The sequence below is a fragment of the Durio zibethinus genome, chromosome 16, assembly GCF_047325235.1.
Source record: "Durio zibethinus cultivar Kanyao isolate XHJ-2024 chromosome 16, ASM4732523v1, whole genome shotgun sequence".
Lineage (NCBI taxonomy): Eukaryota > Viridiplantae > Streptophyta > Magnoliopsida > Malvales > Malvaceae > Durio > Durio zibethinus.
Window position 1 is genome coordinate 4,483,862 of NC_143177.1, and position 63,581 is coordinate 4,547,442.

At 27.1% G+C, this 63,581-nt stretch overlaps 4 protein-coding genes across 7 annotated transcripts; 2 read left to right on the top strand and 2 right to left on the bottom strand.

Moving 5' to 3' along the window:
• Positions 1-10,339: 10,339 nt before the first annotated feature.
• On the bottom strand, positions 10,340-19,003 carry LOC111291295 (cyclin-T1-3-like). Of its 4 annotated transcripts, none has more exons than XR_016328589.1 (8): positions 18,789-19,003; positions 17,548-18,129; positions 17,372-17,453; positions 16,693-16,827; positions 16,081-16,256; positions 15,603-15,884; positions 15,372-15,507; positions 11,873-12,007 (listed from the first exon to the last, which is right to left on the bottom strand). XR_016328589.1 is itself a non-coding variant. In XM_022882955.2 (7 exons), the coding sequence occupies exons 2-7, from the start codon at positions 18,090-18,092 to the stop codon at positions 10,840-10,842; spliced, it is 1,116 nt and encodes a 371-aa protein (XP_022738690.1). In that variant the 5' UTR covers positions 18,093-18,129; positions 18,789-18,994; the 3' UTR covers positions 10,340-10,839. The 4 variants fall into 4 exon arrangements, 1 of the variants encoding a protein (XP_022738690.1); XR_002690356.2 differs by having other exon boundaries at positions 15,603-15,774; positions 18,789-19,002; XM_022882955.2 differs by lacking the exons at positions 15,372-15,507; positions 15,603-15,884 and adding an exon at positions 10,340-10,871 and having other exon boundaries at positions 11,862-12,007; positions 18,789-18,994.
• Positions 19,004-37,847: 18,844 nt separating this feature from the next.
• LOC111298501 (putative membrane-associated kinase regulator 1) lies at positions 37,848-39,328 on the top strand. Its single transcript, XM_022893222.2, has one exon. It carries the CDS (start codon positions 37,967-37,969, stop codon positions 39,038-39,040), a length of 1,074 nt encoding a protein of 357 aa, XP_022748957.2. The 5' UTR covers positions 37,848-37,966; the 3' UTR covers positions 39,041-39,328.
• A 12,924-nt stretch (positions 39,329-52,252) lies between these two features.
• Positions 52,253-53,165, top strand: LOC111298500 (uncharacterized). The gene has a single exon (XM_022893221.2). The coding sequence runs from the start codon at positions 52,359-52,361 to the stop codon at positions 53,049-53,051; it is 693 nt and encodes a 230-aa protein (XP_022748956.2). The 5' UTR covers positions 52,253-52,358; the 3' UTR covers positions 53,052-53,165.
• Positions 53,166-54,034: 869 nt separating this feature from the next.
• On the bottom strand, positions 54,035-60,615 carry LOC111291289 (Leucine-rich repeat (LRR) family protein). The gene is made up of 9 exons (XM_022882944.2): positions 60,306-60,615; positions 59,649-60,201; positions 58,621-59,084; positions 57,962-58,097; positions 57,805-57,876; positions 57,657-57,725; positions 57,449-57,520; positions 54,622-54,690; positions 54,035-54,523 (listed from the first exon to the last, which is right to left on the bottom strand). The coding sequence occupies exons 1-9, from the start codon at positions 60,385-60,387 to the stop codon at positions 54,484-54,486; spliced, it is 1,557 nt and encodes a 518-aa protein (XP_022738679.2). The 5' UTR covers positions 60,388-60,615; the 3' UTR covers positions 54,035-54,483.
• Between the last annotated feature and the right edge of the window lie 2,966 nt (positions 60,616-63,581).

The window sequence follows — 63,581 nt, forward strand, 5'->3', positions numbered from 1 at the left end:
TGCCTTATGGCTTTTAAAAAGCCCAAGGTAACTTCTAACTCTAATAATTTAAACTCTTATACTTTTGATAAATTGCAAGATACTTTTGATGAGTCAGATAAGAAATTTGAATTAATGAGTTTGAAATACAAGAAAATGATTTCAAAATTGAATGTTAAAAAAAAATTTTTGATGAATATCGAGAATGATTTGAAAAGTTCTAATGATAAATTGAAAACATTAAATGCTCATTTTGGAATTAAATGTTTGGGTGGTTGTTCAATTTAGAACTAAATGTTTTATTTTATACAAATAAAAATTAAACATTAAAACATTATCGACTTAAAACAATTTAGGATTTTTATAAAAAGAAATAAAGTTGTCACAAACACACACTGTTAAATTACACAACTAGAAAATAATTAAATTTTGCTAAGTTAGAAAAAAAAAGTCAAACTTAGTTGTTGAACTCATAAAAAATTTTTAAAATAAAATTAAATGAAAATGTTTAACTTTCTACTTTTATTTTCTTTTCATTTCTCTCTATTTGTTTTTCTCTCATCAAGTCTTTCTCACACCCCTCTTTCCTTAATTTTTCAAATTCTCGATAGCCACCATTGTTACAACAAATAAATCATAATTGAACAATAATCTTCTTAAATCCAAACATATCTTCAAAAACTAATCTTCCTTTTTTTCACCTAATAAAACCATTTTCCTCCCCAAATCTCAACCCATTTGCAATCGTCTTTCCCGCATCATTGTTTGGCTCTTAGATTGATATCCCAATTAGCCTATGTTAATATGTCTCTAAGCTAGTGTTAATAATTTAGAGAATGTCGTGTTGTTCAACAAACTCCCTATCTTGTCTCTACCTTTGTTGAGGCTGCTCATGAAGTGAAACTACAAGTACTAGGCTAGAAGAAGAATTTACAAAGCCACCAAAAAAGCCTTCAAAATGCTAACTTGAGCAATTAATGAAAGAAAAAACATGAGATTTTTTTTTCTTTTGGAAATTATGAGAGAATTTTGGTTTGTTTGGTGTTTTTGCTTTACAACATTAGATTTTCAATTACCTACTATTACTCTAAATTATAAAAAAAATCATAAACCTAGACTTTAATAAATGCCATATCCAAAAACACACAGCTAAAGTACACAAATTTTGTATTATGAATAATGTTGTTAAAAGGAAAAGAAAGCCAAAGTTAAAGAAAGAAAATAGATACTAAAAGAAAGGAGTTGAATAGAGAAAAGAAATAAATGCCATATCCAAAAACACACAACTAAAGCACACAAATTTTGTATTGTGAATAAAGTTGTTAGAAGGAAAAGAAAGCTACAGTTAAAGAAAGAAAATAGATACTAAAAGAGAAAAGTCGAATAGAGAAAAAAAGAAAATTTTGAAAGAAAAAAAAAAGAGAAGCCATCTTTTGCATATCTATGAAATGGTGGGAATGAGAGCTAAGAAGAAAAATCTAAAATTATAATTAAAAAATAACAAAGTTGAAAAATTTTTGGTTTTATGAAATTAATTTTTTTAATGATTATTTTGACTTTTTTCTTGGGTTTTGGGTGACATATCAGCATAAAAATGATTGGTCAGCTTGAATTTACTTTTTTTACGTATTATCAAGATACATGTCTTTCACAGTCACGTTTCTGTCAATAAAAATCTTACATTATTACAAGTTGATAATGTTTGATCATTATTCATATAAAATAAAATGTTTAGTCCTAAATTGAGTAACTATCCAAACGTTTAATTCCAAATTGAGCATTTAGCCAATTGAAAATGAATTTTGAAATATCTTAAAAGAGAAAAATGAATTTTGAAAAAAAACATTGATTTGAAAAAGAAGTTTGATGATTTGGTAAATGAAAAACAAAATATTTTGGAAAATTCATATGCCAAACTTATAAAATGCAACCATTGTAAATTCCATGGTCCACATCCACTTGTCCTATTAAAAAAAAAGTCACATTTAGAACTAGACAAGTATAGGTTTAAAAAAAATTAGAGACTTAGTCACTAACTCTCAAGGACCCAAAATAATTTGAATACGAAAAATCAAATGAGTAATGTCTCTTATAAATGTGCTAGAGCAAAGAGTTACATTGTGAGTATGAATAATGAAACTTTAGACAAACATCGGAGATGACTAACCTCTAAACTTTTATTTAAAGTAAATTTTTAATTGGTTGCCTATTTTTTATGAATATTGAGTTCTTAATTATTATTAACATATGCTTTGTTGACATATCGTGATTATGCAAGTTTTATTGAAGTTGATTATAAGTTATAAATTGTATGATTTTAAAGATATGAGCTTAGTTTAAGTATGCATTTTTTTTTTTTGTTCTTGGATGTATGATATAAATATATTTTCATAGCTGGTGAAATTGATTTTGTACATTCTTAAGATATGTTTATATTTTAAATTTGAGAAGTTATGCTTAAGCATGATTTTGTATATAAATGTTGGATATTGATAATATCGTGCTTTGTGAAATTATTATTGGTACTTGGTGCAATTACTTATGTGCTTAATTATTTTTATAGCTATACACAAACTTAGAGGAGCACACAAAACTTAATGATTTTTAAATCTCAAGTTTTGCTTTGAAAATAATTTTTGCTAGAGTCAAGCTTTCAAATGTGAAATTATTATTCGTACTTGGTGCGATTAATTATGTGCTTAATTGTTTTTATCGTTATGCACAAACTTAAGGGAAGCACACATAACTTAATGATTTTTAAATATCAAGTTTTTGGTTTGAAAATAATTTTTGCTAGAGTCAAGCTTTCAAATGTGAAATTTTGTTTTAGCAAGTTTTTAGGTATAAAATGAATTTGAAAATCTTGAGTTCAATGATTTAAACCCGACTCAACCTGACCCTATCCATGAACAGGTCTATTTAGTGTAGATCAATAATTGTTCATCAATTAATTATTAAAACTTTATAAAGTTCAAGACTTAATTTTTTAGCCCTACAGAATTAGTACATAACTATAAGTACATTCTAAACAACCTATGGGGTAATAATAGATTTTAAAAAATGAAACTCATAAGTAATTTATCAAGTAAATTTTAAGTATTGAATCTTGACTTCTTAAAAAACATATTAATATACAAATTCTACTAATAACTCATATATTCAATATTAAATGTTTTTATGTAATTCAATTAGAATATATTTTGGGAAGGAGATTCAAACCCAACTTCTTGATTCTATGATTCATGCATATTGTCTTTGAACCAAATACTCAAGTGCCAAACAAACAGATTAAAATTACATTTATGTTTTTCTATAGTTCAAATTTGCTTAAACCTACCCATTTGCTTTGTCTTCTCCATTTAAGAAATAGAAATGAAAAAATAAATAAGATTTTTTGTACATTAGAACATAAAAGATTCCCTCAATTACATATTTATTTGCTATTACCTACATATGGATGTACCAAATACATATATAATTACATTTAATTTATATCTTTAAGATAATATTATTGTTTTACCTTATTAATATTTTTTACATTTAATATTTACAAATTTATTTACCTTATTAATATTTATGAATTTATTTATATCATTTAAATAAAAATAAGTTTTAATAAATAATTTATTATTGATTAGTGATTTAATATACCAAAACTAAAAAAGAAACTATATTTAATTTTATTCACTATTTTAGTAAGATTTTATTTTTTGGTAATTTCTATCAAAATTAAAATATTTATTTTAATTTTAATCATACATAACATTAATCAAATGTAACATGAAAGGAAAAAATAATTAATAAGGCTTTATATCAATAAAAAAGAGAAGGCTATTAAGGTTTAAGTTCTACCAAATGAGTTTAATTCAATTTTATATTAATTTATTGATTTGAATAATTTATTGATTAATTTTTTCTATGAATGTACTAATTGATATATATATATATATACTAAATTTTATTTAATTGTGATTGTAGATTGTAATTTATAAGTGCAATATGTAACTTCATTAAAAAAAATGTAAAAAAAAAAAAAAAACATAAATACAAGGTGGCGTAGTAATAGGGTCAATTGACTCCACTCAACTTTTGAAGTTTACTCTGGTATTTGCTTCATGTACTAGATGATACCAATACCAAGTGTATTCTTTATAGAGCTCTAGACTCTTATAACTTCAACTTGATCACAAATTACTCAACCTCTAATGAGATTTGAGAGAAATTAGATGAAATACATGAAGACAAGAAGAAAAAGTAAATTGAAGAATAATTTTGTGAAAGCCAATGCTCAACTAGTGACAAGACAAATGAAGATGAGAGTTCAAGTGAAAGACAACAATCTAACTATAATGCATCATGCCTCATGGCTTTTGAAGAACCCAAGATAATATCTAACTTTAGTGATTCAAACTCTTATGCATTTGATGAATTGCACGATGCCTTTGATGAGTAACTATGGAATTTGAATTAATGATCTTGAAATACAAAAAAATAATTTCAAAATTGAATGTTAAAAATGAATTTTTGGTGAATACTAAGAGTGATTTGAAAAGTCATAACGATAAATTGAAAAGGTAAAATGCTCAATTTGGGATTAAACATTTGGGTGGTTGTTCAATTCAAGACTAAACATTTTATTTTATACGAATAAGAATTAAACATTATCGACTTGTAATAATTTAGGATTTTTATAAACAAAAATAAAGCTATTAATGACATAAGCTATTAAATTACACAGCTAAAAAATAATCAAATTTTGTTAAGATAGAAAAAAAAAGTCAAACTTGGTTGTTGAACTGATAAAAATTTTTTAAATAAAATTAAATGAAAATATTTAACTTTCTACTTTTATTTTCTTTTCCTTTCTCTCTCTCTGTTCTTCTCTCATCAATTTTTTCTCACTCTTCTATTTCCCTAATTTTTCAAATTCTTCATAGCCACTATTATTACAACGAATAAATCATAGTCGAACAATAATCTTATTAAATCCAAACACATCTTCAAAAACTAATTTTCCTTTTTTCACCTAATAAAAACTTTTTTCTCTCTAAATCTCAACCCATCTACAAGATCGTTGCTCCTGCATCATCGTTTTGCTCTTAGGTTAATATCCCAATTAGCCTAGGTTCAAATGTCTCCAGGTTAGTGTTAATAACTTAAAGAATGTTGTGCTATTCAACAATCTCCCTATCTTCCCTCCACCTTTGTTGATGCTGCTCATGAAGTGAAACTACAAGTGCTGGGCTAGAAAAAGAAATTACAAAGCCACCAAAAAAGCCTTCAAAATGCTATCTTGAGCCATTAATGAAAGCAATATTGTGAGGATTTTTTTTTTGTTTTTGGAAATTGTGAGAGAATTTTGGTTCATTTGGTGTTTTTGTTTTACAACCATCATATTTTCAATTACCCATTCTTACTATAAATAAAAAAAATCATAAACCCAATATATAATAAACGCCATATAAAAAAAAAACACAACTAAAGCACACAAATTTTGTATTGTGAATAAAGCTATTGGAAGAAAAAAAAAAGCTACAATTAAAGAAAGAAAGTAAATACTAAAAGAGATGAGTTGAAGAGAGAAAAAAAGAAAAATTTTGAAAGAAAAAGAAAGAGAAGCCATATTTTGCATATCTATGAAATGGTGGGAAGGAGAGCTAGGAAGAAAAATATGAAGCTATGATTAAACAAAATCTAAAAAACAAAAAAAGGTTGAAAAGTTTTTGGTTTTATGAAATTAATTTTTTTTAATTATTATTTTGACTTTTTTTCTTAGGTTTTGGGTGACATATCAACATAAAAATGATTGGTCAGCTTGAATTTACTCTTTTTACATATTATCAAGATACGTGTCTTTCACAGTCACGTTTCTGTCAATAAAAATCTTACATTATTACAAATCGATAATCTTTGATCCTCATTCGTATAAAATAAAATGTTTAGTCCTAAATTTAGCAACCATCTAAACATTTATTCCTAAATTGAGCATTTAGCCAATTGAAAATAAATTTTTAAGTTTCTCAAAAGAGAAATGAATTTTGGAAAAAGAAAATTTTTATTTGAAAAGAAAGTTTGATGATTTGATAAATGAAAAACAAAATATTTTGGAAAATTCATATGCCAAACTTATAAAATGCAACCATTGTAAATTCCTTGGTCATTCCACGTCCACTTGTCCTATTAAAATAAAAGTCACATTTAGAATTAAGTAAGTATGGATTCTAAAAGGAACTAGAAACTTAGTTACTAACTCTCATGGACTCAAAACAATTTGAGTATAAAAAATCAAATAAGTAATATCTCTTATAAATATGCTCAAGAAATGAGCTATATTGTGAGTATAAAGAATAGAATTCTAGGCACACAACAGAGATTGGTAGCCTTGAAACTTTTATTTAAAGTAAATTTTTAATTGGTTGCCTATTTTTTATGAATATTAATTGCTTAATTGTTATTGACATATGCTTTGTTGACATATCTTAATTATGCAAATTTAATTGAAGTTGATTTTATGTTATAAATTGCATTATTTTGAAAAATATGAGCTTAGTTTGAGTATGCGTTTATTTTTACTCTTGGATATATGATATAAATATATTCTCATAATTGGTGAAATTGATTTTGCACATTCTTAAGATATGTTTATATTTTAAATTTGAAAACTTGTACTTAAGCATGATTTTGTATATGAATGTTGGATATTGATGGTATCATGCTTTGTGAAATTATTATTGGTACTTGGTGTGATTAATTATGTGCTTAATTATTTTTATAATTATGCACAAACTTAGGGGGAGTACACAAAACTTAATGATTTTTAAATCTCAAGTTTTGCTTTGAAAATAATTTTTATCAAAGTCAAGCCTTCAAATGTGAAATTTTGTTTTAGCAAGTTTTTAGGTGCAAAATGAATTTGAAAATCTTGAGTTCAATGATTTCAACTTATTCAAACAAAGAAACTTGATTAACTTGTAATGGTTTTGAAGTTTGATGTGTTAAGTGCAAGTTTTAAAGAATTTTGGAGCGTAAAAGATCAAACTTGTTTTTTAGCATATAAAAACCATTTAGACAATTTCAAATTGTGATATAAAATTTTTTTAAATTGTTTAAATAGCTTAACATACATTTTTAACATATTTACCTTTTGAAATAGTCTTTTCAATGAAATATAATGGTTTAATTTCTTTGTTTCTAAGGTTAAATGATCACTTGAAAAAAAATTGTTTTGTCATTTTAAATTTGTTAGAATAATTCAAGATGGTTAAAAATAAGCTTGACTAATTTTGAGATTTGACAAGATCTTTTTCAAGAAAAATAAAGTTTAAAGTGTCAAAAATAAAAATCTTGGAAATATTAAACTTTGAATGATTCATCCTACTTAGTTTTGTATAAATGAGTGTGCATGAGTAAGTTTAAGTTTTCATGAATATGATGCATTTTATATGTATATATTGATATTTGATAAGCATGAGGCCCAAAAAAGATTGCATAAGAAATTATTCGTATTACACATGTTTTAAGACTCAAACAAGTTTGCTTATAAGAGAAAAATCTTTATGAATTTTGTTTATAATGCTATTTGAATGAAAGTTACAATTTATGTTAAAATGGGAAATCTGCTTCTAATGCTTGAATTTATTATTTTTCATATTTGAAATTCAATTTCATAAACATCATATACACATATGGATGAAATTATTTTTTGATGCAATGCTTATATAGTTAAAATATTTTATTTGAAAATGCTTAACTTGTTTATTTCTTGATTTTTAAAATAGTCTTGAAATATACTTTAACTATTTATCTTTAATTCAATATTTATTTCTTCTCTTATGTTTGTAAATTGATACACTTCTTAAGCTTAAAAGAAAGACATTGATTATTGGTTCATCTATAGTCTTGGTCAATATATGTGCTTATAGGATGATTTATTCAACTTGACTTTAATACTTTTGATTTGAAATGCTAAATTATTTATGTCTTGATTTAACAAAATATTTTTGAAATATACTTATTTTTGCGCTCAGTTGATTCATTTCTCGATTTGAGATTTTAAGCTGATGTATGATAAACTATTTGATCTTAAATGAAATATAGTATTCGTTTATCTATTACTCTTGTCAAGTTATATGATTATGTAATAAATATTATTAGAAAATTTTAAGTATATATCTCATATGAATAAAATATGGCTTAATTAATCGATTTTCCTGCGATATTCATTTTTACCTCAAGCCATTGTTAATTATGACCTATAACTTATATTGACATTTTTATTCTTTTATGCTAAAATTTTTTTGAATATGTTTGGATGATAAATGTCTTCCTTGAGTTTTTAATTTTTATATGCCCTAAATTTTATTTTGAAATATTTTCTTTTGTTAAAAATTTCTTGAATTTTTTTTTTTGAATATGTGTTTATTGTATTTATTTTTGTACAATATTACATGAAAACTTTAGCTTTTGTGTCATCCTTGAGCTACTTGATGCTTAATTTCATACATGAGCTTAGTATTCTTTAAGTGCGACTGTAAGTATATCTAGAAATGAAAAAAATTGAGATTTGTATTTAAATATTTAAATATTTATAATATTTAATTTATGAATTTAAATTCGTTTTTATTTCTTTCAATAATTTTATTTAATTATAGCATAAGTAAATATTGAAAGAAATAAAAAAAAAAGTAAATTTCTTAATTTAGTGATGTTTGTAGTGAAAAATACCGTTAAATTATAAAAATTAACGACGATTATGCTAAAAAAGCTACTAAATTTAGTGATTTTTTTTAACACAAATGCTTCTAATTTTTTTAATTTAACGACATTTATGCGTAAGTGTCCTTTTAAAAATAATTTACTAAACTCAGTATGTATTGATCTTAAAATTAATCTTATTATTTAACAAAATTATTTAGATAAATTTTTTTTGCAAAAATCCAAATAATTTGAAAGTTCTTGATCCAATACACAATATTAACGTTTCAATTTATCAGATAAATCATTTCCTTTATTTCATTTTATTAAAATTCAAAGTTCATCTTTTAAATTAATAAAAGCTTTATCTTTCATAAAAATTTAAAATTAAATCTCTTATTTTGTTTGATTAAATGGAATGATCATTACACTCATGATTTATTTGGAATTCATTATAAATATAATTCTATACAATAATTTGATTCATTATCAATTTTATTATATGATATATTTAAATTAATTAAAATAATATTAATTTTGATATGTTAATTTAAATTATTAATGTAATAATAATAATACTAAATAATATGATATTATTATTAATTAATTATATAAAATAAAAAACAATATATTTCTCAAAATATATTTTATAATAAAAGGATTAAAATATTTTTAAAAAATAAAAAATACTTTTTTAATATTATAAGAACTATATTTTAAATTAAAACTAAATTTCAAATTCCAGTGAATACAAAATTATTTATATAATTTAATAATTAATTTTATTCATCTAAATTATCACATCACTAACTCAATATTCATGTCATCAAGTCAACAACTGCATCATTTTTTTTACTTAAAAAAAAATTAATAAGTTATGATTAAACTAAAATTATCAAATCAAAATAATATGATAATTAAATTTATCCAAATTACAATACATAAATTAAATTTTAAATTTTCACAAAATATAAAGACTTCAAATATAATTTGACCAAATTTTCTTTTAAAGAAAAAGAAAAATAAAGGAAAATACTTTATAATTTAGCCTACATATTCATTACAGATCATCATCAACACCGCTAATCACTATCCCCACCCATGCAACATTCTTCTATAAAACTAAAAATTATAACGTTACACAAAGGAGGTGCACACAGGGAACAGTTCCTAAGACACGAAAAACACACACACACACAAATTAATTCAAAAAAATAAAAGAACGAAAATCACACACACACACACACACACACACACACACACACACACACACACACACAACCACAAAACAAAGATCCTTGAAGCCATTACTAAAATCCCTAAATCGGATCATCACACTACCACTTGCCATCATTCTCCCATGGCCACCGAAAACCATCCCCAATTCCCAAGTTCAAACACATGCAGAACTTCCGACATTTATTGTTCTTCCTAGCCTCATCCTAAGACAAGGAATTTCCAACTTTGAAAGCTAAAAATTAATAAAAAAACAAAAACACAAAAAAGAAAAAAGAAAAGAAAAATTTCCAAAAGTACAAAAATAATTTTAAAAAAAAAGCTTGCACATTTTTCTTAAATGAAATTAGGATTCAAAAAAAAAAAAAAAAACAAATAAACACACACACACGCACACACACGTTAAAACCTACTAACGAACTCATGGATGAATTATGAGACTCAGTAAATAACTGATTTTATAATTGTTTGTCCATGCAGTTATTTGTGAGTGACATGGCTTCCGCAGAGGTAACATTAGAATGAAAGTTTCAAGAATATTTACATCCTATTAACCACTAATTGCAACACTAATATTAGCTCTCTTGTTTCTCAGCCATCCTAAACAATTCTCATCAATTTTCTTTATCATTACTTCAATCCGCAACTTTAAACTGGGAGGAATACATACATACATACATATATATATATATATATATATATGTATGTATATTAGGAAGAATGAACTTATACAGTATAAAATTTTTTTTATTTTTATACATTTTTTTAAACCAACAATTTCAATAAATTCAAAGGATGAAATTAAACCATTTTTTCTTATTTTTAATTATGTCTCTTATCTCTTGAATCTATTAAAATCAAGAGTTAAAAAAATATGTAAAACTTTTTAATTTTATACTGTATAAGTTAATCTCTCCTCATAAATAGATATTAGAATAGCTCCATCAACTGCTTCGAAACATCTGCATCAAACAGACAAATAACATCATTCATTACATTATCATACCTAATAGATACATCCAAGTTTATTGCCCCCCCTCCCTCATTTCATAAAGAACCGAGAATACAGGGTGGTGACGATAATGGATATTAGAGTTGACAAACAGACAGATTCAAGTTAGTTTCAAGCAATTTTAGTTTTTGTAAAAAATGTAACCATTTCAACATGACTTTTGGTTAAGTTAGGGAAACTCAATAAAAAATCCGATTTTTTACCCTAATAGGGATGGAGAAGGTATTAATGGAAACAGGAATGTATATAATTTTAAATTTTTTATCGAATATGAATATATATAATATAATACTTGCTCCATACCCGTGCCGTATGTATATTTTTATATATTTAACAAATTAATTTTTATTTAATAATATAAATTTTATTTTAAATTAATTAAAACTAATATTTTTTTACATATATATTTATAAAAAAAATTACATAAATGTGTATGATAAAATAAAAAAGCTAATTAAAATATATTTTATTGTTGTTAAAAGTTATAGGCATGATAATTATTCATACTCATTAAATACCCACTAGAATGAGAATAGAGATGAATTTAAAATACCCGTTAAATATGGATACGGAGATGAGTATAATATAAAATACCAAAAATGGAAAATGCTCTACCTATCATATACCATACCCATTAACATCCCTATTTTGGTTTCAAGTTGTTTTAGATTTGCAATTTCTCTGATTTAGGTTATTTCAAATTCGGTTCAAGTCTTTTGACTTTTTGGTCAATTCAGATTGATGGGCCTTAACTTGGGTTTTTTCAGGTGGGGTTTTAGGTTTGGATTGATTTTGCCACCTCTAATGGTGTCATATACAAGGGTGTTTATGTTACTTCACTAGAAAACATTAAACCTTCCAAATAAGAGATTAAAATGTATTTGACCACATAAATACCATGCAGATTCTCAAATACTTGTAGATACAGTGGATAGATTACCTTGGAGAATAGCTGGTGTTGTTTGAAATTCTTGCCAGATACCATGGTAAGAAGCAAGATCAAAACTTAGAAACTTGGCCGCAAGATAAGCAGCTCCTGCTGCAATATGATTGGGTTTAAATTGAAGCCATAATGAGCTCCTGAGCCTACAAAATAGAAGTCACACTTCAACACACTCTACTGAAAATAAACAATTGATGAAAATTAGAACATGACAGTGATCATTGTTTTATTAAATGTGGAGAGTAACATGAACAATTACAAACCATGGGAAACGAACAGGCAATATCATGTGGAACTTAGAGCATATCACCACAAAAGCCGCACATCAACCACATATAATACAAGAGATGATCAAAACGGTGATGTGAAGTGAAAAAAAGATAAGTTATTTTTCCTTACCAACTAATGGCACTAACACCAAGTGGAATATTTTCCAAGAATCTCTGCACCATGGCTCGCAGAGTACGAAAACTATTGCAAACATGTTATAACCATCTAGGGAAAAAATCAATTCCAGCCCCCATTCTGCTGTGCTTTTAACTCCAGTAATATACCCACTATAAAAATGAAACAAACAGAGGTAGCAGCACAATGTAGATACCAAAGCAGGTCTCTTCAGCTCATCAATTATCTGACCAGGCTCATCAACAAGCATGCCTCACTGCTCATGGAGCATGCATGCTACCCCCAATTATAGAGAACTAAGGTAGGCAAGAAATGAAGCTATGAGCCATATTTGTAACCTACTCAATGTAACATAAGTTTGAATATATCTTTATATTATATAAACCATTGCAAGGGTTCCTTTGGATTACCAAGGGTTTTTGTGCTAACCAGCATTATGCAGTCATTTGGATTCATACAGCTAGTGCCATTTTTGCAAGTGGTTCAATGGCCATTTTTGGTCTAGTGACCAACTAGTCTTTTTTTTTTCCTTTTTACCCTTTACTTAATATTATAAATACAAAATTATCTTTATAATTTAATTTTTTTATTTTTCATTTTATTTTTTATTGAAAAAATATAAAATAATTTTGTTAATTCAATAAAAAATGGTATTTTATGTATTATTATTTTATTAATTTTTAATTATTTATTAATAAAATTATTATTTAACATTAAAATAATTTAATAATTTTTAAATTATTTATTAATTTTATAAATGTTAAATAACTTAAACATATTATTACATACAATTTTTAATCTAATGCCCTTAATAGTCATTTTTGTTTTATCACTACAATTTACTTTACTGCTACTACTGTTTTAAAATCTAAACACACATCTCATCACTGATTTTAATCTCATCAATAAAATAATCAATCTCACTTCCACCACCGTTTCCAACCTTATTGCTCATCCAAATGAACCCTAGAATAGTATATACAGATGCCCTTAGTTAATAAACCAAAAATCAAAGAAAAAAAGAAAAAAAAGAAAGAAAAAGACTAAAAATGAAAAAGATAATGGATTAAAAAGAATAAACTTTTTGGAAAAAAAATAAACAAAAAACTTAAATTGTAGAGAACTAGAGGGTTATACATGCAATGAGGGAAGTTGGGCACCAACTATAGATATGATAATAATAGTTGATGATGGGGAAAAAAGACAAAAAAGTGTACACATGCACATATCTATGTGTGTGTGTGTGTGTATAATTTTCATAAATTTATTTTTCTTCATAATTTGAGCTCATAAAGGCCTCAGTTTGATATGATAATGGAAGAACCAACAAGGACAAGGATATATAATTTTCACGCGAGTCTGATGCACATTACTTGTTTCCACAGTTATCATTCTCCTCTTGCTTACGGGAAAACCATTCTTCCACAAAATAACAGGCAGTAGAACACTATACCATGTCTTGAATAGGAACCATGCAATAAATACTGACAAGACCAAAAGGCCCAACAAGGACCAAGCCTACCAATACTGTCAGTCCAAGCCTGATCCAAAAGAAATTAAAGATCTCAGGCTGATTAGTGCTCCACAGCCAATTAGATTTACTTCATATTATCTATTCTAATTGACTGTAAATTCCCAAGTGAGTATATAACCTTTAGGCTGCGCCCATTCTAGTTAACCCTAGTACAGGGTAAAATTTTTCAGTATTTAAAACTGATTGCTTCACAATGTCAACTACTCTAGTTCAAAAGTTGTCATACATCCAGCATTACCAAAGTGCTCTAGGCAATAAGGCCATTTATACTTTTCGAGCATACGGAACTGCCTCCAACTTATACAAGATGTAAACTAGCATTTACAGACATTTCCATTTAATTTGTGGACTCCTTTCAGATATCCTTGAAGGACGATGCATCTTTCATATTTGTATTTTTTTTAATCTTCTAGCATAAAATATATACCTAAATATATGTATGCATTACTGTATTAGCGTAAGTGGTTATATAGTTGTGTAACAGACATAAGATAGAGGACGAACCCTAAAAGAAACGACAAAAATCAGTTTGAAACACAAATTAACTGTTTTTAAACTAAAACTAATGCAACCAAATCATTTCAGCTGAGAGACAACGACATTGATACTTGAGGAGAACAATACAACTGAAATATTTCAAATGGGGGAAAGAAAAGAGTAGAAGTCACACTAATAATGTACTCCAAAAACAATAATCTTTCCAAAAGCCAAACAAACTCTATAATTAGGAACACCCGGAACTCAACCACAAGATAGTACTCAATTCAAGGTCTAGAACGTGGTCAGAATGAATGGCAAAAACCTAAGTGAGAATCACTGTGTTATATTCAAACTAAAAAAAACAGAATGTGAAGATACAAGTTTGTTGCATTTTCGTTATATTTTGGAATTTGCTTCATAACATGCTACCAGATCAATTAATTTTTTGCATCTAACCCATCCCCAATGGCTGACACTGCATGCTAGAGTTTAGAATCCAACAAGTACAGATAGACTCTAAATTTGAAAGGACTGAAGCCTGGACACAGGACACACATCAAGCTGGTACCCAATGCTCACAAATCAGAATGGAAAACTTTTTTAAATAATAAGCAACTACTGCAAAGATGTTTTAACTTTCATTAGACAGACACTACCACTGGCAAAATCAAACTGGAAGCCCCTCATCCGAAAACCTTTATAAAACTAGACAAACTAGTGAAACAAAATTAGAATTTGGGAAAAACCAAAACCTCCATTTTTAAGGAGAAAAAGGTCGGATGATAATAACAAACCATGATTTCACGACTTGGAAAATCATCACCAGGTCCACATGGTGTTTATATTATCCTTTTTTTAAAAGAAAAAGGAGGAAAGACCCATTATTGACCCTTCCAAGTCAATAATTTTTCTCCAGATCAGGGTGGAATGGAAACAAAGTGGGATGCAGCCAGATTTCACAAACTCAAAATTTGTGCATGGACTTCAGAGGAGTGGTTGCAAATAAACTGAAACTCAAAAAAATAAATGGTTAAAAGTAAAATAACAAGACTAGTTTCTGTAGGTTATGTGGCTTTCATAGCCATTACCAAGTTGATGGGGTAAAATCATAGGAAAGACAACCATAAACATCAGCAGTTCAACTTCAGATGTAAAAACAAAACTTTACACCAATCCACCAGCTAACAATATCAAACAGGTGAGCACGCTAATCTTGCAATGACCCTGCAATTATATGTCATGCCAAAATAATCAATATGCCATACCACAATAACTGCGTAGAGTAGCTGAGCTAAAGAGCATTAAGGATAGAAGTATACATTTTGGACGAGATGGAAGAAGATAACCTGCATAACCTTCTTCACACCTCAACTCATTTTTTCAACCAATTCATAGCATGGACCCACTCCATCCAAAATTCATTTAAAGTTGAAACCCATAGAATCAGCGGATTGGAAGGATTGCAACACCCATTAATCCAAGTGCATAAAACTGCTACTCAATCATAGCCACAAGAACACATCCCAATCTATGAACATTATTCTTAGACTACTCTGAAATAATTCAAATATCACAAAGAAATAACTAAACCAAAACAGTACCTGAAAAGGCAGAAGGATCATAATCATTGTACATGTAAAAGACCATTGTGTATTGCATCAAGATGAAGTTCAAAATGCAGCAGTCAGTTTTACTTATAAAACGAACTGAACTAAACCTTACAAACATATTGCACCTGTAAAATTAACTTCAAATAAAAAATATTTGGTGAAATTGAAGCATTAAAGATAATCTTACCCTTCACTGACCAAGTTTAACGCCAGATTGACCAAGAAAGTCTGTGAAAGGCCTAGTTTGTTAAGAATGGATGTAAGAGGATCATATGGATGCTGCACATTAAGTTCAAAATTTAAGGTAGTAAGTATCATTTGCTCTGCCTCAATCACACGTTCCCGATACTGCTCAAACCAATCCTGTTCAACAAACAACTCATTTAATGTCAGCATATGAAAACTACCATGGCAATCTTTTCCCTTTTCCTTTTTAATGCAAGTGGCAACAGTAAATTCCTTTTAGTAAGCCAAAACATTTTCCATATTGTGAAGCATGCTGATGTTGGATTAATTACATAGCTGTCTCTAAAATGTTTTGAACCATAAATGTATGGTTTAATGCTTAAATTCCAAGAAGCTGACAACACTAAATTAACAATTAGCTGCAATGCAAGAATTTTTATTCTGGATTTGCCACATTCTAATCATAGTTGGAAACATGCTTTCTCTGGATGACAACATTCAAAAGGCTTAAATAGATTTAATGGCATTATATTCACTTTTACCCTGCTAAATAATTTAATCCCTTTACATTTCTTAGTAAGGAAAAATCAAAAAAGGCTCCAAAGGTACTTACAATGGGGAGCAGATAGGATAAGTATCTAATATCCTGCTTATGGAATATTTCCCAAGATGTTCTCAACACATCGTTCAAAGGGCGAGGCGTCTCCTCGGACTTTGCAGCAAGAAAAATAGCAGCAGTAGCGATCAACTGCAACAGAGCCAAATAACTGGTGATGGACCTTTTCGTTGTAAGTCAACTAGTATATATGAATTCTCTATAATTAAAAAAATATTTTCATTGAGGTGATAAAAATGGTGAAAGACAACCAAATCAACTTGACCTAAACCTCAGCAGCTTCTTCAATTAAGATTTAAGAGTATACAACTTCTAACTGAGACAAATCAAGTAAAATATTCAAAACATAAGAACATGGTCAAGCACGCAAGAGAATATCAGCCTTCCAAAAGTTTTAAGAAATTAGGGTTCAGGAATAAAAATTACAAACAACTAAACACTGCATTAGCTCCAAAAGATAAAGGAAAAAAAAAAAAAGGAAAGCGGGTGTCCAAAGATTGGAACAGAACTTGAGTTAAGTTACAAAAGCAACAAATTTTTTTTCTTACAAGTATGAAACATTTTAACCTTTTAACCCCACTTATGGAGTTTAAAAAACTCCACTGGTGGTGTATAGTATAATTTTCCATAAATAAGTGAGCATTAAATTCCTTAAGCATTGGTATTTGAAACTCACAAATCTATCATGGCAAGCATGTGATCTTCGAACAAAAAATCGATGGCACAGAACCATGGCAGTGCCAATAGTAGTTTGCGGCCTGCAAAACACAACATGGATTTGATTACATAAGAAAATGCATAAATGATTTTAAGAATAAGGTAAAAGAATAGCATCCAAGATTGAGAGCTCACAACTCAAGCTGCAAACCAAGATTCTGAATGAAAGCACAGTAAGAATAGCGCAGATGTGCTTCACAAAGGGCATCAATACCATCTCTTCTTGAAGGTGAATATCTCTCAATATCATCCCTAGACATAAAAACAGATTCATCATCCTCCAATTGTGCCCTATCACGTTTATTGCTGACAGATGTAGAGGCTTCAGCATTTGATCTTATAGGAGGAATGAAATTGCTTGAGTCAAAAGGAACAGCAGTGCAATGCATACTAGATGGCGGATAGTGTCTCGCACTATATCCCCGAGTAGCAGCTGAATACTTTCTTCTTTTAAAAGAAGGAGCATAATTTGGCTGTGCATGATGATAAGCTCTATTATGCTCCCCAAATTGCTCTATGAATTGGTGGGCATGGTTAAAAGTCCTCGTAGGGTTGCTATTCCAATTCCAGTTCCTGTAGTTATTGGAACTGTTATTCTTGTAGTTATTTCTATTGAATGGGTACGGGTAATCATCCTGAAAAATACCCCCTTGCAGACGGCAATTCCGTGCAAAAGGCATTTCCTCCTTATTTCCTTATTTCTTTTCGGAAGAAAACCTGTGTAAAGGTTAGAGACTCAGAATGAATATAAATGAATTGCTACATAAATATCCGTATTGGAAAGCTGAAATGGGAAATAATAAGTCTTCCACCAAAATCTAGAAATATAAATAAGGCTCTGATTCACCTGTTTTCCCATATTTTTAAGCCAGAAAATAGAAGTTTGGATCTTTAGCCTCAAAATAAGATTTAGAAAACAACAGGTTAGAGTTTTAATCGATCAATTTGTCCTATCAAAGCTAACCCATTCCTCGGATGCTTGATATTTCTAGTTTTCCCTTCTCATGATCAGCTATTTATTAAGTCAATTAGCTCTAATCATACCTAACACTACTAAAAGAAAATCTCAATTTGGAATCAATTTAAGGAACTAAAAAGCTCTAAATTAACCAGCAATTCGAATTTATTAATCTCCCTATAAACAAAAAATAATAATACAAAATCCGAATTAAAACACAAGCAAACACCAAACTAAAAAAAAAAAAATCCAATTCTAATACAATAAGGAAAATATTAAAATTCTAACATATATATTAGATCAACGTTAAAAAGATAAAAGTAAAGAAAAAAATCAACATTTTCACGCCGAGTTCCGGAGAAAAGGCTGATTTATCATCAAACAAAAACAATATTTAAGATAAAATTAAAATAATTACCCGAATAAAAGAGAAAAAGATCAGAAAAAAGCCGTGATTTTTATTCAATTAAAGCTGAGATTAGGTAAGATTAAGATCCGAAACCGAGAAAAGATTAGGGTTTAGAAGAAAGGGGTGGAAGCAGTGATAGAGTTGGTCAAATTCAAAAAGAAAGGGAAAACGACAACTTGGAACGAAAGGCCCAATGGAAGCAAATATATTTCTTTTTTCTTGAAGCAAATAAATTTGTATCTTTTTTATTTTATTATTTCTAAAATTTTGAATTAAAAAAAGTTAAAGTCAGTTTTTTTTTTTTTTTAGAATTGAAAAAGGATTTAAATTGCAGTTAAGTTCGTGTTTTTGGTTGCCTCTTATTTATTTATTTATGAGTTCAAAACAAAAATAAATTTTAAAAATATTTAATGTCGTGCATAAATTTTAAAAATTTTTAATTATAAATTTATTAATTAATGTGATATTTTGATTATATTTATTTATCATGTATTATTATTTAAAGTTAACATTGTTATGAGTATAACTTTAAAAAAAAAAAAAAAGCTAACTATGTTAAATGAAAATATTATATTAGACTATTAACTAATAAATTTATAATTCAGATATCACATTATAAATTTTTAAAATTTAAATATCACATTAAATATTTTATTATAATTTAAAAATTATTCATAAAATTAATTCTTTTATTAAGGTTGCATATCAACTGTTGTTATTACAATCATAATAATAATGGTGATCATAATTTTTTTTTAATTTTACATAATTTATTATAAAACATAATAATTATAATTATAATCATAAAATTATTTCAATAATTTTTTAAATAGTTTTATGGCATCTTAAATTTATATAAAAAAAATATTCATAATTTTTTTTTTTTACCTTTATTGTCCTAATGTGTAGATATGATAACTCGATCACTAAAATTGTATTTGAGTAAAATCAAGTCATATATTGCTAAACTTGAAGTCAACTTGACTCGAAAACGCGAGGCTTAAAGCTCTACTCGAGTTTGATTAAGCTTCATTTTGCCAATTCAGGCTTAGTTTATAATTTAATTGAGTTATTCAAACTCAATTCGATAGAGTCAATTAAGCTTGATGAAATTATAAATATTGACATTAAACATTATATTTTTATCATTTACTTATATAAATTAAATATATTAAAAAATAAAAATTCGATCAGACTCGCAAATCTCTCAAATGAGATATTAAATTACTTCAACTATGCTCGATTTGTTATTCAAGTAACTCAAGTTTGTGTTTCTTTTAAATCGATCCCAAATAATTCATAAATAATTTGACTCATTTATATCCCCGTCGGATGTAAAAAGAAAAAAAATTACCACCATTCTTTTTCTTGTTCAATGTGATTAGCCACTTAAAATATATTTATTCTTTTTAAAAAATTCTAAACTTAACTAAAACTCATTAAAAATAAATAGATTTAGGTTTATGCTAAACGGGGTCAAAAAGTGACAATGGCATAGCTGCATAGTAGTAGGCCAAAAGTCCCAATTTAATTCACGCCAACTCAACAGAAGTATAATCAAATAATGAATCAAATACACAAAAAATAACAATTTAACGTGGTTTGGTCCAATCGACTTATATCTACGGATGAGAAACAAGATCCACTAGATCCACTAGTTGTAGAGAATTACAAACATATATCAAATTAATCTCATTTACAATCAATACACATAGACTTTCTCAATCTCCTTTACTTCTACAGAATATTCTCAATCCAAACAAACACATACTCATGTGCACCCTTTTAACACAACGAAACACATACCCATATACACCCATACATCATACTTATGTAGACCCTCTCATTCTACTCTAGTCTACTTATAAACAAGCATATACACCTATAAGACGTAAATCCTTAATACTCTTATAGGTGTCTATTCCATAAAATATACAACTCTTTTACATCTTTTTCTCATATCTAACCCTATAGAGATTTCACATATTTATAAGTATATAAACTTGCCTATTAAGAATCTCTTTCCTCTTAAAAATCTTATTCTGCAAGTCAAATTTACCTATTAAGAATCATCTTTCTCTTAAAATTTTTCTTTTTACAAGTCTTATTGTACATTAAATAATATCTAACAAATCTCAAATAAATCTTTTATGAGATTTGAATCATTATTTTCAACATGTAATAAATTGTTGGTTCAATTAACACCACTCAATTTTTTTAAAAAAATTACACTTACACATATGGGAAATACTAAAATTTTTGTAATTTTTTTTATTAATCCTAAAAAAGTTTAATAAAAACATTAAGTAAAGGGTCACACAAATAAATTTTTCATTTATTTTTATAATGATAACATTAATATTTAGGTTTCAAACAATATGTTTAAAAGTCTCTTTATATATGGGTATAAATATAGTATCAACTATTAAAATGTAAAAAGATATTTATTTAAATATAAAATGTTGTGCATAAAAGTAAAAATATTATATTTTTATTATATATAAATATTACTTCTTATTTCATAGTTATTCAAAAATAATTTTTTTACTCTATATACCTAAATATACATTTTGTAATGCAAAATATAAATAATAAAAGTAATAAACTAGCAATTCTCAACTTAATTTATAAATTTAAAAAATCAAATATTATTTCATGAGATAATATCTCAACAATATTTTTATTAAATATACGTTAATTATTGAATTTCGTGGTAAAATTTTTTAATAATAAAAATGAAAAAAAAGTAATTATGCTATGTGCTTATATATACAAATTAGTATATGACTATAGTCCCACTAAAATTTTTTCTACCTATACCTTTGGGGGGGGGGGGGTTACTTATATATGCGAAAGAAATTATTGTCCCATAACACTCATCCAATGGACGGTATCAATTATTATTCTTTTTTTAACTTTAATTAAAATGATCTTTTGTTTTTAATTTATTTATGTTGTTAAATATCGTTTATTAATACTTCAATATTTAAATATTGAAAATTTGTTTATATTTTCTCTAGCACTTTAATTCAATTTTTAAAAGAATTTTTCTCTAAAAAGAACATGCATGTTCCCTAAAATAGACTTCATAGTCTTTTTTATATATGTATAATTTATGAAACACCCCAAAATCTAAATATTTTTATCCAATTTTCATTTAATATTAATAAAAAAATACCTTCCTTATCCTATAAAGAGGTTTTTATATGGCCATTGGTTGCTATATTTGAAGATCAATAATTTAAGGATACTGCCTTGATAACTGACAATGCTAAAAGTTTTTTTTTGTTAATTATTTAAAAACATTGCAGTATCGAACCTCACTTTCATAATCTCTTTATATTTGCATGTCCTGTATAGAAGGAAAAAAGAATCATAAAAAATTACAACTATCGATTTTTTTAAGATAGAGCACCGTAGGAAAGGTTATGAAAATATTTGATTTCGCATGTGATTTTTCTGTTGATAAATGTGCTTTTATGGAGAGAACCATAGAATTTGAAAAGGAATAAAATGTGTAATAGCTAAAAAAATTTTTAAAAGAGCACTTAGTTAATGAAATTTAAAATTATTAGAGGCAAAATGATTCTCCCTTAAATCACCTTAGCCAAGACATTTATGATAAAGTTAAATTTATATGTTTATTTTAGTTGTATTTGATTAGGAGAATGTAAGATTACCTAAAAATACATTTTATTATATTGCCCTTAGTTATTATTAAATGATATCATATGAATAAAATATGTCATACAATTATATTTAAATTATTTATTTAATATGTTAATTTATTTATTTAATCTACAAATTGTTTACTTAATATCTTGTGAAATTAATAAAAAATATTAGAATTATTAAAATTATTTATATATATTAAATAGACTATTTTTATTTTAAAAACATAATCTTTTTTAATGTTTTAATCATAAAAAAAGTTACATTTTTTATTTTTAAAACATAGTTTTTTCTTTAAAATAGTATTTGATATAGAGCGATCACTCTAAAAATTATGGTGATCTACACATAGTAATTAGATTATTATATTTAGTAAGCACTTAATAATCCTACATGGTAGTGATTTTAGATTACAGAAAATTATTATATTACTGTTTTGGAATGTGATATAATTCCTATACAAAAAGGTGAAAAACGTTTATCATCGAGATAAAAGTGATATGTAAAATTAATAATAGTCAATTTTACCTATTTAATATGTGAATTAAAATTTTGTTACATCTTAAAATTGTAAATTATAAATTTTTATATTTTCAAACTAATATTTATTGTAACAAGTTCAAAATAATTTGTATATTTTATACTTTGTTTAATATTTATGTAATATAATTTTTTATTTTCCTTTTATTATGAATTTAATAAATTGTTTTCATTTTTTAACTTAAATTTTTTTTCATAATTTATATTATAAAAATAAATTTACCTATCAATAAATATATTTACTAATTTAATGATTTAATTATCTTTTATTATAAAATAAATAAATATTACTAATATTTGACAAATTATTATCTTTAAACAACTATAAAATTATTAATTTATGTAACTATTACAATATGCATGATTATTTTTGTATTTTTAAATAAAATAATATTTGATTTTTAATAATACCAAATACAATGGTCTTTAATTTTTAAGAATTAATCATTGTTAGCCAAATAAAATAATTTTAAATTATGATCGTTAAGATCACTTTGGTAATAAGATCATTTCAATAATTACATTATTATGATCTTGCAAAAGATATCAAACACTACTCAAGTTGTTTTATCTTAAAAATTAATTTTTTTATTATATATATATAAAATCTTTTCTCTTGTTTTTTTGTTCGTAGAGATATAGAGCAATGAAGATTTATTGCCAACCCCACCTTGCAAAACCACCAATTTTCATCCCCAAACCATCATTTTTTTCATGGCTCCCATGTTTCTTCTTCATCCATTTGTAAAAAGCCCTACCCTTCCACAAGCTTCACGAATCAATCCATGGCCTTGAAGATTCTTTTCATGTTAATGAGGTTGAAGATGAAAGTTGAGTATGATGAGAGAGGACAATGAAGTTGTATCACAAGAGTTTGGGTGTCATTCAAACTCAATAATTTTTGTTTGTTGTGTGGGGTTGTATCATGAGAGTTGGTTTCCTCTTCAATGTTGAAAGTTTCTTCCTTACATAAGACAAAGAAGAAGTTTAATTTCTAAGGAAAAAGACCATTTTTTTATCTGAAAATCATAGTCTTTTCTTTAGATTTTTTTTAAATAATAGAATAAAAGATCACCTTTTTTAAGATTAAAAAAAAACATAATATTTTCCTTATATTTATTTTTTTAAGATTAAATAGAGAGAAATGACTATGGTTTTATTTTTAAAATATAATATTTTCTTTGAATTTTTTTCAATAATAGAGTAAAAGACTACATTTTTACAATAAAAATTACTTTTTTCTTAGATTTCTTTTTTAAAAGATTAATCATAGAAAAATTACATGTTTTAAAGATAAAAACATAATTTTTTCTAGATTTTTTTAAGATTTGAAAATAACTTTATTTTATCATATCTTGGTGTTGTTTTATTTTGTAAAAATAAAATAATTGACAAAATCACATTTATTTTGTAATTTTAGGATATTAGAAAAGATAATATAGTTTTAAAATGTAACTAAAAAAGGGTAAATGTGACAAAATTTTTACTTTCCTACTAAAATCTAAAATAATCTCAAAGAGATGAGAGTTTTTATTCCTTTCTACTTTTGCCCTTTTCAACACTATTGAAAATTTTAAAAAATTTTGAAAATCATATTTTGTAAACCAAATTAAAGAATAAAATTACAAAAAATAAGGTTCTAACCCAAAATCTTATTTTCCTCTTAACCAAACATCCCTTAAGTTAATGGTAATCAATGAATGAAAGACATGGGTTGATAATGCCCTTTGAAACTTGGAACTTTTGTAATGAAGTTGACCAAGAATTTTTCTGGCATTCATAGCCAAAAAATTGTTGGTTGATTTGATATGATGATATTCTAAGTACAAGGATAACTAAAAAATAGAAAAAGTAAATTAACTCAGGAGCCTTTTCTAAGTTTCTCATGTTTATTAAATTTTTTATGATATTTCAAGTTTGTAATGAAGTAGAACTACCTTTTATAGAGTTTAATAAAATTTTTAAAAATGGATAAGTAAAATACAAGTTATTTGATTAGTCCCTAAGTTTTGTTCTTATTCTTTTGAACTAATAAGATAATATGATTTCCATTGTATCTAACAATAGTATCTTTCACTTTATTTGACATTTTATGTATTTGACAATAGTATCTTTCACTCTATTTAATGTTTATAAAGTGTTCGATTTCTATTGTATTTGAGAATAGTATCCTTCACTTTATTTGACATTTATAAAGTGTTCTAATCCTTTAAACTATGATAGATTCATCTTTGATACAAGTAACAAAGACTGATAATAGACTTGTAGTACGCATATAATTAGGATAGCATGATTTCTATTGTATTTGACAAATGTTTAATATCTTTCACTTTATTTGACATTTATACAGTGTTATAATCCTTTAAACTATGATAGATTCATCTTTGATATAAGTAGCAAAGTTTGGTAATATACTTACAGTATGCAAATCATTCAAATTGATTAAATCTAGAAGTAAAAAAACTACCTAAACTTTATGTAAAAGGTATGAATTAGATTGACTTGATTTCCTCTAACATGGTATTAAATGCAATATAGTTTTCACATGTAAAATTGTTGCTAGAACACTTGCACTACTATGGAATATTGAAACGTTTTAGTAACTTCCTTGATTATGAAATTCATCACATCTTTTTTGGTACTAGAAAACATCATCCAAGAATTGGGAGTAATACAAGCAATTATTCCAAAATCATCTTCTTGACAACAACCGAACTAGCATGAAAAATTATGGCCCATCTTTGCTCTATAGCCATCATTAGAGGAAAAACAAAATGCCATCCATGAGCTGGTGGAATCTCCAACTCATAAAACCATGGCCAAACACTTAATCCCTATAGAATCATTAGCAAAGAAACAAAAAGTTGGTTACAAAACTTATAAATTGCTTTTAATCATAAATTTGCCTTTTAATTTCCACCATTGATAACTTACATTTAATGCATCGATATAGTTTAATGTTGCAATGACCAAGGCAAAAGAAAAAATCGTGTCTACAATTAATATGCAATCAGTAGGAACACAATGTCTAAAGAAGATCATTTTGTTTAGCAAAAGAAATGATCTTACCTATTACTTCATTTAGATATCTAATTATTTTTTACTTTACATCATGAAATTTGTTTAAATAGATATATTTTGTATAACCTATGCTTTCTATTAGCTTTTGAACTTTATGGTTAATGTTGACTTTTTGTTAGTTATGGATTTCATGCTAATGAAATTTGCTTGGAATAGATCTATTTTAATTACTTATCCTTTGTATTGGCTTTAAACATATATATTTTATATAAATTATCTTTTCTATTATCCTTTAATTGGATCTAAACTTTTTAATCTTGCGTTTCATGTTGAATTTTCAAGGCACTATATAAATGCAACCCTATTTTTCAATAACAATCATGTATATATGTTATTTTTATTTGATAACTAATGTAAAGCTTTAAAAAATTGCTTTTATTATCCTCATACATTTGACACTAAATTCTTGCAACAAAGCATAAATCTCCGAATAATATATATATTGTCAAAACATATAGGTCTGTGAACCTATTATTAGATATAACTTTAAGAGTCGCCACTAATATTTTTTATTCAGATGTGATTGATCACCTAGATGAATTTATCGTTTTGATGAAATCTTAAGTTTGACTAAGGGTCTTTAAAAGAATAAATTTTTATTTATATTTTAGAACTAAGTTCGAGAGTTCAGTTACTTATAAGAAAGATTATAACACTATCACATTCCCATCCAAAGAACGGTACCAGTTTATCTTAAATTATGCTAAAAATTTTAGTTTAAATGGTTTTTTATTTTGTTAAATTTTGGTATTTAAATATTGGAAATAACTTTTAAGTTTTTTTCATCAATTCAATAGAAATTTTTAAAATATTTTCTCACATCGAGAGTATTCAAGAATCATATTTGTTTTTCTTAAAAAACTCAATTGTTGAATTGATTAAATTTATCATCATTTTTAATTCATTCATTTTATTAAAAATATCTAAACTTTTCACCATTCTGAAAATATTTATAAACATTTTTTTACCCAAAAAATTTCTATGAAAATCAATCATTCTTAACTTCATAGAATTTCATCATCGATTTATCTTATTCTTATTTTTGAATTTCATTTTTATCATTTCTAAAACTTCTCATTTCTATCTTTATTTTTACTATGCTTAAAAATATCATTTTTGAAATTTTGTCTAATTTTACTACCATTCTGGCAAAATTTAGAAATAAATTTCTTATCTAGAAAATTTTAAAAAATTAACCATTCTTGATATTTAGAATTTTAATATTAGATTTATTTTATTTTTTATTTATTTTGTTTTTTCTAAAATTTTTATTTGTATTCTTATTTTTAGTATACTTTGAATATAAGTGTTAATTATCATTATCGAAACTTTATCTAATTTTGCCACCACTCTAGCAAAAATTAAAAAAGAAATTCTCATTTAAAAATTTCAAGGAAATTAACCATTCTCAATTTCATGCATTTTCCAATAATCAAGCTTTTTAGAAATATTTCTAATCTAAAAGATAATTAAAAAACAGCTAAATTAAAATAATTAAAATAATATAATAAAAGAAAAAAGAAAATACCAAAAATCAGAAAAGTCAACTTTATTCAACAGCTCAATCTGGTTCAGTTTTAGCGGGTGGATCCAATTTAAACCGGTTTCCTAATGATTTGTTTGTATTTTGACCCTTTTTTTTTTATTCGAAGCAATCTAACCCGGTCCAGATTGATTTTCTGATGGTTTAGAAGCTTAAAGGAGCGGGTCGGGTTGCGATCGGTTTGAAGCTTCATCAGGCAGGTAAACGGACCCTAATCCTTTTACCCTAGTCAAAAAGTTGCCATTTCAATAATATTATAAAAATATCTTGTTAAGCAATTACTCTCATTTTCAAAGTTGCTCTCTCTCTTAAAAAAATCTCATCTACTTCACTCACTGCAAACGTACAAACATTGCCAGTTTTTCAAGCCTTCCTTAGAAACCGATGATCACCCGTCATTGCCATCATCCTACACTGTTGCTAACTGCAATACACTGGAGCTAGTTGGCCTCCAATTTCACCAGAAAGGTCACCTTGATCTCCTCCTCTCGGATCTGGACTCAGATTTCAAAAATCATCCTCTAATGGCCTAGATCTGAAACTAAAGTCGTGAATTTTTCTCCATCACTTTAACCTTTTCACACCATTCAATCTTTTTGAGTTTCCAGTATGTCTGTCCCCTCTATATACTCTTCATCCTCGTGGGTCCCAATCTCTTAAGATAATGTCGATTGTTGTCGATCACCATAGCTGCCACCACTATTTCCAACGTTTGTCCAAATAAACCAGGATCAAGAAACTACTTCCTATTTTGATCGTTGGTCACTGAATATTACGACTTTTTTGTATAGTTATTCCCTGTTTGAATGCTGCTGTGTAATTGAATGTTGGTTTTTTGGTTCTAGGTTGTGTTTATTGTGTGACTGTGATTTTAGGATGGTAGGTTTGCAGGTGGTAAAAGGGTTGGTGATGGCAGATTGAGCTTGATAAGGAAGTTAGAAGCAATGGATAGGAATCGGCAGTGATGGATTTGGGGTTGTTGTGCTCAGCCGTGGTGATAATAACTTCTAGAAAGAGAGGTTGATTCTATATCTGTGGGACTATAGCTTAACAATGGCAATCTCGGGTCAATCAGGTAGCATAAGGCTTTCAGTTATGTTGCCGTCCCCTTTTCTTGTTGATTTATGACTGTTTAAATAAGGATAAATTTCGGTTATGATGGAATTCAAGATCAGAATAAATACTCAGTTAAAAGAGGACTTGCTTTGATCTTTATCAGTTAATCATTGAAATTTTATCTCTGACATAAGTCTGACCAAACCCCTTTTTTTTTTTTTTTTTCAAAAATCAGATTGTTTACGTTGTTCAATTGATCTGGATTTTTTAACAAAATATTAATGAGATAAAATAAATAAAAGTAAAATAATGAAGAGTAAAAACTATGAAAGTAAAAAAAAAGGTTGACCACTTTGTTTCGTTTTAAATCAACCCAAGTCCAAAACCTCAAATATCTGAAAGTGAACAGATTAACCTAACACCCAAACAATGGATCAAATTAAAATCACTTTAATTATTAAATAACAATTTAAAACCAAGTATCCAAATTTAGAATTATTTCAAATAATTTTGAATAAAATAATGTGTATATATATATATATATCAAAATTTAAAAGCGTAAAAATTAATAAGTTTTACACCATTTATAATTTTTTTTATAAAAAGTAATACTTTAAAAAACCAACGGTTATATATATATATATATATATATATATATATAACAAAATATAAAGTTATCGGATAAGATATGCTGACATAAACGTCTATGCGAATAGTCTTTCTTTATGACACGTAAAATAATATTTATATTATATTACTTATCAAGTAACTCTATTTAATAAATTATTTAAGTCTAATATGTTTGGATAATTATGTAAATTTAATAGTCTGGATAATTATTTAAATTCAAATAAAATTTTATAAAATATTGAAAATTTAACATAAATTTTAAATTCAAATATATTAAATTAAAAATTTTCTTTCTTTTTTAATTTAATCATAATTCCAAATATATATAGCCTTAATAAACTTTTATTTGTTGTCAAATAATTTTATTTAATAAATTATATAAATTAAATGTTTTTGGGTAACTATTTAAATTTAAATCAAACTTTATCAAAAATTGAAAATTTTACATAAATTTTGAATTTAAATATATTAAATCATAATTTATCTTTTCTTTTCAAATTTAATCGTAGCTTTACATATATATATTATGTATATGTAAGCTTAATAAATTTTTATTCGCTAAAATCAAAATTTTAAAATAAAAATAAAAAGCTCATAAAATGAGATTGTCACCTCCTAACCAATATTATTTTATTCATTATTATTAGAATTCAAAATTGAAAATTAAATTTTTTTTTTATTTGATGATTATGGTTTGTGAGTTTTGATAGGAATAAGTAAAAATTATAAAGAATAATAACCACATCATACTCATGAATAAGTAAATTCATTTTATGCCTTTATTATTCTTTTATTTCTTTTATTATTATTTTTTTAGTTTTAAAAATAAGTTTGTGATCTTGTTGGATTGTTTTTTCTTTGTTTTTATAATATTGATTTTTTTTTTAGATTTCAATAATAAAAAGAAAATAAGCACACATTTATATTGGTTTTAACTAGGTAATAGATATAGTTCATTATTTTTTTCATATTCTATTTCTTTTTTTAATTTTTTCTTCTATTTGTTTGTCTCTTCCAAATGTTTATTTGGTTTTATTTACATTATATGATATATACATTTAGATTTGATTTATTCTAAAAAAATTGGTTCATATGTTTATATATATATATATAGTTAAACTAGATATTTACTATGCATAAGTATAAGAGATTTAAATTATATATTATCTCAATTTGTATATTTAACCAAATTAAAATCTATAAAATATTGAAAATTTTACATAAATTTTAAATTTAAATATTAAATTATAAATTACCTTTCTTTTTTAATTTAATCATAATTCCAAATATATATAGACTTAATAAACTTTTATCTGTTGTCAAATAATTTTTTAATAAATTATATAAATTTAATATTTATGGGTAACTATTTAAATTCAAATCAAACTCTATAAAAAATTTTACATAAAATTTGAATTTAAATATATTAAATCATAATTTATCTTTTTCATTTTAAATTTAATCATAACTCTACATATGTGTAAATATATCTATATATATATATATGTGTGTGTGTGTGTGTGTGTGTGTGAGTTTAATAAATTTTTATTTGTTAAAATCAAAATCTCAAAATAAAAATAAAAACTCATAAAATGAGTGCAGTAGCTTCTAACCAATGTTATTTTATTTGTTATTATTAAAATTAGAAATTGAAGATTACAATATTTTTTTTATTTGTCGATTTTGGTTTATGGGTTTTGACAGAAATGGACAAAAGTTAGAAAGAACAATAACTACATCAAACTCATGAATAAGTAAATTCATTTTAGGCTATTATTGTTCTTTTATTTTTATTTTTTAGTTTTAAAAATAAGTTTATGATGGTGTTGGATAGTTTTTTTTTTATAATATTGATTTTTTTTTTAAGATTCAATAATGAAAGGAAAATGAGCGCATATTTGGTTGGGTTTCAACTAAGTAATAGGTATAGTTCATTACTTTTTTTTATATTATATTTCCTTATTTTTATTATTTTCCTCAAATTGTTTGTTTCTTCAAACTTGTGATTTGGTTTTATTTGCATTATATGATATATGCATCTAGATTTGATTTATTCTAAAATAAATTGGTTCATATGTTTATATATATATATATATATATATAGTTAAACTGGATATTTGCTATGCATAAGTATAAGAGATCTAAATTATATATAATTCTCAATTTGTATATATGGTTTATGTTATAATAAAAAAACAACTACATATGTTAAAGTATATATGTAAAAAAAATAAGAACTAATAAAAAGCAAATGGTTATAAGCAAATTGATAATTATGTTTTGTAGTTCAATCATATTATTATTATTATTATTATTATTATTATTATTATTATTATTATTATTTGATGTTTTATTTTTGGTTTAGCTTTATAAGATTTACTAATTTAAGAATATTTTGCTAATATAAATGTCTTTTGCAATTTAATCAAACGATATATTTTTTATATATTCATATCAACATATAAATTAACAATTATTAATCTTGACTATTTTCCTTTTAGTAAGCCAAAGTAAAATTTTTATTAAAAGTAGTGAAATGGTTATAAAAATCTAACCACAATTAAGTATATAATAAAGCACATAAAGAATATAAAAGCGTAGATAACAACATTTATAGCACCAAAAAAAATAAAAACATATAAACTAATAATAAAAATCTTGATTATTTAAAATTGAACTTTATTATTTTTTTGATCGAACAAGAAAAAACAAGTAGCAAATTTTCATTGTTTAATAAAGAAATTGAAAAATTAATTTTTATGAAAAAGAAAAAATTTTTATAATTCTTTGAAATTTTACAAAAGCTTTGACTATAAAAAAGTATTACAATATATATAAACTCTTATTTAATTGTACCTTAACATTTATGAATGTATGATTATATATAATAAATTAATAAATGTTTGCATTTTTTTTATTAAAGTAATATAAAAAATTAAAGTTAATAATTTTTTTAATTATTAAAAATAATAAAAAAATTTCATGCATCGCATGATTTAAAAAACTAGTTTAACAATATTTTAATGTTTATCATGCATGTAAATTTTTAAGATAACTATATAATATATATGTATATATATCACAATATAATATATATGTATATATATCACATTTTTAATAAATTTGAAATTTTTTATGCATGAACTATATGCATAAAGCATAAAATCTATCTAACTAAAATCAACTTGAAACTTGACAATTTAGAAATTGGACTCGTTAGCACCTTGAAAAACCTAGGCTCGAACCCGAGTCAGATGATATTCGTCAATTTTATTTTATATTTATTATTAAAATATAAATAAATACTATAAATATATTTTATCAATATAATAATATCTAAAGCCTTACCCAACCACATGCCTGATGAGTAATATGGCCCATGAACACCACCATACTTGGCATGTATGACATATGATAGAACTCTAACTTCAATAGGACAGTGCTACATACACATTTTTCATAAACAAATTATATACATGCATTTTTTTTTTATTTAAATGTAATCAAAATTTATGTATGTGTATGAAATTTGTGTAGTTATTATACGTATAATATTTCCTGTTTCAGTAATATTTTAACCACCAACACTCTAGGATGTATATAAGTTATATTTTGATTGTCTTACACTACAAATATTTTATGGTTTGATTAGATCTTAAATCACAAGAACATGAGATAGATATTACACAGAGAATTTGTCTTGCTATGATATAAAACCAATCTCCCCTCCTCCCCCCCCCCCCCTTTTTTTTATGATGTTCGATTGATAAAATGCTATACTTGATCATCATAAAAAGAAGGCTGATCAAGGATGGAAAATAAATTAATTAAGCACGATATGCCAATCATGATCGTTTGCTTCGCTGTTTGAAAGGACTCAAGATTTTTAGATACTGAAATAATGTTAATATGGAAAGCACCAAAAAAAAAAAAGCATAAAGTTAACATGATGGAGATTTCCAGCTCCAAACCACGGCAAAAGTATATGATTTAATAATGAAGAGTTGATTAAAGCATAATCCTCGATCACCTTCATAATTAATCCCTACACTTGTAATATTGGTTGATCGGTGTCCATCCATAGCACACCAGCTTAAAAACTTCATTGAAAGCTTTTCTTATACTCTTAATTTGCATTATCAAGTCCTATATTGTATTATTTCACTTCTTTTAAAATAATAAAAAAAATTTCGATGGCAGATAAATTGTTTCAATATTTATATTAGGATAAGATGTGCATTTTAAAAAGTTTCATTAGTTACATTCAAAATTAACAAATAAAAGATCACCAGTGAAACTTGAATATAGGCATTTCATAACGAGGATAACGAGCTCAACCAATTGATTTTATTTTGTCTCACTTTCTCCCTTACTATGTTTCCTTCCCACTGCCTTGAACACCTATTATTTTGCTTGAGTACAAGGTTTCATTATAACTTTTGGTTCGCTATATTAAGATAGCAAATTGTTCTGGTATTCACAAGAACTATGAATCGTGAAATATGGAATTAATCATCTAATCTAATGTTATTACGTAGAGCTTCGTTGGTAGGCCGTCAAACTATAATTTATTTTTTATGCATATGATCATATTTTACATAATAAAAGATAATAATCTTCTATTTTATCCATCCCAAGATTCAAATCTGAAACCTTCAATATACAATTTTAAGTTGTAATCAATGGGTAGCCATAAACTCTGTGGTTTTTAGAATATAATTAGGGACGGGAATCCAACACGATCTCGACGGATTTTAATCCGACTCGACCTTATGAGATCGGTTTTTTTTTTTTTTTTTAATTTCGAGTTTCGAGTCGGATCGGGTTGGATAATGTTATGAAACAATCGAGTTCGGATCGGGTTCGGGTTTTAAGCATGCTTGACCTGACCCGATCCAACCCGATATTATATAAAAAATTATTTTTAATTAATTTTTTATTTATATATATTTATATAATGATATTTTTAAATATTTATATTTAAAAAATAATATTTTATATTTTAAAAAATAATATTTTATTAATTTCAGGTCAGATCAGATACAGTTTATATAATATCGGATCGGGTTCAGGTATGAAAAAACAAAAAAAATTTTGGATAAGATCGGATTCATATTTATTAATGCATAAAAGTCAGGTCGGGTTTAGGGCGAGCAAAACTCACTCCGAACCTGATCCAATGCCAACCCTAAATATAATCAATGAATAATATAGTTAAATTGTGTTTTGAAAAATGTAATTACTCTTGAATCGATGCTTTTCTCTCTCTCTCTCTCTCTTGCAAATGTGATTAAGTGCTTCCTTAAGACTAAGATTGTTTTATTATTATTATAGTAACTAATTTTTTATAATCGAATTATAGTTATAAAAATATATGGTACTAAATGCCTTTCTTTTATATATGCTAGGTATCTTAGTTAGTGCCATAGGAACATGTGAAGGCTCATGCCATTCAAGTATTATATCCAAAATAAAACATATTTTATTTATGAAATAAAAGAAGATATAGAGATGGAACAATCTAGACATATTATAAGATCAGTTTTAATATTTATTTTTGTACCAAAAAAATTTTAATTTCAGGATATATAAAAAAATTATAAATGTTAAAATTTAAATAAATATCACGTATTAAGAGAGAGAACACAGTTTTAACTTTCAAGAATTGTAAGAGATGATTATAGGCTAGCTTAACTACTGCTTTTCATGCATGCTAGTGCCACAATGACCAATTATAGTATCAATGTAGGCCTCTAGTGCACAAATTATTTTAATCCAAAAAATTGTTTATTTTTGCAAGTTACAGCACTCGTCTTTTGCTTTCTTCTTTCCCTTCTGAATCATTGAACCAATGGACCATACTATACCTTTATGAACCATAATCTTGTATGCCAACAAATTCCTTTTGGTGGCTTAAAGTTATACAAGTGAATTTTCTTTAAAAAAAAAAAAAGAGAAAAAGAAAGAAAGTAAGCTGGAGAATTATAGATTTACCTACTGGTACTTGGCCAGGCAGGCAGGCAAGGCCGAAGGTGTTCGGACCACAATTAATTTAAAGAAATTCTTCTGTTTTTGATGGCAATGTTGAAGTGACCGAATTTGTTGAGTTCGATAATTCTAATCGGATAAAAACAAAGATAAATTGTCTTTCAAGTTCAACATTTTTATACAGGTACGGTTATCTTCATCTTTTAACTGTCGAAGCAGTGAGAGGTGAAGAGTTAGAAATAGTTGCAGTACAAATAAAGTTGTTTGACATAATTTATGTACCATTTATGATATGTTGAACTAAATTTCATGTATCATCCACGTGGCATTAATTTAATTAAAAATTTTACTTAAATCAAAATTAAAAGTATCTGTGTATATATATATATTTTACATTTAAAAAAAAAGTACTCACACGTCATGTAACTTTAAAAAAAAATATTTTTGGTTGAAATTTTCTTTTCTTTAACACTCCACGTAATGGGTGTACAAAATTTAATTTTTAGTTGATGTGATACATCTATATCCATCTCTACCTAAATTAGCTTTTAATGCTTAATGAAAGATTCAAAATTTTTTTAGGATATTCACTTATAATGTATTTAAAAATTGAAGATAAATTTATTAATTTATTCGTCAGAAAAAATATATAATAAAAATGTAATTTTAATTTTTTTTTATTTTTTAATCATTGGGATGCTCATAAATATCCTATTTGTATATGTGGATTCATTGTGTTAATGGTCGTGATGGTCATGAAAAAGAATTTATAGATTAAACAATATGTTTGGTATATAAAATTATGATAGAATAGAATAAAATTATATTATTAATAAAATTAAATTAAATAATATTATTTTATTTTATATTTAATATGTATAAAGATTATAATAAAATATTTATTTATAGTCAAAATTATTTTTTTTCAAAATTTATATTATTTAAATTATTAATATAATTTTTAAAGATATAATATTATCTATAAATTCAATCTCATGAATTAAAAATATTTTTTTTTTATTTTGAAAATATTAAATCATCCTATACCAAAAGAATGATTAATCCTTATTACAATCTTATTATTTTTTTAAATACAAATCATATATAATATAAAATAATTATCATCTTATTCTATTTATCACCCTATTCACCAGATAATAGCAAAATATCTAATATTAATTAACATTTATAGTTATCAGTAGCATTAATCACTATTAAATGCAAAGTTTATAGAGCTTAAATTAACAGCTGTATAACAGGCCAAAACACATTAAAAACAGGATGAAAGAAAAAAAAAAAAAAACTAATGATCTGCACATTACTATCAGAGAAAACAACTGTCGTATTAGTCAGCATTGTATATATAATTCTACATAGAAGCATTGCCCACTCTAATTAGGGCAGTCATAGGGTTTGGGGGTGCCCTGCTGCTACTGCCAAGCGCCAACCCTATTAGAAAACAATGGGTATATATTTTTTTCTAAACCCATTCCATGATCCAACGGTCCAACCCCACCTTTCACGTTTTATGGCACGTGACACCTAACTGCATGCAATCGCTCAACACATGACCGTTTATTACCTCACACACTTTGCACACATTGAAAGAGAGAAAGAAATTTAATTTATTAAAAGAAAAAGAACAAAACAAATACATAAAGAAAAGGAAAGCATAGAGACGTTTCAAACTAGCTTAATGCTTGCTTATACCATCTGGCCCTTGGTTCAACAGATCCCACTTATCCCTGAGCGAGCCATATATCGCATTGTTCACAACATCAGTCCCCATGGTACAAACTCATCCTAGCCAAGCGACCTTTGTATCAAATTCAACGACAAAATATCCAATATAAGAAAAGTTATTCGAAAAGTTACTAAAAAACTCAAATTAAAGACTATTTACGGCTAAGGCGAATGACTAATCTTTTGTTTTTTTTTTTTTTTGTTTTTGGCCTACAATGACCAATCAATTGAGCAATTTCTTACTTGAAAACTCTTCTTTCAAGTGTAGTTTTGATGAAATCATCGAAGTTATGCTTTGTTTATAAGAACCAACGAAGTTATATTAGTATATGTCTTTATATGATTTAAACTGATTAAAGAGATTTTTTTTTTTGTGTATTGATTTAAATTTGATCCAATCATTTTTTTAAGTAAAAAAAATATGAAATAAATAAGTTGTTTAATTTTTTCATATTAAAATAAAATGTATTATATCTGATAACTTAAAATAAATAATTATAAATCATATATTCAATATAATTTTAACAAATTATCATTAATAAAATTAAAACTCAAAATTTTTTCATCAAAAATAAATTTTAATCAGTTAAATCAAATCCAATCATAATACCTTCCTATCAGGATCAATAAGAGTTGTCATGATTCTCCAGAGCCACATTTTTTATTCAGCTAGTATGATAATAGTTAAATAAAAAAGAGTAGGCGCGTGGTGTTAATGCTCCAGAAAGTCGAGCGTGAAGTCAAACGCGAGCCAAAGAAGGAACGATCCATCGTTTTCTCTCCTAAGAAGTACCCAATCTCATCTCTTCCATTTTGCTCCAAGCCCAAAGTCATTCCCTCTCTCTTTGTATATAAAACTTAGTAGTAATTTACATTTTAGAAGAACTTCCCATTTTTATTGTTGTTGTTGATAATTATGTAGCCTTTGAAAGATATGGGGAAGAGAAGAGAGAAATTAGATTCAAGATCTTCTCAAACACTACCCTCATCTCCTTCACACTCTTTCTCTTCATCCTCCTCTTCCGACTTTGAGTTCACAATCTCTCTTTCCCCACGCGCCAACTCCTCTCCCACCCTTTGTCCCGCTGACGATCTCTTCTACAAGGGCCAGCTCTTGCCTCTCCATCTTTCTCCTCGTCTCTCCATGGTCCGTACCCTCCTCTTAGCCTCCTCCAGCACTTCCTCCTTCTCCGAAACCTCCTCCGCCACTGCCTCTCGTGACTCCGTCGGCAGCTCCAACGATTCCCACTCATCTTTCGCTAGTGATCTTGTTCTGCTTGCTGATTGTGACTCCTCCAGGCCCAGCTCCGTCACCGAAGACGATGAGTTGAAAAGGCTTAATAATGGGAACCATTTATTTTCAAGTCATCAGGGCCATCACCAGATCAAGAAAAGCAAGTATTTTTCTTTTTCTAGATTCTCTTCTGTGTTCAAGAAGGAAAATAACAAGAACCGTGACCAGGAAAACATGCCGGCAGCTTCTTCTGTTAAAAAAATGAGCACAACAGCAAAAGAAGTTATAAGGAAATATTTGAAGAAGGTGAAGCCACTGTACGAGAAACTATCCCAAAAACCTCAGCAAAAAATGGGAGGAACTGGAGTAGTTTCAGCTTTGTCATCAACAACTTCAGGTCCGGCTTCATTCTCCATCAAACCTGAGAGATCTGTCAAAGACATAGAGAAGATTAATGCAAGGAAAGAAAGCAACAACGCTGGATTTTTTCACTCTTTCTCCGGAAACTTAAGGTACCCAAGAAGGAGAAGCTGCATTTCAAGCTGCCCATCATCGATGCGGTCCTCACCAAGCCACTCTGGGGTGCTCTCTCGACACGGGCTTCCAAGAAAGGGCATGTATACGGGTCGGGTCAGTGGTGGTGGTGGTGGCAGTATGTACTATTTGGATACATCTTCAATGGATGAATTGCAAAGTGCCATTCAAAGTGCCATTACTCATTGCAAAAATTCTTTGCTTCAAAATAAAACTACTGTAGTAAGTAATGAAATATAATCTCTAACATGACATGACATGGTTGGTCAATAACAAAACTTGACTAACTAGAGTGCTTTCTATCTTTTTCTTTTTTTTTTTTAATTTCACTTCGTGGATTTTATCTCTTTGTTTTGTTTCATGATCATCTAAGCATATTAAAAAGATTGCAAAAGAGAGTGAAATTTCTTTTGATGTATGAGAAGACCATGAGGTAAATGTTTGCATTGTGAAATTATTGTGTAACTTTTTTCCTTTGCAACATCCATTTGGATTTGCTATTAAACATTGGCACTAAATTTTAGGTGGCATCTAAGAATTTAATTATTTCTGTTTTAGTATCTGAATATATGATCGTAATGAAATTGTGGGTATGATTTTTTTGAAGGGTATAAATAAAATTGTACCCTTTTTGTCTCAAATTATTTAAATGTTGTTAATTTTCATAAAATTTTAAAAAATTAATTTTAATATATTTAATATTAAAATTAAACTTTTTTATCAAATAAAATTTTATAATTTTTAATATCAAAAAGTTAAAAAATTATAAAAATAATTTAAAAATATAAATAAAATTGTACCCTCTTTGTCTCAAATTATTTAAATGTTGTTAATTTTCATAAAAAATTTGTCCCAATTAAGTTTTTTAAATTATAAAAGTTTGTGATTATAATTACAGAAAAAATATCATTATTTACACACAGTAAAAGAATAAAAAGTTTAATATATTTTTCACTAAAGTTTAAGAATATATTGGAGCAGTAAACTTTTTTTAGTGATTTGATTTAGAACTGATTTGATGAACACTTCTTTCCTCCCAAGGATAGCATTCTCTGGCATGTCCCATTTATTCTAGCACTCAACCGGTCTTTCAAGTCTCTAAAGGCCCACTTTTTGTCTCTCCCCATCATTGTACGCAGCCCTAAAATATTTGTCAAGATTGTTGGTTTCTGGAACTCCAAGCCGGCCTTTTTATTTCCTTCCTTTGTTCGTCTACGGTGTTTGCATTAAAAAATAATGTCAACTTATCCAGGATTATCTTCTAACCCGAGTTTTCTTCGTATATCTTTAGCACATGCATCACGCTTTCGCTTTTGCTTCTGTTTGCTAGTCCAAATAGAAGATCGTCATCTGCGAAAAATAAGTGACTAACTCGAGGTCTGTTCCGACATATCTTGACTCCATGTAACAACCCTTACGATTGATTCTTCTTTAGCATCGCTGATAGCCCTTTTGTATAGAGTAGAAACAGATGTAGGGAAAGTGGGTCTTTTTAATAAAGCCCTCTTCCTACAGAGAACTCATTAGTAATAGCACCATTAATTACAAGAGAGTATGAAACAGTAGACATACATCTCGTAATATCATCTACCCAATTTTAGTGCACATCTAATTTTCTCATGATCTATTTTAAGAAATTCCATTCAACTTTGTCATACGCCTTACAAGCCTTAAATAATACTAACTAAATTCATTTTCAACACTTTTTATTCTAAAAATATATTTTTTTTATTTTGAATTTGTCAAAGATTAAATTTTAATAATTAAAATTAAAAATTTAACACATTATTATCAAATCATTGAAATTACTAACATTATTGTTGACTATTTTATTTAAATAAATTCTTAAATTATAAAAATTTTAATTTTTAATAAATTGAATAATATTGAACAGTAAGTAATTAGTTTTTACATACGTTCAATTTTTTTAAAATTTCAACTAGATTAGCACTTTCAATTAGTTTCTTTTTTTCAATTAATTTGAACACTAAAATCAATTACTCGAAAAATTGTTGTACTCTCCTAATTAGTTAGTTAAAATGACTTGTATATTAAATTAAAAAATTACTTATTAAATTTACTCTTTAAATTAACAAAAAACACTTAATAAGTTATTTGATATAAAATAAGACAAATAATTTTTTTATTTTTAAATTACAATTTTTTAATAAAATAATTTTAACATTTGGAGTTTAATATTTCATCTTTGAAATTTTTAATTTTGAATTTTAGTAGTATTTGTAGGCAATATTACATGTAAAAAATACATTATATAAGTCATAACGTCTCGTAAGAGTACAAATACGCCAAGATTCATTTAGTTTGACTATAATGTTTAATCAGACCACACATGTGGCATTGTTTTTTGTCGGTTATTGTATGTCTTCTTCTGTCGGGAGGGCCTCGAAAACCAGAACAAACAAAATGAAAATGGACCAATCATCAGTTAATCACCCTATGGTATTGAGATTTTTCGGATACTCTTTCGAAAAGAGCCCCACATATGTTTGATTGGGACCCGATATAGGATATCCTGAGCACCTGATGAAAAACGCAGCAGTTAATAAATTGTGGCTCGAAGAGTTTCGTGGTCCCACGCCCACAGCATACGGCATTAAAATTTGTGATGTTGGGTTATCATCATCTACCATGTTTTTAACCTTTTCACGTTGATCTCAGTGCCATTATTGGACCTTGAGTTTTTGCAATTAGGGTCCACAGTGATGTGTGGAGTTCTTTTTTTTTTTTCTTCATTGGGAACCGATTTACCAAAACCTGATGAAAAGTTAACATCAAAAATCCTAGCTGAAATCACAGAAAGACAAGTCACATGGCATTGCATTAATTAGTTACTTTCAATAAAAAAAATGGACAACGAGGAATTGTTTGGTTTTCTCCGAATTGTTTTCTTTCAAATGCTTTTGGAAGTAATATTTTTTAAATTTCATGTACATTTTTTTTTTCTGATTTTACGATTGTTTATTTATATATTTTAAATTTCTTTCAATTATAACTTTTTAGTTCATTTTGGACTATAACGACATAAAAAATCAACTAAATTTTAATAAATTATAAAATTATCTTTACTTTTATTTTTGATACTGTTACCTTTTTTTAACAAAAATAAATTTTAAGGTTATTGTAATAGCGTTCAAGTTTTTCTTTTTTATTCGTAAAAGGGTAAACACCCGTATAAGAGTGAAAATGGATGGCGGAGTTAGAACCCACACTCACATAATTTTCATAAAACCTATTAACCATTAGGTCAAGAAGTGAAAGACAATAGCATTCAAGTTTAAAAAACTTCATTATTAGACACAAAAAATAAAGTTGTTATAAATATTTTTTTTATTTAGACGTGATTGATTATTTAAGTGAATATATCATTTTAAGATTATCTTAAACTCAAAGTAAGGATCCTTTAAAAAGAATTGGTTTTAGTTTACATCTTCAAAACTAAGTTTTAGAGTCATTTACATATAAAATAAGTTATAATATCCTCACAATACCCAAAATTAGTATTAAATTACTTTTATGTTATCTTACCTAAACTTTAATTAAAATAAAATTTATTCCTAATTTATTTTAATTTTGATATTTAAATATTAGAAAAAGTATTCAAGCTTTTCATAAAAAAAATTTTCTCACTTCAATAGTATTAAAGATATCATTATTCACTTGAAGAAACTTTATATTGGATTTATTAAATATCTTATAACAAAGACAAATTACTTTCATTTTTTTTATTTATTTACAAATACTAAGCATACAAAAATATTAGGCAAAAGTATTATACAAAAATATTATAAAAATAAAAATATCATAAAAATTATTTAAAAATATCATAAAAATTCAACCAACGTTTCTTTTCCTTTTTTTTTTTAATTTTTTTTCTCGTTATATCCAATTAAGTCACAATTAAAATTAAAGAGAAAATGTAAATTAACAAAAATTAAAAATTAAAAAAAAAACAAAAATAATAAAAAATATATATATATAAAAAAAAAGGATAAAGATAGAGATAAACATAAAGAGAAAGGCAATATGAATTGGGTCGGGTGACGAGTTTATGGGCAGGTCGTATCGGGTTGGAGCATGGATCTTACTACTTTAAAATGCTGATGTTTAGGTTGCATATAAAAGCCAAAATCTTGTTTTCTTTTTTTAGACTTCTTCTCATTTTTCTCTCTGTAGCCCAAAAATTATCTAATTTCTCTCTTTCAAATTCAACCAAAAATTTTAATTTTTTCCATAATTCAACTAAAAACCTAGATTTTGACGTTAGAAAATTTAATGAGTTATTGAAAATTTTAAACTTTTCTAGAAACTACCACAAATTCTTTTGGCCACCATTAATCTTGTTGGAAAAATCAAACCCTCATTAAAAATTTTAACCAAAATCTAGAAATTTAACAAAAAAAAAAACCTAGAAATTTCCAAAAATTCATAGCAACTAGAAATTAAAGAAAACGAAAAACTTTTCCTAAAATCAAATACACAATCTCTTAAATCAAGATCAACTTCAAACACACCTTTAATAAACTAAGAATTCCAGATTATGACCTAAAAAACTTATACCATTTTTTTTTGCTCACATATTTCTCTTAATTTGCTGTGATTGCTTGATTTTGGCAATTGTTGCTTAATTGCTTACTGATGGTCTATGAACTAGGAATTTAGGTTTTTTTTTAGGGATTTAATCTCTTTTCAATTTAAAATTTTTTTAATGCCTATTGAATCCACCAAGATTTTGTCAAAATTTCTTTGAGATCTTTTTCTTTTTAATAGATTAATGTTTAAGTTTTTCGAAGCCCATTTAATGTTGGAAGAATTTCTGGACAAAATAAAGTGTTTATAGTTGTCTTTTTTTGCATATTTTTTATGAAATAAGAATTATACAAAAATAAAAGACATCGATTTTGTTTAGGTTAAGAGATGATATTAAGAAAAATCTAAAAGGCTCTTATTTAATAGAGGTTTTGAAACTTTTAAAATTTGCAACCCAAAAACTCATCTCCAATGAAGGCATTGAAATTTTTAAAATTTGTAACCAAAAAACTTTTCCCTAACAAAAGCATTGAAACTTTAAAAATTCACAACCAAAATACTCTTTTCTAATAAAGGCATTGAAACTTTAAAAATTTACAATTAAAGAATCTTATTTTTGAGAAGATTTCTTTCATCTTGACAACTTTCTGTCAATATCATCTTTAAAAACTATTTTCAGACAAATTCAAAATTCTTTTTTTAGAAATTCTTAAAACCATATCAACCGTTAAAATCTAATTTTTCATTTTATCTTCCAAGCATACGCATTGAACGAATGCAATGCAATGAAAAATCTTTTTTCCAAAAAACTTTAACTTTAATCTTAATTATAAAAATCAAAATCTGAATTCATATTTTTATCTTCTAACATGTGCAATGAATGCATAATGCAAAGTAATGAATGGAATACTTGTAATGAAGCTTATGCAAACCATATTTTATCTCTTCAATTATGGTAAACAAAAGGATTCCCATATCCTTTCAAATTTTTTTTTCAATTTCTCAACACTCATATCTTTCAAAATAAGTTGGTAGGCTTTATCAATTTCATGGCTTCTTTTACGGTCTTATCATTTTCATCATCTAAATCCTAAGATTTTTATTCTGAATTATTGAGGACTAACATCTTTCCAGGCTTTTGTTATCATCTCCTATTGCTTTTACTATTCTTAAATTTCTTTTCAAAGCAATATAGAGATCTTTTATGCATTTTCATTTATTTACAACAAACACAACGAACATTATGCAATCATTTATTTCCTCATTCAAAATAGGAAAAATTAGGCAACGTAAAATAAAGAAAGGATATTTATTGAAAGAAATAAATTTGATAAAGAAAATGAAAGTAATTAGTCTTAATGTATGAATAAGGTATCAATATCTAAATAATGAACATTCAAACAATTTTGCACAACCTAATCCAAAATCCTTTCTTGAAACTTATTCTATCAACAATCTTAATCATGCTGAGTTTTATAAAACAAAACTTTACCCCTGTATGGCGAGATTTCTAAGTGATGCTATTCTAGCCTTACATATAAGCCTCCCTTTCAGGTTTTTAACTTAGATGTTTCCTTTTGACTAAAATTGCCCTTTTCAGATTTTCACTTTGAGTCTTTCTTTTTTTCTTATTTTTAAGTTCACAACATCTAAATATATGGGATTTGGTAAATCATTGTCATCCATTTTTGATGAAATTAAAGCAACACCAAAAAAAGCTTTTTTGCCACATGTGGGCATTCCTAGTTCGGTGTCTATTTTTCTCGATTATTGTGTTGATTTGAAATATTTTTTCTCAAAACCAATTTTCTTGACAACATCGATGACGAACTTTCTTATCGTATACTTGTATTATTCTCTTTTACTACAACTAATTAGGATAAAATGTAGTTAGCCTTTTCTCTTCAATAAAGTTTGATTGCTACTTTTTATAATACTTGTAAGTGTACAAATCGTAATCAAGTAATAAAGTGAGTGAGTAGGGTATTATTCCCTTGAAGATTATGGAATTGAATTGTTGGGTGGATTTAAATACCAAAGATGACAAACTACTATCTTATATCTAAACTAATATAAAAAGATTGGATTGATTACAAAAATAACATGAAATAAAACTAAGCATGAAAACCAAATCTTGTATAGGCCTAAACTCAATTTATCCAATTGTATCTTAGAAAGTCTTAATTGTGACCGAATAGAACTAGATCTAAAGAAATAAGGATTGAAATCTTTGAAATAAAGAAAGATTTGTGATTGCCAAAACTTGTAAAAACATAAAACAAGAATTGAAGAAAGTTTGCATGTAAACCAAATTACTTTGAAAAAAAGATTGCTTAAAGAAACTTGAATAAGCGAAACTAAAAACAAGATTATGAAAACTAAAAGTAAAGAAAGCTTTCTAAGAAAGAATGCTTGTACTGAAATAAAGAAAGAATTTAGAAAAAAAAAGCTCTTTAATGGCTAATCTGTCAACTTAGCTTAATACAAAGAAAACTAAAAATAACTAAGAAAAATTGAAAAGAAAAGAGAGGGATGAGAGAAGAATAGGATATGAAGTGTAATGAGAGATATGTTAAATACAATAGTGAACCTCCTTATTACAATTTGCATTCTATCTAAACTCTAAAAAATGAAAGTTATCTTGATCTTATAATGTTTGGCTAAACATGGGAAAGTTGCTTCTTGGAATGCCTTGGCTGCATAAGCCTTTCTTGAAATTAATCTTGGATGTTTATCACACTCGCATGCTTGGATCTTGCAATCTTGAGATAGGTTAGGCTAGACTTGAATTATTAAGACCATGATGTTACTCTTCATCCAAACTCTTAAGGTAAATCTTGCAAAAGTCCCTTTCAAATATAACTCTTTCAATGGTGATCAAATAGTCCTTGAGTAATCAAAAGGCTTATTGGCCAAATATTACAATGACAAGGCTTGTCGTAATCTTACACGAATTTTTGCATGAAATTCACATCATAAATTTAAAAACCTAAAGATTAGGAAAACAAACATTAAAGGTAGCAAATTCAAACAAATTTAAAAAATTTTGCACCAAACAAAGCTTGGAAAATACTATATATTTTAATGCTAACAAGGTTCAATTTTTTATAATGTAAAAAAAATTAAAGATTAAAATAGATTAGATTAATATAACTTAATAAATAGATCAATACATTGTAACTTTAAAGTTTTTAAAATTTTTAGGTAAATAATATAAATCAAAGCTCTTAAATTATAGTATGAGTATTAGTTTTGAATTTCATTCTTAATCTTCATGTAACTTATTTTTAGTTGTGAACTTCACAAATTTTACTTAAAAATTTACATGTTTTATTATTTTATCTTTTATTATTAAAGTGTTTAATTTATTTACACTCGAGTAATTAATTTAGTGATTAGTGCATAATTTTTCATCGATTAGAATTTGAATTATTTTATCCCAAATAAAAAATGTTTAGCCTATTTACTGACACTAAAAAAAATAAAATGAGTAAATCATTTTATATAAAAAAAATCTTCACAACTTACAAAAATGTTAAATTTGAAAGCTATTATTCATGGAGGAAGGGATCAACTTACATAAAAATGTTTTACATTATTTTTAATATTGATTTTAATATATATAAGTGATAAGATTAAACAAATTTTTTTCTTTTCACTTGTCTCTTTTATCCCTAAAATCTACTAAAATCAATGGTTCAAAAAGTATAAAATTTTTTTGTTTTACATTGAGATAAATTGACTCTTCCCATTATTCATAAAAAATTTTCGTTTTTAAATAAGACAAAGTTTAAATGTTAAAACTTGAAAAACTCTATGATACTTTTCTTTTTTTAAGATTCAATGAGTTAAAAAGTTATAAATGAAAATTAATTGAAAATGATTATATTTTAAGATATATTTATTTATTTTGAAAGATATATTTTAAAAAAATTTCACATAACACCCTATAAATGTAAATAATTTTCAAAATTCTTGGGGAGGCTATGGCCCCCCTCTGGCTCTCGTGTGGCACCGCCACTGGTACCAAAATTTTATGATGGAATGACCTAATTACAGTTTTTATTTCTTTGGATATCAAATTGATAAAAGAAAGTATTGTATAATGGTCATTTTCATATTTAACCCTATTTGTCAAAGCAGTATGTTGGTGAAATGTTGTAAATGGATTCTTTGACAAGTCAAGAAAGTATTGCAAATAAGTAAAATGATATGTGTCAAGAGATGCTAAAGAGAAAGACTAAAGTACACCCTAAAGTATTAAATGTAGTGACATGCGGTGAAAGACAATGAAACAAGACTAATTAGAGACGTAGATATTGAGAAATTTTATCTGTTCTAATTTAATCTCTACTCCAATGTAATTCTTGAAAAGCAATTTTAGAAAAAATTTTTTTAAAAAATATTAATAGTCAAAATCAAATATCAATAAATAATAAAATTTTTATTTCAATGATAAAAATAAATCTCGAGGATGAAACGTGTGGCTCTGGAATGAACCTAGATTGCTTCTCCTTTCTCAGGTTTGAAGCAATGTTTGGTAGCATCTCAACTAGTCTGTTGCCGTCTTCAGGCTTCGACTAATAAGCATAATAATTAGTCATGGATCCTGGTCAGAATTTATTAATGAACTTGGTCAGAGACAAAACTCTTGGCCTCCTGTCTCTCAGTCTCAGGCAGCTATCAAACTTACAGCTGAATAATAATAGCACCAGCATCTGAAAGCAAAAGGGTTGTGCTGTAACAGCTAAGCTTTGCAAGAAACTAGACTACGTTTTTTTTTTTTTTTTTTTTTTAATTCTTAATTTACTTTTGATTTTTTTTATTTATATATATATATTTAATTGAAGATGATATTATGTACATAAATTTTTTCGAATTTATAATTTTAAAGAAATAACTCTAATATCATATTAATTTATCTAAAAATCAATTGTGAAATTAAACTACAATTAATCATTAATTTAAAAGTTAATGTTAAGAATAATCTTTAAATTATAATAAAATATTTAATATAATATTTAAATTTAAAAAATTTTTAATATGATACTTCAATTATAAATTTATAAATTGATGTAATACTCATTTTAATGTGAATAGCTCCATAATAACATATAGTTTACAAATATTTTTTAAATATATGTTAATTAATAAATTTTTAATTTAAACAGCACATTAAAAATTTTAAAATTTAGATATTATATTGAATTTTTTTTTAAATTGAGAGCCATTAGTAACCTTTAATTTAATAGAAAAAAAAATTAATGGTCCGCCACTCTGAAAATCGATTATGCTCCTGCAGAAGTTTCTACTCGTTATCGCCACATTAGCTTACATGCTTTCGGTCTTGGAGTTTAGACCGGATCAATTGTATTTCCCCAAAAAAAGTTTTATGGTTCCCATGACCCAAATTTAACCGTATCAAATAAATTTTATACTTAAAAATATGATATGATAATATATAAAACATATATATATATATAAATAAAAAATATAAAATAATATTATTTAAAATTTTAATAAAATTAAAGAATATATTTTATATTTTTATATCGAATTAAATTATAATAAATAATTTTTATAAAAAATATAATATAAATATATAAATTATTAATATTTTATATGATATAAATACATAAATTATTAAATTTATTATCAAGTAGGCCTTAAAAGAAGGTACTAAATTATTGTTAAAAAAAAAAAGTTACAGCAAGAATCAAATAGGCTTTAAAAAAAAGGTACTAAATTTCTTGTGCAAGCTGAAATTTTGACTATAATTAAAATATTAATATATAAATAATTTTTTAAAAAATTACAATCATAGTAACATCAATACTATCTAGAAACATATCACCATTTTAATTGATTATAGTATTTGATATTTTCAAATAGGATAAGATTATTAAATTATTTCAATTTCTTTGTTTTTTAATATTGTAAATATTTTATTAAAAAGGGTCAAATTATTTAAACAATACTAGAAAGACTTATATAGAGTTAAGGTTTTTTTTTTTTTTTTTTTTGGTAATTAAAGTTTTCATATAATCATTTAAAACATTAGTGATTGAATAGAACAGAGGGGCATGGAACGCCTGGAAAATGTGGTCTGCAATAAATAATCCCAATTAAAATTTATTATCAGTGTTTTGTAAAAGATAATTGGGATTGAGTGTAAGCATATCAAATTTCTATCAAATGTAATAGGCTATATTTTAATTTTAAATGTAATAATTTACACTATGAAGACTAAATTACCCTTTGAAAATTCACCTAGTTTTTAAATAATATTAAAAAATATATAGGTTTAATATATTCAATTTATCAATATCTAACATCTATGACATTTACAACATCTATAACATACAATTAAAAAAATCCCCAAAGAAATAAGAGGTTGACACATGTCTCATGTAACAAAATATCATATATTTTATGGGCTGGATCAATAATTGAATTTTTTTTGTTGATTTTGAAAGAAAGTAAAATGGATTGAGATTTTACTTGGTCCACTTTAGAAATAAAAACCCTAATCCAAGTAAAAAATGAATCTTGATCATTTTTAATTGAGCTACATTTATTAAAGCATTTTTTATGTTCTTTAATAATTTTTTCTATTATTATTATTATAATAATTTATTTAATAATTTATAAAATTAAAATTGATAAAAATATATCAAAATGTATAATAAATTAATTATTTGAAAATTGAAAGAGGAGACTTTGATTAAAAATATAATTTTTTTAAATAAATTCTTGAGTTAAAAATAATTATTGGCTTTAAAAATTGTTTTAAGACTCTTAAAATTCTTCAATATGAGGATTATTTGAACCCAACGTTGATATAGAAGTATTGATAAATATACTTAATATAAATATCAAATGTTGCAAATATTTATAACTTTTTTTTTCCTTAAAATTTTTTCTTTCACTAGTCAATTAGTCAATACAAAGTGGTAAATATTCAAATGTATGCATATTTCAATTTTCAAAAGAAAAGAAAAGAAAGTTAGATTAAGTCTATTATTCTAAAATATTTAGTTATAATTATAAAATGAATAAAAAATAATCATTAAAAAATAAAAATAAAAAATATTTTTTTTTATAAAATATATTTTTAATACTTAATTTTTATTAAATAAAAAAAATAAATATTCATAAATATATAAAAAATTCTCAAAACGAACTGCGGGGAAGCATTCTAGTGTACATAACAAGTAAAATGTTTTCACCTTTACCAGACGTAGACATTTTAAGTCGATCCATGTAAATTATGTTTAATTTTTTTAATAATTATGACATTAAAATAAAAAATAAATTAAAAAATTATAATAAAAAAAATACTATTAGATTCAAAATGTGTCAAAACCTGCTATAAGCTAGCTGGGCCATTACAGTCAGACCAAGAGTGGACCAAATACTGGACCATGTAGGGTCGGCGCTGCCCCTGTTTTGACACATCTAGTAACATGTACGACTCTTAAATTTGGATTTACAAGTTAAAAACAAAAGACAGTATGGGGTATTTTCATCTTTACAATGAAGTACCTATTACACTTGAAATATATATGTTATACTTCATATGCAAAGTTATATTTATTTTATATAAACCGCTGGTTATTTATTATTTTGTACTTAATACACTTAGCTGCAATTTTCCCAAATCAAACTCTAGATTTACCATTATGTTAATTATTAGTTTTCTGTATTTAATTAAGGACGTGCAAATCTTGGAAGAAGCTTTTCAGAACCGGACATGATACCTACCACTTCAATTATTTTTTCGATAACGAAAATACCCTCACATCGAAGAGGAAAATAACAAGATATACCAAAAAGGCCAAGTCCTTTGAGAGGGTAGATTTGTCACCAGATGTTATATTTGATTCAGCTGCCACATGGCTGGAAATTACTGGCATGTGATCACATGCTTGAGCCTCCTTCCATGTTATTATCTTTATGTTCCTTAGACTAATCCAAATAATTAATCAATTCCCACTGTCACAAAGCGTAAATGGTAACCTAAGCAGCGATTCTATTTTAAAAGTTTTCCTGTTTGCTGCTCTTTCTTACACTCTAAAGCTAAGTCCTATAATCATAACAAAATCTTCAATTAAAAAAAATTTTAAAATTTTCTTTTCAATTCTAATCCATTTCTTTTTAATTAAAAAGAAGAACAAATGTTAGTGAAAGAAAAAAAAAATAAAGAAAACAAATCCCCTCTTAGGGTGTGCTTGGTAGAGTTAAAAAAAAAATGAAAGAATATATAAAAGAGAATGAAATAAAAAAAGAAAATACACTTTCAGTACACTTAATAAAAAATAAAAATAGAAAAAATTACTAATTTTCATATTTATTTGTAAATACAAATTATTTTAAATTAAATAAAAAACAAGAGAGAATATGAGAGATGGGAATATGTGTTATATATATATGTATTTAAGATTGTTCATTATATTTAGATTTTTTTTATTTTAATATACAAAAGTTATTATGTAAAATAATATAATTTTCATTTTTTTGTTTTATTTTTCAATTTTATCAAGCAATGGATGAAATTCAATTTTTTTTTTCATTTTTTAAACCAAAAAATCAATGAAAAGAATAAAAATATGTTTTCATCTCTTCACTTTTTTTCTTTTAATTTTTGTTCTTTTCTTTTATCCGTAATACCAAGTAAAACCTTTGTACATTTTTACGTATAAAAAGGAAAGGATTCAAGAGGTAGGAAAAATATGGTAACGGGAGTTTCTCATATTAAATTTTTTATTTTATTTTGATAATGGAAGTTTTCATAAAAGAAAATTTGACAATGGAAAAGGTTAAAATTTGTTTATAGGTAAATATTATAAAAAATTTATAATTAATGTATTGTCTGTTTTTAAATTTTGGGAGAATAATTTATTAAATAAAATGTTTCTCCCAAAATTTAAAGATGGACAATACATTACATCAGACTGAAACACACCTCACAGGCCAAAAAATATTTTGCCTGAATCCTAAATCCTAAAGAATGGCCCTGGAAGCTATTCAGAAAACCTCTAGAACTACTATTGAGCTTGAGCTAATTTCAAGTCCACGGATTTCTTTCTCTGCTGATTTCCTTGATGAAGCCAACTTCATTTCCATCAATCCACATTCTCAAAATGAAGAGAAAGAACCAGAGAAGGAGAAGGAGATAAAGGACAAAGGCAAGGCAAGAACTGCAGAATTTGAGTTCCTTTCAAGCAATGAAAGCAGCCATGCCATGTTGACTGCGGATGAGCTTTTCTTTGAAGGAAAGCTACTTCCCTTTTGGCAAATGCAGCATTCTGAGAAGCTCAACAAAATCAGCCTTAAAACAAAAGATGCTGTGAAAGAAGAAGAGGAAGAAATGATTAACAAGGAGAGTAGGGTGAGTTGGTTAATCGATGATGACCCATCTCCAAGGCCACCAAAATGTACTGTATTGTGGAAAGAGCTGCTGAGGGTGAAGAAGCAACGCGCTTCTTCTTCAAGCTCACCGGATGACATAGCTACAGCAGAAGGAAAAGAAGAGTCGAGAAATAGAGATAGGCATGTGAAGAGAACAAACAAAGGGCTGGAAAGAACAAGATCAGCAAGCATTAGAATAAGGCCAATTATAAATGTGCCTATTTGTACGCAATTGAAAAACAGTGCATTGCCCCCTCTGTTTCCCCTTAAGAAAGGAAGACTAGAGAGGTGAAGGAAACTGAGTCATAATTGAGTTTTTGCTCAAATTTAGGCTTGTTCAATTTGTTCATTCGTTTTAAAATTTCATTTTCAAATTTTGAACCCTTTTTTTTTTTTTTTTTTTGTTCTTTTACGTTTAGATAAATCTTGAATATGATGGGTGGAAGTAAGATGTACTGTGATGTAAATTAGAAAATTAAAAACATTTTAAAAATATGATTGCAAATTTTAAGTTCAAAAAATTTTAAGACATTTTTTAAAATTTTAATTCAATAGACTATATTTAAAAAAAAATAAGATCAAAGTTATGTTTATTGGAAAAAAAATCAAATAAGTACACATAAAATGGGATGGGGAGATTTACATTTTTATCGGCTTCGTCAGGCTCTAATCGATCAGCAGCTAGAAAGTGAGCAGTGAAGCAACACGCAGGATGCAGAGTCTATGAATTTCCAGGGTCCCATCCTGGAAGATCAGCCAAAGGAATCTGATGAATGGTCTAACAACAATGAACTCGTGAATTATTTTTGGAAAAGGAGGAAAGATCTGTAAAGGCAAATGGTTATGATTCCCCCATTTATGAATTCGAAAGCTGCTCTGTTTCCGTGCATCAGAGCAGATAGCGCACCGAGTATCCATCAAAATTTCAAAATTTTGTTAATTTGGTTTGATGCCATTGTAGTGGAGAATTGATGGGTTTCCCAAGTACAACAGTAATTTGTTATAAAAGCAAATGCAACTTTACCATCTACGCTGATTAGAACTGTGAAATGAAAAACACAATAATTTTTTTCTTTTTGTCGAATTCATATGGTAATTCAGTTAAAATTTTAATCTTAATATTGTTCTTGTATCGTATCATTGTATAATAATTTGAATTACCAAGTTCAATGCTGATTGAAAATGAAAAGTGCATTTTATTTTGTTTTAGTATTTTTTTTTGTACATTTTATAATTTAAAACACTAGACAGAAAAGTAGTCTTCTTACCAAGCGATTTGGGAGTAAAGCCACAACAAATCCAATCAAATGATGTTACAAACGCGTTCAAAACCATATATTCATGGTAAACAAATACACAACTATATGAAGATTTCCTAAATATTAGAAAGGAATAAACAGTGAGTGAGGAATGATTTACTGACATGACCTGGAATTCAACATAGAATCATACTGACTAAATATGGACAAGTATTTCTAGTATAAAACTGTCTGTGGATGCTCCAACTTGCATTAGGAGCTTGTATACTATATTGCCAACAAGAGGAGGCCAAATATGAGAACTTTAAAGTGAAAGAGAAAACAATGGTGACACTTGCAGTAAAATTTTCAAACCAACATGTTAGATATGGAATAAATATAGACACAGAGAATTGGCTGAAATCGAGTGTTTTGCCATTCCAGTTGTGCGAAGTTAAGTTACCTTGGGACGGATGTATAATCTACTTAAGAAGGTGCTGGGGACAAAAACTGATTTCCAGAAGTCCTAAAACAAATTACAAGTTTAGCTTTAGTTGGCAGTTTATAATTTCAAAAAGTTTAAAGTTGGAAGTTTATAAGACTAGTGTAAATTTATACTCTTACCTAACATCCAGCCCCGGTCTAACAAGGCTATCAGGTATGCTGCCAGTCAGATTGTTGTTTTGCAAGAATCTAGAAAACGCAAAGAACTAAGTCAGTCACAGAGAATCAAATCAGGCTTTCGCATCAATTAACCAGTAAAACAGTATAGATGCCGAGAAATACTTAAAAGTAATATGCATATCTGTTGTCTCCTTCACAATATTAATGAAAACCAGACATGCGACTTGAATCTTATCACATCATACATTTTCTCAGGCCTCGGCACTTTGGTTTTTGTAAGTCTTAACAGTTTTATAAAAGTGAAGAATGGGGATTTTATAATCTTTAAGCTACTAAGGATGTGTTTGATATATATGATTATGATAGGATAGGATAAGATATTAAAAAAAAGGTTAGATTAAATAATGTTATTCTGTCTTCTATTTGATGTATGCAATTAGTATGATAGAATAATTTATTTATTAGTCAAAATTATCTTTCCTCAATGTTTATACGATTTAAATTATTAATATAATTTTTAAAAGTATGATAAGACATGAAAATTCAATCCCATGGATTAAAAATAATCCTTTCCACTTTGGGAGGATTAAATCATCCTATACTAAGAGGATGATTAATCCTCTTTGTAATCTTATCCCCTTCTTTGGATATAAATCAAACATAATATAGAATGATTATCATCCTATCTTATCCATCATCCTATGCACAAAACATGATCTAAATATTATACCTATAATATAGTTTTCATATGATATTGCATTGGTAGGTTGAAGTAATTGGAAAACTAGCTAGTGGAGACAACTCAGACAAGGGGCGTGTTTCATCTTTCTATTTTGCTTAGTGATATTGACAATTGAACTCCAATCAGCAAAAATTAAATAAGTTTACCAGTCTGCCAGCCATGGGTGCACTGAAATGGTTTTAAATTCTCAAGTTCAGAAAAAAGAGGTAAGAGTGTACATGGGGAACACTACTAACAAGCAACGATTATGATAAAACAATGGAAACCTGAATGAATGAATAAAAAAATATATATATAGATCTGAATTTCATTCTAGATACAACAACAAATGTTAAGCAAACAAATGAAGGACCACAAACTATAAGAAATAATAGCTGTTCCCTCAATAAGTAGGATGGATCAAATGTCAGTCCTACAGAACTCATGAATCTTATGGCTCTAAGAACATGGATATTGTTCAGGTCATGTCATTCTCCTTTCAATATAGGTAAGAAGCCATGTGCAATGGACCAAGTACATAGGTCCAATAACAAAAAGCTCAGGCGTCAGGCACATGGGAGGTTCATCAAAAGGGATGATAAGAGACCACCTATTAAGTCCAAAAAATCCTACCACTTTCATCTTCCACCATTTTATGATGCAATCTAAAAATTACATAGGGCAAGACAGTGTCAATCTCATAAAGTTACCATTGTCGCATCTAGTCTCAAATATATACAAACAAAATTTCCTTTTCCAAGTTTCTCAGACAAGTTGAATCTAACAGTTTAGCCAATATCCTCAAGAAGAATTTAATTATTTTATTACTTCTTTTTTCCTGGCTAAAGTTTTGTTATAATTATAAAGGCAGGATTTCAACATTAGGATATTTTCTCCTCTCTAATTTCAAGAAATCATTTTACACACCACTCTTTTCTCATGCCATCTGAGACATAAAAATCCATTATATTTAGCTAATATTTATAATATGACTAGTTCTTTACATTTCCCAAAATATTGAACTAAAATTCTAAAAATGATTAATTGGTTTCAAGTGATAACAGCATTCTTTGTAAGCAGCTTTTAGGTTTGTTCAATGCTAAAGATCAAACATATGATGATCAGAAACTTAAATACCATCATTCCACTAAATGATTAGCAGTTGAGGAATCCAAGGCTTAAATGCTACAGGAAACTAAGAGAAGGTACCTTATTATCTGTATGTTTATGAAACAAAGAAATGAAACTCAATCTATTTAAATGAGATGATGATGAAAATTAATTTAGCAAACAACGCTTTGAATGAAAACATCTTGATCTAGTAAATGAAAACATCTTGATCTAGATAACGTGGATATCCCACATAAAATAGGCCGCTGGAAAGATCAAATATCTTCATTTTTCATTCAAAAGGAGTGTCCACTCCACTGATTATTTCTTGCTAGTAGCATCTAGCTATAATAAGGTTCTGGGACCAGAAGCAATCTACAAATAATTGCCTCAAGAATCCCTTGCATCAAGTCCTTTACTGCTATGATTCTATCATTTTTTAATAGAACCATTCTCTGTACTCTCCTTACAAGTAGCAAGCATTAGAGCAGTTCATCAGGCAACTAAGCATTTGAACCAACGAAGAGCAAAAAGAAAGATAATATTTCCTAAAACTTTGCAAGAATAAATTAGGAAAGTAACAAACTTGTCCCCTGTTAAGTTGCTAATAAATCAAATGAATCAAGATCGTTCAATATCTGGACGTATTCTTTTTACAACAAAATTGAATCATAGATTTTGAAGGTAAAAGTTTTCTCAGATTTATATAATTGCCCTCACTTACTTCAAAGGGTTGACTTCCTACACAAGGTTTGGAGAAAAACAGAAATTTAATTGGGTATTGGCTAATGCTTAAAGGATAGCAACAACTCTAAAACACTTTTTACAATGCACAGATGACAAAAAGTAGAAATCTACAGATGTTTTAGCTCTTAGCAAAGGTCAAAGCAATTCTGAGAGATGACTACAGAAAGCAGAGCATATTAGAGATAGGTTTCATAAAGGCTAAAGAAAGTAATGAGGTTGAAAATGCTGGATACCGAGAGAATGACTTACAGTTCACGTAACCTTTCAATGTCTCCAAGTGATGATGGAATATCTCCAGTGAGCTGGTTGTCGTTCAAATGCCTTTCAGAAAGTGGAGCATATTAGAGATGGGTTTCATAAAAAGCTATAAGACATTTCTATAAGAATGCCCATGACCAGCTACTTAGGCTGCCAAATGAATCAAAGTGCAAAAAGCACAAAGAATATAAACACTCACAATATTGCTAGTAGCTTTAATGAACTGAGATCAGGAATTACTCCCGATAAACTGTTATTACCGAGCCAACTGTTGAGGAAATGACAATTCAATTAGAATGTTGTTATCTCTGAATTTCACCACTTGAAATTTAGTTTTAATAGCTTACATGCCACTCAGAGCAGTTAAATTGGCAATGCTTGGAGACAATGATCCCAAAAGACCCATACTAGTCAGGTTCCTGAAAACAATCGAAAATAAAATAAGCTATTTGAGCAACAGTAAATGATGCATAGAAAGCAAATACTGCATCTTAACTAACTCACAAAGCAGTCACACGAATTCGTTCCCCCTCAGAGCATGTAACTCCAGTCCATGTGTAATTAAGGGGCAGGCAAGGATCACCATTCCAATCAAGTGGAGGGTTCTGCAAACTGTTCTTCATTTCTTCTAAAGCTCTTGCTGCAACAAGAAATTGGGATTCCTTTTAAATAAACACTAAAAGGAATGAAGTCAAACAGTATAATTATTATTACTTTACAGATACATGGATGGGAAGGTGCAACAACACAACAAACTAAGTCTTATATCCCATAACTCGGGGGTCAACTGTATGAAAGGCCAAAAAAGGAATCATGTTAGGTCGTAATTTTGAATCTTTTTGCGCCACTCATTTTTATAAAAAAAACCTTTTTTTCTACTTCCTTAACCCTTATATTATTTTTGATTACTTGCATCCATGTCTCTCGTGGTCTACCTCTAGAAGTTTTGGTCTCTCCCAAATCCAAAAACTCATTTCTCCTAACTGATGCATAAGATAATAATGCAAGTATCTAACCCATTTTGACCTAAATGTTCATTCTCAATCATTAACGGTGAAGTGCAAGTAGCAATAGACAATCACAAAGAATCAGTCGGAGCATCCCATGGAAACAAATTCAATTAAATTTACACAACAGCAGGTAGAAATAATTAGCAACCATACCATCCCTTGTATGAGTTCTTCCTCCAAGGTCAAGAACATCAAAAATCTCCCCAGCATTGATCAAAGGACTAATATTTGAATTGGCAGCAGGACTCAAAGTTATTTTTGTAGGGCCGTCAAGAGGCCATCTGGTTGAGAAGACCGCAGCTCCTTCTGAAGTCACATTCAAATTGCCGTAATACCTTACATCATTTACGTGTATGTCAAGCACCCTCGAGCTTGATGGCATTAAGTCACTATTATCCGCAAAATACAGAGCAATGTAATAATTCGATTTAGGAAGTGACCAAGGCAGCCATCTCAACTCTAGGGGTTCCAATTGGGCTGTGGAAACTGCTCTTTCGAATACTTTTGAAGGGGGTATATTCCAGAACCCAGAAACAGGTGGAGTCTTATTGCTTGCTAGAACAAAATGATTTCCTTCATATGGCTCCCAATATCGATCAAACAGATCATCAGGGAATCTGGTAGTACCAAACAACATTCGCTTTCAGCAAAATCAGAGAAAGCATCTACAACAAACAACTCCATCTTCAAATTTCAAAAACTTTTCAAAGTGAGAACAAATATAACCCACTTTTTTTAACAAATTACTATAAAAATAATAAAGATTGCATTGTAACATCAGATTTTCTAACCCTAAAGGAAAAAAAAAAAATCTGAGCCATTTAAGTACGGTTTAATTGCTTTTGCTACTTGCTTTTACTTCTTGAAAGCAAAAGGCGAAAAGCATATATTTATTTTTGAATAATAAAACAAAATAGAATTGTTTCTAATAGTAAAATGAATGATTATGTGTGTGTGTGTGTATAACAACTATGTAAGAATTGATATTACATTCAATTTTGATTTTATTTCTTATATGCTTTTGTGTGCAAAAACTATTAACAGGCATAACAATAAATATTAGCCTGCAAAAATAATTGCTTAATTTTTTATTTCCTCCAAAAATTCCCAATAAATGAAAAAAGAAAACTAATAACAGGAAAAAAAAAGTTAAAAAAGTTACTCCATAAACTTCGGCTTACCTGATAATGGATCCATTGTGCCCAAAACTGTGCCTAGCAACCAAACTCAAAGCATTGAAATCAAAATTCGTTGTATTATAAAGCGAATCCCCCAAAATCAGCATTTCCAAACGCGAAATAAACGGGTCGGACTCCGTATACGTGTTCGAAGCAATACAAACACTCATTGTAGTCCCTTTAGCTTCAAACACTGCTTCGTAATAGGACGCCAAGCCCTTTTGATAATTCTCCGTGGTGTTCACCACTTTCCAAAACGTGCCGTCCACTATCTGATCGAAAACGGGAGGCGAAGGAAAATTCAGGCCGTTGACTCCGCCGTAATAGTAAGTTGTCCTAACTAGGTATCTTGCGCCACGGTAGACGCGTGCCACGTAGCAGAACTTCCGGCGGAGATTATTTTGGAGAGGGAACGATCGGACGGTGGAGAGGGTTGGGTCAAGGATGGAGACCGTTAGGTTTTTGGCTGTTCCGGTGGAGATGAAGTCGTGGTCCGGAAGCCATACTCGGCCGTCGATCACGGATTTGCCGCTTGCGCCGCAATCAATTAAATATCCTACAAAATAAATAATAAAAAAACCTTAGCATTAGAGGAGGATAGAAATCGCAATATATGAAAAGAGGGAGGAGAGGGAAGGGAGATGTTTGATTAGTATTTACCTTTGGGGGGTTGTTGGGAGAGGGAAAGGGAGAGAAAGGAGAGGAAAAGGGAAGAAAGGAAGAGGAGAAAGGGAGGGGACATGGTGGAGGAGGAGGGAATGAAAGAGTGAGATTTTTCAGAGAAGGAGTGGAGTTGTTTTTCTTCTTTTGTTTGGGTTTTGAATTGAAGGTCGTTGAATGAGTCTAGGGAGAGTCATGCAAGAAAGGAATAGGAGATAAGAGAGTAGGTGGGGTGGGGGAAGGTGGAGTTGGAGTTGGAGAAGAGGAAAGGAATTTTTATTTATTCAACGCGGGAAAACTTAGAGGGCACAGGCCAAGTCAGAGGGCTGCTCCTTTTTTAATTGGGTGCCTAGTTTTTTAGTGGTTACTTACGGCTGACAATTTAGAAAAAGTAAAAAAAAAAAAATATAATATAATATTTTTGGATAAAAATATTAAAGGTGTCAAAATAATTTTAAATTAAATTTAATTAATTCATTTAATTATTTTTAAAAAATAATATTCAATAAATATAAAAATTTAAATTTTAATATTTTAAAATTTTAAAAATTTTCTTTTATTTTCAAATTACAACATCTTATATATAAAAAAATCAATTAAAAAACCCTAAATATAAACTCACTAAAATTTAAATCAATCAAAAACTCAAATATTAAAATCAAAAGGATTCAAAAACAAAGTAATTTGAACTTCGAACACAAAATAATTTCAACTTAAAACAAAGATCAATAAAAAATTAAAAAGGAAAGGATTCAAACACAACATAATTTGAACTTAACACAAGGAGCAATTATCTAATTTTATCCATTGTTAGTGGTTTTTAAACTCCACCTATAGGTTTAGCAAAGATAAAAAAATAGAAAAAAAACTAATTAAAAAAAACTAAGACATATGATAATTTTTTTAATTTTGTTTATAAAATTAAAAAATTATACTGTTAATGTATTAAAATTAACTCTAAAAAAATTTAAATCCAAAATCATTCCAACCAAACCCATGATAAAAAAAAAAAATTTACTGTTAAAAATTAAAATTAATGCATTTTTAGTAAAAAATTTAATTAAAATTTAATTCTAATTTTAACTCAAAATCCTATGTGAAATAACATAAACTCAAAATATCTAATTTCAAAAAAAATAATAAACACAAAATTTCTAAGACCGAATTTGAGTCTACCGATAAACTAAATAAAAGACCAAGTAAGCTTTTTTTTTTTTTTTTTTTTTTTTTGAAAAAGTAGGTATGCTAAAGTTTTGAAATACTCTGCTTCTCAATATAAAAATTTTCATACGTCAATAATTTTACGTTGAAATAAAAGTTTAATCCAATGACTGAACATTAAAAAAAGTATAGAAGAGCACTTACTTCTAATAAACAATAAGTGGTGGTGTAGCACTAATAACTGATTATTCTTCCCTTAACCATATAATCATATGTTATACATTAAAGTATTGTTTTATTTATTCTTTTTTTTTTTCTTTTTATTGGCCAGATTCCTTTCCTCTCAATCGTAATTTGTAATCCCAGCTAGCCTTCATAGGATACCAAAATTTTGGGTCTGAAGATATGAACGGCCGCCCATCCATTCTCCTCTAAGTGTAAAAATCATTTAAGAAAACGTTTGGTTTGGAAAAATTTACAATCTTATTTTAAAATTTTAATAGTAGATATTTGATTTTCATATTTGATTCAGGATAATTTGATTATAAAAAAAATATCATATTCCTAACAGTACTCAAAGTTTCGAAATAAAAAAGTAATATTTCATTGTGATATTTTAATATTTTCGAGAGGAGAAAATTATCCTATTTTTAAATTTGACCTAAAAAAAAAATTACGAAATAACCGTTATGCTTTTGAAAAGCTTGTCTGAAAGTGATTGGAACTCAATTGTAAGTTTTTGTGCATAATTTTTTTATATTGCAATTAATGGCATTTGTATTGAAGAAATGCCTTAATTGTAGATCATTTAAGGCGTTTGGGTTAAGGAAACAACATAATTGATGATCATTTAAGGTATTTTTGTACATAAATACCTTCAATGATCATCACTTATAGCTTTTAGTTCTTAAAACGCCTTAAATAATTCTTGGTGTCAATTAAGGCATTTTTTATTGAAATAAAACACCTTAATTGATAATTTAAAACAATTTTTTTCTCGTAGATAGTGTCATGACATGAATTATTTTTAATCACAGTATAAACAAACGACTAAGGCATTTGTATAAAAAACATCTTAATTGGTTATCAATTGAGGAATTTCTTCTTACAACTGCTTTAATTGCCGCATACTAAATTTTTTCCCTTTCGAAGATACTGTTCTGACAATATGAACGTTTTAACGTCTAAGCGTGAAGTAGAAAAGCTTATAATTTATATATCAAATAAGGCGCTTGTATATATGGAATGCTTTATTTGATGTTTTCATCATGTTTCAATAATCAATACGTTTTTTATTTATTTTTCAATAGATCTTAGCTTATAGTATTTACTTTTCTCTTTGAATCAATTTCAGCTTAACATCTGTTATTTAATCTTTGTCCTGTTAAGTTTATCTTTGTTTTTTACACAAAACGGTGTGTATATTTTTTTATTGATATTTTATAATTGATGTTGCCTTTCAATGTTTTAATTTTTTATTTTTTATATGTCATTTAGATCTGAATTTATGTTTATGATATAAATGCTTTGTTTTGTGGTTAATTTGTTTAAGCTCATTCCAATCTTCTAACGTTTCGTTTTTGATTTATTTTTTATTTGATGATGTTTAAAAGATTTCATATACCATATGCCAAGATTTGCTTTCCATTTATGTTTTCAACTTTAACGATATTTTGTTTTTTAAACAGTTATGGTTGGTTTATCACTAAGAAAGAAGATGCAATTGGTTATATTGCTTTTGATGCATTTAAACCAAATGGAGACTTAGTTACATGAGTTATGCTTTGTTGTTGTAACTTTATTACATATGAACGTTAGAAAACAATGTAGACTATCTTATGATGGAACATCTTATGATAGGCTACATATTAGAGAATTAAACTTAAATGCAATGGTCTTTGAGAGTGACAGATAGTGTCTAGATAATATTAGAATGGACAATAGAGTTTTTACAAAATTATGTCATTTACTTAAAATAGAAGAGGGGTTATAGTCATCTAGACATATGCCAATAAAAGAACTAGTAATTAGCTTCCTCCATATCATTGCCCACATATAAAAAATAGGGTTATGAAGTGTCAAGTGACTAGAGTTAGAGAGATGATTAATAGACAA

Excerpts from the sequence above, each read along its gene's own strand:
- LOC111298500 (XM_022893221.2), top strand. The coding sequence starts at position 52,359 with ATGGCCCTGGAAGCTATTCAGAAAACCTCTAGAACTACTATTGAGCTT.
- LOC111291295 (XM_022882955.2), bottom strand. The coding sequence starts at position 18,092 with ATGCCTTTTGCACGGAATTGCCGTCTGCAAGGGGGTATTTTTCAGGAT. Across the intron at positions 16,257-16,692 it reads TATCCTATCTGCTCCCCATT|GATTGGTTTGAGCAGTATCG; the intron begins GTAAGTACCTTT and ends TTTGTTGAACAG. Across the intron at positions 12,008-16,080 it reads TTAAACTTGGTCAGTGAAGG|GCTCAGGAGCTCATTATGGC; the intron begins GTAAGATTATCT and ends TCTATTTTGTAG.
- LOC111298501 (XM_022893222.2), top strand. The coding sequence starts at position 37,967 with ATGGGGAAGAGAAGAGAGAAATTAGATTCAAGATCTTCTCAAACACTA.
- LOC111291289 (XM_022882944.2), bottom strand. The coding sequence starts at position 60,387 with ATGTCCCCTCCCTTTCTCCTCTTCCTTTCTTCCCTTTTCCTCTCCTTT. Across the intron at positions 60,202-60,305 it reads CTCCCAACAACCCCCCAAAG|GATATTTAATTGATTGCGGC; the intron begins GTAAATACTAAT and ends TTTATTTTGTAG. Across the intron at positions 58,098-58,620 it reads AAGAACTCATACAAGGGATG|CAAGAGCTTTAGAAGAAATG; the intron begins GTATGGTTGCTA and ends TTCTTGTTGCAG.